Source organism: Chenopodium album, chromosome 12, assembly GCF_948465745.1.
Source record: "Chenopodium album chromosome 12, dcCheAlbu1.1, whole genome shotgun sequence".
Taxonomy (NCBI): domain Eukaryota; kingdom Viridiplantae; phylum Streptophyta; class Magnoliopsida; order Caryophyllales; family Amaranthaceae; genus Chenopodium; species Chenopodium album.
In genome coordinates, this window is record NC_137845.1 from 15,260,205 (window position 1) to 15,332,112 (window position 71,908).

Here is a 71,908-nt window from a genome sequence, read left to right on the forward strand (position 1 = left end):
GAGATCCGGATTGGGCCGAGGAGTCGAGCCCAATCGGAAGTCTAAAACCTTGAGGAGCCACAAGGGCCCGATCGGGTAAGCATAGCCCCGATCGGGCAAGGCAAGGCATCATAGGGCCAACGTGCTAGGCGCGCCCGATCGTGCGATGCTTAGCACGATCGGGCAAAGTGCGCAGCAAAGGGCTACGAGCAAAAGGCGCGCCCGATCGGGCGGCCCTTAGCCCGATCGGGCGCGTGTTTCTAGAGGAGCTTGTTAGACGAGCACTTAGTTTCTATTTAGGAGTTTTGATTAGAAGTTGTTTAAGTACGTTTTAGGATAATTATTTTTACGGACTCTTTTCTTTTCACTTTCTCTCTCTACTTAATATTTTCTCTCTCTAGACTTTTCTCTCTACCATACTCTTGATCTTGACTACTTTGTAATTTCGCCGTCTTGGTACGATTTCTATTTCAATTAATTTCAGTAATTTCTTCCTTTCAATTCCTTATGGCTTACTTTATTATTATGCATGTTTTAGATTTAATTATGTGTGAGTAGTTTAATTCTAGGGTTTATGGGGATCCATAATTAATATGAAGGGATAATTTGTTATTATTGATCATTGATATTGCATGATAATTTCTTATTGAATTGTTTTAATTCTTTGCAATTAGATTATGAATCGAGCAGATGTAATTTGATTGTGAATGTTTAGCAATATTGAATTGATGAATCGAGCATATGTTAATTTAATATTAAAGGCTATTTTCAATAGGAACTTAGATCTAGTAAATTGCGAGAGCCTGTTAGATCTATGTTGATTAATAAATTGCGAGAGCCTGTTAATCATGTTATTTGTGCAATGTTGATTATTGATTGTTATGTTTTATCCTGGAATATTAATTATTGGTGAACCTGTGACCCTAGGCCTTCTTATTATTGTTTTTCTCCCTGAACTTGATCTCCGTAGTTTAATTTCACATTACAAACAACAAATTGGTTACTTTAATAATTTAGATTATATTAATTAATTAGGAGTAGAAAGACCAGTTTCCCTGTGGATTCGACCCTACTTCCCTATCTACTTTAGTTAGAGGATTTAGGTAATACTTTTGATTAGGTGATACGACTCTAGCCTGTCACCCACCCACAAACCAGATCTTCTAATCTCACCCACGAAATAAGTAGAAATGAAGGTGAGAAATGAAGATAATAATAAGAGATGAAGAAGGAAGAAGATGAAGATGGAGGAGAGAGATGGTGGGGAAATGAAATTAGGGGTGAATCAGAATTTTTTGGGGTAAAAGTTTAGATAATTGTGTTAGATTAAAGTTATAATAATTTGTAATTATGTGTAGTATTATGTGTTAATAATTTTTAGATGAGGATATTTTGGTCATTTTACTAGAAAAAAGTTAGGCCCTATTCTTTTGAGCTTCTGGGCAGAGCAAAGCAGATTAAATTTCAGCAAAGCAGATTTCAGGATAGCAGAGCAGAGCAGAGCCGAGCCGAGCCGAGCAGAGCAGAGCCGAGCCGAGCAAAGCAGATTTCAACATTATTATTAATACTATTATTAATGTTATTATTATTAATGTTGTTGTTGTTGTTGTTGTTATTATTATTATTATTACTATTATTATTATTGTTACTATTATTATTATTAATACTATTATTAATGTTATTATTATTAATGTTGTTATTATTATTATTACTATTATTATTTATACTATTGTTAATGTTGTTGTTATTATTATTATTACTATTACTAAGTACATATACCATTGATTTAGGTGAGTGAAACCATAAATATATGTATACCATATTTAACATATGTTAATAGTAGAAAGATAAAAGACAACGGTTTACTTATATTTATTTCACAAAAATTTTAAAATAAAATGATTTAATGAGTAATAATGATTTTACTTATAAATTTGTCTTAATCATATATTTTATACCCTAAATATAATAATGATATACAAAGTACTACTTGAAAACAACCTTTTTTTTTTTTTTTAAATTCTTAAATTGTATGGAAAGATTTGAAAAATAATTCAACTCAATGAACTAACAATCAATACCCACATATATATAATCACTACTACAAAAAGCGTGTTTTCGTGACGCTTTTTAGGCCTTTTTTCGACGCAAGAAAGCGTCGAAAAATTATTTTTCGACGCTGTAAAAAAGCGTCGAAAATCCTTGAGTCGAAAATTTTTCAAGGACACAAAAAGGCGTCGAGATTCTCGACGCTTTTTAGTGTCCAAAATAATATACGAAGCGTCGAAAATTACGTATTTCGCGCATTATCCCAAATTTATAGTTTTTTTAGCGACGCTTTTTCCTGTCCACATAATCAAATTTAGCGACGCTTTTTGTTATCTTGCGTTTATTCGTGTCAGCCTATGGTATGGCGGGAAACTCTTTGAAATTTGAAAATGTGCAAATATTTAGACATTAAAAAGCGTCTAGAATTTTTTTTTAAGCTTTTTTTTTTCTTTTATTAAATTATTATCATCATACATACATTATAATTATTTAAATTTATCATAAATTAAATTAATTAATAACATTAAAATAAAAATAAACAAAAATTCTATATTACTAGATTAAAAAAAAACAATAATTAATCAATAATAAATTATTAAAAGAGTACGTACGTAGTTAATTACCAAATTTAGAAAAGAAAACATCAACACAGTACAATCATTAAAAAAAAATGGTCGCATATTATAGTATGTAGCTTGTCCCTAAATAAATACATCACTAATATATATAAGACTAAAAACCAAAATAGATAGATGATGGCCACACTGATCGATATAGTCGCTTGTTGATGCTCAAGTGTCTCGGCCTATTCTTTTGTTGCACCTACATTGCCTTTTCCAATCTTCAAAAAAAAAAAAAAATACAAAGTATAAATTAGTCTAAATCATGCTAAAAATTACAAACAACAAATTAAAACAATAACCAGAATTTGCAGCCATTCTAGCAGGTTAAAAGTAATCTATTATCAATTGAACACCTTATTAATTCCATTACTCATCACCAAAGTTTGACTATTAGAAATGTTGTCTATTAGAAAATTCTGATGAGGCCTAACTATGTACCAAATATAATAAATGCGAACTAGTGATCCTTTTTTTTAAGCAAATAGGAACTATAATATATTAATTACTTGAGAGAGTTACTGATGGCAATTCAGGACAAAAGAGCATGAACTTAGAGTACATATTAGTGTGCACAGACCTAGCTGAGCACGTCATATAGTTACAGAAACTAGAAGTAAGATAAAGCATAATAAGCCTAGAAGAGCAATACTTAAGCCTTCTAAAACAACCAAAAGCAGCTGCTGGACTTTTCATGAACACATCTGTGGCAATAATTCAGCAACTGGTGATTAACAAAAGTACTTGCTGGGTGAAAACTAATCCTAAGCAACCAAATCTGGAATTTCTGCAGCATATGAGTCGTAGGTGTCTGTAGGAGGATAAGAAAAAGGACACACACAAGTTTTGATGTTCAGAGCTGCAATTCAGAACAGCAATACCAGAATACAAGCTCTGAAATATAATCACACACATCTTTGCCAAGAACTAATAAGTCTATAGTTGATAACACACACACACACACACAAGCTCTTACTTTCACACACATAAAGAGAAATGTGACTTTGTTACCTGATGTTTTGCCTTTCCTAAGAATTCAGATGCTTTGTCTAGAAGACCCGGAGATGCTTTCCCTTGACGAACTGCACCTACAACCTGAGAAAATTGTCCAACAAGCGCTTTAAGAAGAAGATTGTTGTGTCCGACCTCGTCTTTCAGCTTTTCATTTTCTTGAGATAGTGTATCATTTTTCTTGTGCAAAGCATTCACTTCTTCTTTAACACTATCCATCACAATAGTCCTCTTTTGAACTTTTCCATAGCCTTCCTTCCTTAACACACCACGTACTCCGAATATGTCCCCCTTTTTAACCCCTAGTCCGTATCCCACCGGACGATCGGGAATCTCATTGCCATACATAGTTTGCTGAAATGCTTCATCTTCGAGCTCTTGTTCAGACATCTTAGGGTGCACCATCCTCAACTCTTCAACCTTAGCTTTAACATCATCCTATACCAACATTTAGGAGTAATGTAACACCACAAATAACACATAATCACACCACAAAATCTACACAAAATGATACCAGAAATCTGTCACAAAACCATACCACAAAATCTTGAGTGACTGAGTCAGGAAGAAATTTTCCGTCTTTACCCGCATGGGTTTTAATCCACAGCGCTAACAAGCTCATTTTTTCTCCATGTTCATCCTCCTATAAATAATAAGGCAAAACAAGCATTAAATATGTGTACAATAGTATATAACGCATATAATTTGGCTTTGCTCTTACTAATATCCTAAGTAAATATAAAATGACATATATATTCATACATAATCAGCTTGTTGGTTTGCAAAACTTTTAGAGCCAGATGTATGAATCTGATTTTGACAAGCTCGTGCCTTTTTACCGCATGCGGACATAGTCTGCAATCACATTTTCAATTTTTTTTGTTAGAGATTAAATGACGTTTGATAGAGTAAACAATAAGGTAAATATTGTCCTTACTTTCCCGTAATCCGAATCCCAATATTTTACCAACTTAACCCAGTTACTACTGGTAATTCCATGTGGCACATTATTACACATATCATCCAATTTCTTCTCTAGTGGCTTGTAATGAATCATTTTCAGAGAATATTTGAACTGCCTCCAACATTTATTGGCACGCTTGAGAGCTTGGTTGTCATATTCCACACCAGGAGGAATCACAAAACGGTCCTTCAGTAAAAATAATTAGTTAAAAATGTAAATCAGCAAGTAATATATTAGAAGTAAGAGACCGTCTAAGTATCTGTCTTAGGGATGAATATACTTACTCTTATGTCTTTAATTATTTTCCCTTTAAAATGCTTGTCGATTGCTTTCCAATCTTTTTCCCCAACTGGACAATGTGACTCCATCTTCGCAATCATACTAATGAATTTAACCAAAATATGTCCACCCTTCCTGATTGGCTGGCATAAATCATTGAATTCGACATAGTACTGGACGCCGTTATTACTCCATACGTCAATTGGCAGAATAATACCACTTACTAATGTAGTATTACCCTTGGCATCTAAATAAAATAACAAAATTAAGTTAAAAGAAATAATCAGTTAAGTGAACAATATGTTATAACAGAGAAGCAGATAAAATTTTGCAAATACACACACACAAGCTAGCTGCAATTCAGTTCTGATGTTCAGACCTGAATTTAAAACTGAATTCCAAAACTGAATTCAGATTTGAATTTCAGTTCTGATTTCAGGTCTAGATTTCAGTTCTGATGTTCAGACCTGAATTCAAAACTGAATTCAGATTTGAATTTCAGTTCTGATTTCAGGTCTAGATTTCAGTTCTGATGTTCAGACCTGAATTCAAAACTGAATTCCAAAACTGAATTCAGATTTGAATTTCAGTTCTGATTTCAGGTCTAGATTTCAGTTCTGATGTTCAGACCTGAATTCAAAACTGAATTCCAAAACTGAATTCAGATTTGAATTTTAGTTCTGATTTCAGGTCTAGAATTCAGTTCTGATGTTCAGACCTGAATTCAAAACTGAATTCCAAAACTGAATTCAGATTTGAATTTCAGTTCTGAAATCAAAACTGAATTCCAGACCTGAATTCAAATTTGAATTTCAGTTCTGATTGAATTCATTTCTGATGTTCAGAGCTGAAATCAAAACTGAAATCCAGAACTGATTTCAGATTTGAATTTTAGTTCTGATTTTCAGTTATAGAATTCATTTCTGATGTTAAGAGCTGAAATCAAAACTGACATCCAGAACTGATTTCAGATTAGCACAAAACCAAACAACCATGACATTAGCACAGAACACATACCATAGAGACTCAATTAAAATGTCAATTCGCATGTACCTCGACATAACAAGCATAATTTACTTGAAAAATTCATTATGCAGCTCAATACAAGTTTCAAGAGATAAACAATTCCATATATCCAAATTTAGAACAAGTTTGACAATACCCCTTTAAAATACATATGCATGTGTAACACATATAACACAAGCTAGCCTCCACCCCCTCCCCCCACAATAACAAGCAGCAGCAACATGGCAGGATCACACCACAACAACAACGAGCATCAGCATGACAACTTTAATAGAAAACATTTACCTATGGTTAGAACCTCCTCCTTGTCGTCAAAATCAATGTCTTTAGGCCAATCCGGAAGTGCTTTTGGTCGTAAGGACTTCAATTGTTTAGGGACCTCTTCTGATTCGTTTCCATTTTTTGGTCTTTCATGATTATCCTGTGGAGCTGTAGCTGAAGTTCTCACAGCACCTGTTTCACGGTTCCGGATTCCTCGTGTAGCAGGATTTGGGCGCTCGGGAGGTTTGTGAGAAGTAGAAGGGGAGTTCAATGAGTCTGGTGCAATTGAATGTGGAATATTAGGTGGGACTTTTGCTGGGTATTTATTATGATAACCTGATGTAGCTGCCTCTTTGACTGAACTCGATGTTGAACCAGGAGGATTTTTCCAAATGGATCCTAAACTATTAGGTGGTTGTTGGTCAGATGTTGTACTGGTAATGGGTGGAGAAAAAGGCCCCCATGTCTACAAAGAAGTATATAATTAATTGCTAATTAAAAACAATGACATTAAAAAAAATAAATTAAAAAAAAAATCATGTTACAAGGATCCTTAAACCAATATATAATAGGGACATCACTTTCACTAAGTAAATAGACATCCATCAAAGTTATAATATCAAGAAGTTTATCCACTTAAAAATAATGTAAGTAATTCAAGCCTACAAACTTGTTGAGGGGTGAAAGAAGAAAATTAGTATAAGAAACATACAACAACAAAAATAAGTCATGCAATTTCGATGAATTCCTTATTCAACAAACCATACTGGAAATCTACAAAACATGACTCCAAGGCAATAGGCACACGTTTTTCAAGTAATTAAAAGATAGTGTCACATGAAACATCCAATTAGGGAAATCTAATAAAGCCTACACAATTGAAATAAGTATATGACATACACGTACTAATCAAGCCACAATCTTTAAAAATGTATTCTAGTTTGAGCTAATGTCTAAGGTAGAGTGTACCTTCTTTTGCCGCAAAAGTAATTGTGCGTTTTAAGCTACTGAACAAGGCTGAAAACAGAAAAGGTAGTGTTAGTAAGCTTTAACATAAGATTTTGCTTGGGTGGATAAAAAGAAATAACAAGATTTGTCCAATCTGTAATTCTAGTAGTCTGGTGAGCATTTGAGCAATTGAATAAAGAATCAAAACTATGACCAATATGGAAAACTAAAACAACAAGATCAGAAGGTCTAAGACAAATGGGTACATGTAGATTAAGATTGGAGAGATAAACTTTACAATCACAAAAAAATGCTGCAATCTAGAGATGATAACAAATTTTTTTTTTTTTTTGGGTGAGCAGACTATATACAGAGAATTCACAAATTGGCTTCGATCTTCTTTAGCTATGCCATGAATTTTCACACCTTGAGCTCTTTTAAGTGTCGAGATAGATGAAGTGGACTTGCTAACCTGATCTAATTTTTTGGGTGAAAAAATTATGCTGCCAATATTCCCAAGTTCATATTATTCTATTAATGCACTGCAGCTTTAATGTGTAATGGCTAATTTATTTAGCTCTGACCAGAAAAATCAAAGCCTATAAATTTCATATCAAAAACCATAAAATTCAAAGACAAATTATGCTGCCAATATTCCCAAGCAAGTTCATATTGTTCTATTAATGCACTGCAACTTTAATGTGTAATGGCTAATTTATTTAGCTCTGACCAGAAAAATCAAAGCCTATAAATTTCATATCAAAAACCATAAAGTTCAAAGCCTATAAAATTCATATCAAAAACCCATAAAATTCCAAACTAAAACCCTAAAAAAACGACATAAAAATCATAACAAAAACCAAAAAAACTACTTACAAAAATAAAAAAAATAAAAAAAACATGGAAACCATGGATATGCAATCAGAAATCACGAAAAAAACAACATAAAAAGAAATTAAATTATCTAATTAAGGGCAAAAAATTACCTCGCAATAAGAGATCGATTCTTGTTCTACCCCAACTCAAAATCGAAGACATGCAAAGAAGAATTCCCAATATTAACGAAATTTAGAGAATTGTGAGATATTAGGGTACCAAAAATTATAGATATATACCTAGCAACAATATTGTATAGCAAATTGTAAGCTGATACCTGAAATTCTTGACAGCGACGAGCAAAAAACCCCCAAATTCCTTGAAGATTAGCAAACAAAATTGCGAAATTTGTCGCCGATGATGAAGGAGTCGTCAGTCATGGGTTGTTTAGAGGAGATGAGAGCGCAATTGAGCAGAATAAAGAGTGGTGGGCGGTTTAATTGGGAAATTTGGGAACCCGCTCATATTTTTCATGAATTAAAGTTTCAAAATTGCGAATAAATTACCTCACGTGCATATCATGTGAGTTTCTCGACGCTTTTATGTGTCGATAAAATTTTCGACTCTAAAAAGCGTCGAGAAAAGGCGGTACCAAAATCCGTACACTGACGCCATATCAAAGGCGTCGCAGCAAAAGCGTCCAAAAAGTACGCTTTTTGTAGTAGTGAATGTTTCTACACATTGTGATTCTAATATCAAATGTTTATAAAAGAAATTGTTATTATTATTATTATTTATTTTTTTGAAAGAATTTTTATAATTATTAGAAATTATTAATTAATAATATTATTAAATATTAATTCTTAATAGTTTGAATTATTAAATATTAATAATGATAAATATTATTATTAATTATTATTATGATTAATAAATATTAATTATCATTAATATTAATAATTATTAAAATTATTTTATTAATAATTATTATAATTTTCAAAATAATAAATTATTATCATCAATACAATATTAATTATTATTATTGAATATTAATTATTATTATTGTTATTATTAATTATTATTTGAAAATAGAGTAGAGCAGAGCAGAGCAGAGCAGTGCAGTGCATTGCAGAGCAGAGCAGTGCATTGCAGAGCAGAGCAGATTTCTTTTGAGTAGAGTAGAAAAGAGCAGATTTGATTTGAGCAGAGCAGAGCAGATTTCTTTTGAGTAGAGTAGAAAAGAGCAGATTTGATTTGAGCAGAGCAGAGCAGAGCAGGGCTCAGCAAAGCAGAGCAACTCTAAAGAATGGGGCCTTACTATATTAGGAAAAAAATAGTTTTGTTGCAAATAATAGTTAGCACCTGTTGTTGGTAAATGTTGCAAATAACTATTAACGGAGGTAGTATATTGTAGACATTTAAAGATTTTTTAGATAAGGATAATTTAGACATTCAATATTTAAATATTTTATTTATGTATTAAAAAAACATTTCTGCATTAAGTAAAAAGAAATAAAACGGCATTTAGCAACACAAGACCTCTAAAAAATAAACACATTATAAAAAAACTCACCTAAAAAGAACGCAGAACAAGCTCTTCAACTGATCTTCCGCAACTATTTTCATCTCGCTCTCTCTCTCTCTTAATTCGCCATCTCTTTCTCTCTCTAAAAACCAAATCCTTCAGATCAGAGGAAGAAGAAGACGACGAAAATCAAGAGGAGAGAGAAAATTTCTTCGTAACCCTAATCATGGTGGAAACTCGCCGGAGTTCTTCTTCTTCCAAACGTCCTCTTGATTCCCCTCTTCCTGCTTCCAAACGTTCCAAGGTTTGATTTTTAGATTTTAATTTAATTGGGTTCAATTTTCAAAAATTAGGGTTTTTGGTTTTTTGATTTTGATTTTGATTTGATCAATTGATTGCTTTGATTTGATTGATGGTTTAGGATTCGGAAGCGTCATCGTCGACGGAGGATAAGTCTGTTTCACAGCTGCCAGTTGAGGAGGTGACGACTACTGCGGCGGCGGGTAATCAATTGGGGTCTGAATCGCGGGACCCACCTGAGGTTGGATCCGCTGATTTGCCGGTTACCGGTTCCGATAAACCCTCAGATTTGAATTTTTCTGAGAAATCTCCTGCTGTTCAAGTCAAAGGTAAGGATTTTAGTTGATTTGCATGTTTTGATTTTGTTTATTGAATTGGGTTTCTTGGGTTAAATTTGAGTTTGGGGGTTTTCTTTAGGGGGTGTTGAGGATGCGGTGGTGGATGAGAAAGAAACAAAGACCGGTGTCAAGCGGCAACGCCTTAAGAAGAATGTTCGAACCGAGCCCGCCGCTTGGGGGCAGCTCATTTCGCAGTTTTCCGAGGTTAGTGTTGTGTAAAGAATTGTTCTTTTGTTGGGGTTTTGCCGTACAAGAAAATAAAGCCTCTTTCTTTGTTGTGGTTTTGCGGTGGCATATGAATGTTTTGAGTTACCGTTAAGAATTGAGTTTTGGGGTTGATGGTTGCATCGTCTTTGTTTGTAGGTGTGTCAATCTAATCGTTTTGAATCAAAAAATTGTGAATGTGATAGGTATGTTTTTTTTTTTTTTTTTGTTTCTCTCAAGTGGGATGAATCTATGGCTTACTGTAATGGGTGAAGCCAATTATGGGTTTTGGTGGTTACAAATGGACGTCTTGAGTTACTTTTTGAATTGCGTTCTGGGGTTGACGATTGTATTGTTGGATTTGTTTCTATGGTTGCTTACTAAACATTTTGAATGAAATCATTCACTATGGTTTTTGTTGAATGTGATAAGTTCATGGCTTATCGACTTATTGTAGCCTGTGAAGCCAATAATGGGTTTGTATTTGCTGAAGCTTAAATTTATTAAGGAATTTTTGTTGATATATTAAAATATATGTTAAGCTAGCTGTCATAGTAGCTTAAATCGTTGTTGTAACAATTTGAATTTAAATGTTTTCAAAATCTTGAACTTCGTGCTAGAATTGGACTATGTAAATCCTGATCCACTGCTTATTGACAAGGAAAATGAAATAAAAAAAAGCTCTATGTTGGATAAGTATATAAATTGCATAAAGAGCCTCTATAGAAGAAATAGTTTACTTTCCATGACTTTTTGATTTGTGTTATTATAGTAATATTTACTGTTGAACCGTTGTGTTCCTTTTCATTGAAGGGGTATGTGTCATTTTTTCCTTATACTGAAGGAAAATAGCAATGCCTAGAAGCTAGTTACTATAGTAAATTGAGGTTCAATGAAACCTATGTATTAGTATCATTATTGTCTTTTATTGTGCAATTTGTTGATTTAAATAATTATTTTACTTTTCATTATTACCATTTCTAGTTATTGGCCTTGATCGAGTTTGGGTATAAAACTTTCGTGATTGCCAAATACTTGTGTAATTTATACGGAGTACTACCTATGCTCCTAAATGTTCTTTATGGTTATTATTTGCGCACAAATTTATAATAAAAATAAAGAGTGTTAAAAGTAAGGTAGCATGTGGGAATAAGTAAATGGACAGAAAGTGGTTTTCTTTCTAGGGCAAGGGGAGTGTAGCAATTCATTAACCCAAAATTTACCTAATAAGTGTGAAGAATGAGAAAGAATGGACATGTGTGGAAAATGTAAAATATCTTATGGAACGGATAGTAGTTTTTTTTGTTTAGTCACTTAAAAATGTAATATTTTAGAAGGCTCCTGTTTTAAGGTTGGCTATAAATAAATTACATCATTCTTTTGGAATTTTATGATGAATATGTCTCTTATGCCATTGTGGCTCTATTTGGAAAATTCTGAATTGCAAAGCTTTTTATTGGTAACCCTTAGTGCAAGGGTAGGCGTGTGCTTCATATTACTTAGCTTTGGTTGGGATCTTCATTAAAGGCATTTAAATAAAGTTGGTATATACTTCCACTGTTTTTTTTTTTTTTTTTTTTTTTTTTTAATTTGCAACACTTTTCTTTTTACGCTAGTCGATACATTAATATCTTTAATTATCAATATGTAAAAATTGTAAACATTAGATATTAAAATAGTATAAATGAATCCAAAAAGATCCCACATGACTATTTTTGCAGCTGCAATAAAGTAAAGCATATAAATAGTGTAAAAGTTAAACCATTGTATTACAAGGCCGTTATTTGTATTTTTATAACTTGGAAAGGGGATAGATGTTATGTGTTTGTTTTAGGGATTTGGACAATTGAATAATGCTTTTGATAAATGTACACAACTGTGTTCTTTTTAGAGTTTATATTTTATTTAATTTTTTTATTTATTTGGCTTTTTTTTAATTATGATATTAAGAAAGTTCTCCTTTGGCCATTAAGGTTGTTCAGCAATATGTTAATAGTTCTCAGGTAGTTACCCAAGGAGATACGTTTAACGAATTTGGGGGGTAGATACAAAACAGTAATTTTATGAGAAAATGTATCTTGCTAATAGGAGATGATTACTGGCAAGCATTTTGCTCCTTTCTTTCTGTAATAATTGGTATCCAAATGTCTCATGCTATAATTCTCATTGTAGGTCCTCCCTTCAGTATCCACTTTTTATTAGTTCACTTCATAATACACTTCCGTTGTATAGTGGGACCATGGATTTAAATCAAGGATGTTCCTGCGAATAAAAGTTATTTTAGTAGACTCAACTTGCTGTCCCTTGAAATGTGTCAGTGTGGTGTAGATTGGATGATTAGAATTGAGAATCTTATTTGGTATTAGTTTTGACTTAGGAAATGTTGAGTAATTGATTTGAAATAAATTTCCTTTTTCCTTGGTTTTTATGGCTTAGGTAGGGTGTATTAACATCTTTAGTTGTTTTAGTTTTTTGTGAGTACTTGCTGGAAATTGATGTGTTAGTCATATGTGAGCTTTTAAAGCTAACCTCTCACCCTAACAGAGAGTTTCTGATTAACCAAATATGTTTCTAATCGTAATGTTGCTTGTCCTTCCAGTAGTAGTAATATTGATTATTTGTTCTGGCTATTTTGTTTTCTCAGAATCCTCACGAGTTTATTCGTGGTTCTCAATTCACTGTTGGTCATGGTCGTCAATGTGACCTCTGGTTGAAAGATCCTACTGTTAGTAAAATATTATGTAAACTTCAGCGCATAGAGGTATGGGCATCTTGAACACTTATTAGTCAATTTATATGCTAAAGACAGAGTGGAGCAGAGGAGTGACATTTTGTTTCATGTTTTGATTTCTAACACATTATATTTCTTAAATTTTAGCGAGGGAGTTCCTCTATCATCAGACTAGAAATTACAGGAGGAAAAGGAGCTGTGCAACTAAATGGGAAGGTCCATTGCAAGAGTTCCTCACCTCTTACTGTAACTGGCGGTGATGAGTTGATTTTTGGCTCTGCTGGGACTGGGAGATATGCTTATGTATCCTTTTGGAATAATATTTTCATCTTTAGTTTACATGGCAAGGCCCCCCCTTTTTTTTTTGGTATGTAGTTTTATATATTGTTACTTATATTTGCTATTGTTGTTGTTTGTGTGTCTTTGTGGAACTGATACTTTTTCCTCATAAGTCATAACAGCATATTATGGGTTTAGGCGTGGGTAATCTACCTTGTGGTTACCTTTTTTTTTTTTTTTCCTTTTGGTATATGCTTTAACCTTCGGCAATTGATTTCTTGCTGAAAACTGGGAAAGTGGGTTGAGTGCTTGTTGCATAGCCAGTTTCCTTAATAAAATTACAGATTTTCCAGCAACTCTCTAAGGACACTTTTGCTGCTCCTGGCTTACCATCGTCATTGGCCATATTAGAAGCCCAGAGTGCTCCAGCTACTGGAAACGATACAAAAGCAAAAGGAAGAGATTCGTCTTCATCTGCTGCTGCTGGAGTACTGGCTTCGTTGTCAAATAGCAAACGCCTTTCACGTCTTCCTCCCTCAAAAGGCAATGATGAGGACTCCGCTATGGGTTCACTTTCTGGGGCATCAGATAATGGTATATGTGACGTTGACATGACTGATAGCTTGGAACATCAGGACTATCGTGGTATCTCCCTGAATCAGAAGGAAGTTGGTCCTGTGTCTGATGAGAATATGAATATTGATGATGCGGCTAAGGATACTGGCTTGGACACAGAAGAAGGACCTGTTGCTGGTTCGAATAATGAACTGAGGCCGTTCTTGCAGCTGCTTGCAAGGTCGTCTACCTCTGATTTTGATTTTAGTAGCGGCCTCTCGAAATTATTGGCTGAGCAAAGGCAAATAAGGGATTTATTGAAGGATCTTGATCGTCCAACTTTTGTTTCAACCAGGCGTCAAGCATTTAAAGACACTTTGCGGAAGGCTATTATTACTGCTGGTGATATTGATGTATCCTTGGAAAATTTTCCATATTATCTGAGGTTAGTGACTTCACAATTTTCTTTACATTCCATTTGTTCTTCTCTCGTGAAGGATCTCCAGATTTGCTGTTTGAGTTATGAAGAGAACTGCTTTTTAATCTTCTCTTGTTTTTTGTGCTGTCTTTCTCCTTTGATGCTTGTAACCTTCATCTTATGTGCTTAGGCACTCTGTGTCGTTAGTGTGAATTGTGAAAGTAGTGATTCTTTTTGGGCAGAGAAGGATATCTCAGTGGTTAGTGTCCTGTTTAACATGGGATTTTCCCTGGTTGGATTTCTCATTCCCATTGGGAGTTCATACACGTTGCTTTCTTTTCTGTTAAGAAAGTGAAGGTTTTTAAACCATGCATGTAGGTCGGTATATATATAAACGAGAGGGAAATAGGAGAGGAAGATACGTGATATAAGCTGATAGTTGGGGGTTTCGATCAGTAAATATGCTCTTATTAGTCTTATATATGATTAATTTTGCAAGCAATATAATTGGGAAGTCTATGCAATTTTTTTTTTTTTGAATATCTGTTAATATTTCATGAATGCTGTGTACTTGGGTGCTGCTCCATTGTCCAACTCTTTAATAAAGTTATTGATGTCTAAAACTTTTTAGCCATGATGTGATAGGCACATGGATATCATATTCTTTACTTATACTTGTGTCTGGGGTAACATAGTGTACTGGTCAGTGTATTGTTCAATCAAATTGTTATTGTTGTAATTTTTTGTTGCTTACGTGTAGAAGTATAATTGTGTGTTTGGGAAAATCCACACATACACAGATACACTTGTTCATGAGAGTGGGGCTTTTTGTCTATGTTAATATAATAATATACATTCACATACACATTTGATGATTTATGTTTATATACTACATTTTTCTCTTATAATTCTATTTAGTGGCATGGGATAGGCATGAAGTAGACCCATGATTCAAAACTAAGAAATGTTGCACTTATTTAATGATGGAGAAATCATATATTACACACAAGCACACACTGAAAAGTGATTAACTTGACAAGTGTGAGGAGATTTGTAGATTGCCAAATTAGCCAAATCTAATGGTTTTTAATGGTAAAGTGTCCTTAATAGATGGATTTTTATTCAACTTTTCTTTTGAGCTGATGAAAAATAATTATGAGCTTATAATGAAATATAAATGTCTAGAAACCCTTGTCATGTATATTTGTTCTTCCCTAGTTCTGCTCTCTCTCAGTCTCTTGTTCCCTCCTCTCTCCCTTCTTTGGATTTGCATTGTTCCTTTGTCTTGTCAAATTTTCACTTTGCCCCATCCCAATCTCACCACCAAAACCTATCACACATACTCAAAACTAGCCAACAAAGATCAATGGTCAAAGGACTTTCTAGCCTCATTCATTTTCCCTTGCTTGGATTTTATGAATGTTACTGATCCTTGACAACAACTAGATGGTTGTGATCATTGAAGATGACAGCTCTAGCGGGTGTTTGGATTGCTTTTACAATATCTTTATCACAATTGGTCCAGGCTTTAGCACCCTTTGAGAGTTTTGAAAGGATCTTATTCTCTTTTTTCCTCATGATGGCTTTAATTATGAGATGAAGTGGTTCATTAATTTCTCTGTATCTTGATTGTGACTTGCTTGTTCTTTTAATCCTCTTAAGAGGATCTAGATCAGAGGTTGCAGTGTATGATCGAACTTCAACATCTGATCATCAATTGATTTATTATACGAGATATAAATTGGTTTGTGTTTTATGTGATGATCTAGACGGTGAATGAAAAAATTGAGTCGTTTATTAGGCAGTAGTGTGGTGTTGGCAATGGAGAAAAAGGTTGCAGTGTAGTACAATGGCGTGACAATGTGGCTGATTTTTTTTTTCTTTCTACTTCTGTATTCAACATAAGTTGTAGGTATTTAGAAAATGATACTCTAATTGTTGCTATGTGCGTATTATGAGTACTTTTCTTATGTGGTCCCATCCCAATGCATATGTGCTATGCATATGATTTTATGTATGTCACGAAGTCTTATGTAGTATTATTTGGCCTACCACTGATAGTGCAACCTTTCTTACATTTGTTGTTAATCGATTTGGTCTTCATTCTTTTTGTATGTATGTGCATGAAGAGTGAGATAAGTGATTATCCAAACTGTAAACATCTTGTCCTGTTGCCGTGCTTGTATATCTATGTTGTTTTTTCTTACCTCATTCGTAGTACTTTTTTTTCTAGCACTTACTGTGTCTTGATGTTATGCCTTTTTCACTCTCTTCATAATCAATTGGAAATTATTTTGTGAGCATGAGATTTGGTGCATGTCTTCATTAAGTTCTTATAGAATTTTGTGCTGAAACAGCGAGACTACTAAAAATGTATTGGTTGCTGCTGCATACATACCCTTGAAGTGTAGCAAAATGCTGAAGTATGCGTCAGAGCTTCCCACTGTGTGCCCCAGGGTACTTTTATCTGGTCCTGCAGGTACTGTAGCTTTTTTTCAAAACACGCGCTCACAAACTTCTTTCAAGTAAATGCAAATGGTTATATACGTGTAGTTACTGATTTTTGAAACTGATTAAAAAAAGGATCTTCTGGGAAGAAGCTGATTGATCTGCAAATAGCATTAATTAGGTTATTTAGGTATCATTTTATATTAGATAATGAGAATTGTTTATGTGTGATGCTAAGATTTCCTGTTTTACTTAGTAAAAAATTCTGAAGCTGCTATTGAACACAGTTGCAATTTTTTGTCTGTATTTCATACTCTCGTATCATTAATGAGAATTGTATGTGCGTGTGATGATATTCCTGTTTTAAGCTACTTCGTAAAAAATTCTGATTTTTGTCTATGCGAATATCTTCATACTCTGATGTCATTAATGTCCAAGTTATACTTTTCAGGTTCAGAGATATATCAGGAAACTTTAGCTAAGGCACTGGCTAAGCATTTTGGTGCAAGACTTCTTGTTGTTGATAGTCTTCTTCTGCCTGGGGTGAGCTTTTTGGCTGCCGTTTCTTTTCTTTTCCTTACTATTTAAGGATTTTGTACCGTGGTGGTTTGGCGATGCTTTTTTTTTTTTTTTGTAATCTATATTTTTCCTTCCTTGGGCGAGGAATGGAGGATAGGTATCAGAAACTAAGATTTTCACTGTCACAGGGACCAACTGCAAAGGAAGCTGATACTTCTAAAGAACACTCTAGACCTGAGAAATCTAGTCTTCATGCAAAACGCTCATCAGTTGTGGCTTCTATACGACAAAAGAAACAAGCGTCAAGTGTTGAGGCGGAGATTACGGGACCTGCTGTTGCAGCTCAGCGACTCCCAAAGCAAGAAGCATCAACTGCATCTTCTAAAAAGTACATTTTCAAAGAAGGTGTGTACTTCACCTTTTATTGTCTTGATGTTTCTTTCTTTACCAAGATATCATTCTATTTGATTTAGGCTGGTTCTTACACGTTGATTATGTAAATTACTAATGGCGATATCTTGCTCTTGATTTCCCTGTACATGTTTTCCATATATATCTGTTTTAGGCTGGTTCACACATATAGACGGTTTATATTTATAACATAATAATTGAGATAATTCTCTTGATTTTTCCGTAATTTTTAATGTCTTTTTAAGTAAATCTATTTTCTGAGCTCTCATTGTATGAACATTTTCTTCTTCCTGTTGGAGACAGTGTTGGAAGTATATTATTTAAATTGATGTTTATTAGGTATGGATTCAGAGGAGGGAGTGGGGTGGGGGGAGGGTGTTAAAACCTACCTGACCCCACAGACACTAACTTGTACATTCTAATCTACTACCTGTCCAGCTCTGTACTTGGCTTTGATAAGCCTCTATTGTTGAGGGCCTTCGAGGCTGAAAAGTGACGTTATTTGTGGCCGAATTTGTGCTCCACCTGCAAAGCACCATGTCCTTGGGGATATGAATTGTTAGCTGGTGTAGTAGTTTGATAATTGACTAATATAACTCAAATAGTGAATCACTCTCCCTTACCCTTATTAAGTACTAAAGTGCACCATTGTGAAGGACTCATATCGGAGCTGAGGTGGTGGCTGGCATCTGTTGGAGGGGGTGGGGAAGTGGGATGGATAGAACATAGAAGGGTTAGTGATATGGTCGAATATGGAAAGGAGGGGGTTTTGTATTTCAAAGTGAACATTAAAAAGCTCTTATGGAGGATGTCTCCTCGCGATTGCTAATCCGTGATTATAATCCCATTCATATTTTTTTTTGTTTGTCTAAATGAATCCAATGTTGTGTAAAAGCTTAAATAACCCGCTCCTTTGTATCATTAATTACACAATTGTATGAAATTTGTAACTTACTGTGGATGACTATATTCTAGCACAATATGACATACTCTATAGTGATAAATTTGTTTTTGATAAGTACAATTTGACAATGCAAATGATGTAAGCAAAAGCTATGTTATTTATTCCATGTTTTTAAATATTGGTATTAATCATTTAAGTCCAGAAAAAATGTTGTAGGAGGCTTTATTCTCTGCACCTGACTTAAAATGGAATTTATTTTGCCGGGTCAGAATTGTTTATTTGCAAAGTAAAATGATCTTTACTTATTGGAAATTATTTTCTGTTTCTAAGCCATGAAAATATAATGAAGAATTGAATTGCCTTTTTTCATTTAGAGTGTCACCATTTGTCATTATGTTGTAATTTCTTGTCTTGCCTCATTGTCTAAGAATCTTATTTATAAATTTTTAATCATTTGCAGGGGATAGAGTAAAATTTTTAGGTCCAATGCCTTCTGGGGTTCCACCTTTATTGCCATTGAGGTATGTTGAAAGCAATTGGAGTCACTTTATTATTAAGCCTATGTTGATGTCTTTTTTTTTTTTTTTCCCTTTTATTTGGTCGAATTCTTATTGATGTTGACTAATTGCACTGTATCTTCTATAGCCCTTGTTTTATTTGCATTTCATGATGTCTTTCAACTATAAGCTTGTACAAAAATTTGAGGTGACAGTGAGAGAGAGAGAGTTGCTGTACCATGATTTAATTTTATAAGAAATTCATAATGTAGTTGCCAATGATTCACGACATACCAAAGTTGAAACATATTTAGTGTATCTGCCTTTTGAGCACTCTGACTACTGTAGAAAAACTTGCTTGTGCTCTGTTTGCTCTAAGCTTTTTATTTGTTTTTAATCTTGTTTATCTTTTCAAATCATGTATCATTTTCGGTTTGATGGTATCATTCATTGATACTTCTAGCAACATCATCACCAGCCTTCTCATTCCATTCTGCTGCTAATGCTACAGTTTTGGCATTTGAATTCACTGAAATGTCAATATGTTCTGTAGTTTATCTTTCAGTTTAATTTATGATGTCCTTAGATTTAAATAGTTGGCACCAGGCGAGTCAAGGCGCAGACTAAAACGCCTTGCCTTCCCAGGCGTTGTGCATTCCAGAAGGTACCAGAAAGCGCACACCTTGACCTTCTTTGTCTTCTGAGTATGATGTTTGGGGAGGTCTTTGGATTTTTCTATGGGGGTTGCTACCATAAGTGTTTTTCTAGTTGTCATATTACCTCATCTGTTTTACAACACATGCACTGTTTTGACTATTTTATATATTTTTTATTTTTACACATATTCCTTTTCCTCCCTAAGAACAGTCACATTTACCTTTTGCACTTTTCTTTTAGGAAGTTAGGTTAAAAACGTTGATAGTGTGGTTTTTTTGAAAGGTAAAAATTAAAAATAAAAAAGTGGGATTGATTGATTGAAGATAAATGTGAAATACAAGATAGTGGGGGTATGGCAATGGCTGGTTAAATGTGAATACGAAAAGGTGCTAGTGATGGTTGGTTGATTAAAATATGAATAAATCAATTTATATGGGAGAAAGGAGGCTTTAATTTAGGACCAAGATTAATAGAACTTTTATTTGGGGACACAGGTAGTTGTAAATATTTTGTTTTGAATATATAAATTGTAACCAATTATATTACGAAGTAATAGTTATCTTTAATGTAATAACTAAAAAATGTAGTCAAAGCAATGCAGATATTGTGAAACAGAGGTGATATATAATTTCTTATTTATCATCAAATTGCTTGATGTTACAAGTCATATCTTTTGGGCCATTGCAATGAAATGACTAATATGCATGTAGTTGGTGATGGTTTTTTCTTCTAAATGTAATGTTTTATGCCTGAATTTTCCACTGTGTCTGGTATTTTCTTGTTGATTTTTTTCTACATTTTTGTTTGTGTTTGCAGGGGACCTTCATATGGTAACCGAGGAAAGGTTGTCCTTGTCTTCAAGGATAATCAGTCTTCCAAAATTGGTGTCAGATTTGATGAATCTGTTCCTGAAGGTAACAATCTTGGAGGCCGTTGTGAAACTGATCATGGTTTCTTTTGTCAAGGTGATTTTCTTTCTGACACTCTTCTCTTGCATTTTCACTTAAAACTGTCTGCATTGACATTTGCTTCTCTCTATTTCGTTGGCTTAATGATGGTTGATGGTTTTACTTTTAGCTGATTCGTTATGCTTGGAAAATTCGGGTGGTGATGATGCTGACAGACTTGCAGTGAATGAAATTTTTGAGGTGAATCTATTTTTTGTAATGGGGGTGTCTTTTTTTTCTTATCATCATTTTGTAACTTGTTGATGTCTCTTTGTAGATTGCAAAAGATGAATGTAAAGATGGCCCTGTGATTCTGTTTCTGAAAGATATGGAGAAGTGCATGGCAGGGAATCCTGAGGCATATGTGGAACTTAAAAGCAAGCTTGAAAATCTGCCGGATAATTTGGTTGTGATTGCTTCCCACACTCAAGCAGACAGTCGAAAAGAGAAGGTATCTTGTCATTTTATATATCTTAGTCTGTTCTAAACACCTTTCTTGATGTTTAGTCCTTATTAGACATTTGTTAATTTTATGACATTTCCTTTTGTGAAACGCAAATGTTTTTGCAGTCTCATCCAGGTGGATTGTTATTTACAAAATTTGGCAGCAACCACACAGCTTTGCTTGATCTTGCTTTTCCGGTATGCCTGTCAAAACCTTCGTTTATGGATTATTATCTCTTTTTTATACAACATTGGTGCGTGGTGTTGTAAATGGAATTCTTTCGTGTTTAGGTTTTTGGTAAAGTTAAAATTGATTCTTTGATTGTTTAACTCCTGATCTTCATCCTGAGTTTTCCATTTTCATGTCTGGGTCTCTCAATTCCAGATATACACTTGTGTACCACATATTCTTATAACCCATTTTTGCCTCCTTGTTTAGATTTTGTGTGGTATTGTACGTTTTAATAGATATATTCCCGCCACATGTTTATGACACCCCTAAAGGGCCTAAAGAGATAAATTCACAAAAAACCTAAAACAGATAAATCTCGTCGTCGAATCCTCTTGTGACTGCTTTTGACCATCACAAGCTCGGATTGACCCTCGACTCCGCTAATTTTGCCAATAGACAATAAACAAGCATGGAAATACATTTGAATTGTGACGGTTGGTAATTTTTTGTTTTTTTTTTAACATGTTTTTGTGTTCTCTCCTGAAGTACCTGATTTTTTTTGAAGAAAATGATAGGGTTACTTTCTACCGCACAAACTGCTGAACTGATAAGGGTTGAGTTATTGTATTTTGTTGATTAATTTTACTGGTTGCCCCTCAAGGCCCTCAGGTTGAATAAAAATGCATTGGGTACATTGTTTTTAAAACTCATAGGGTCCCCTAAGGGTTTATAATTTGAATTGAATACCAATAATGCTATGAAACTATGAATTGAGTTTAGAGAAGTAATGCAAGAATTAACCTAATAAGAGATTGATTGATTATAAACAGGAATTACATGCTAACTCTAATTGCTTATGCAATATTTTATTCTGCCAATCTCTTACTGATGTTCTCTTATTTATAGTTTTACTGTATCTAATTCACATATCTTCTTCCTCAAGACATTGCTAACTGAATTATATTGCACTACCTTATATGCCTCCTCCTCTCATATGTCATATCTATTCATAGAATCCTATCCTGTTTCCCCCTATAACACATATTAACTCAATGATTTCTCACGAACACCCAAAACACCCTATCACCCTCTTAATTTCATTCTTTTCCCTTGTTCTCTATCAATTGATTTGGTGGAATATATTCAACGGAGAAGAGGGGTGATGGGATTGAGAGATTAATTAGGTTGGAATGTCATTGGTTTTTTGAAAACTCAGTGAGTACATGGTAAGTTTTTGAAAATTAGTTGGAACTTTGTGTACAATATTTAAAAACCTTAGGGGTACCTTCTGTATAAAATTACTTTTTCAATATGTAAAGTTAAACTTAATTTTATTGCAAGGATTTTGACAGAAAGTTTTTGTTTATTGATTCATCTTTTTTTAGAAGCATATTGGAGAAAAATTGTTCAAAAATATTTATTCTGAAAACCCATAGCTATGTTGTGATATTTTTTGAAAATCTAAGTATTGGGTATGTGGTGTCGTGGGGGATTTTTGAAAAACTAATGGTTACACGATGAATTTTTGAACACGAACAAAAAACTGAACATATTAAATACGTAAAATATAACAGCTAATATGACTGATTTCTGTACAATTAAGATTTTGTTGGCGCTTTTATTTATTTATTTTTCCTTTTTGATTTCTTGAAAAGCATATCGGAGGAAAATTGCTTAAAGGAGTATGCTTTTTTATTGTTCTGCTTTAGGTGATCCTTCACTGACATTTTATATACATATTTATTTTAGTATGTTTGGAAAACTAGTTATTTTTCTGGAAATAGCAGTGCTCCTAATGATCTTTTTAAAGGTTTAGGATGCTGGACTTTAGCACAAGCTCTTAGTAAAGAGATTTTCTTGGCTTCATGCTGGAAAATTTCTTTGCTCAACTTCTTGCTATGTTTTTCTCTCTCTTTCTCTCTGTGTATGTGTCTGTGTGTGTGTGTGTGTGTGTGCGTGAAATTGAACATGTTACTTAGGATAATTATCTCTTTTGATTCAGGACAATTTTGGTCGGCTAAGCGATCGAAACAACAAGGACACATCCAAGATAATGAAACAACTAACCCGCCTTTTCACAAACAGAGTCACCATACAGATGCCCCAGGTACTGATTGATATTCTCTTTTCATGACTTAGGATTTACCTTAGTTTTTACAATCATAACCTTTCTGTTTTGTTATAGGATGAAAATCTTCTATTAGATTGGAAGCAGAAGTTGGAGCGTGACATGGAAACTCTAAAAGCACAGTCAAACATTGTTAGCATACGATCTGTAAGTCATGACTAGTGTGTTAGTTTGTATGAACCAATGCGTTTTATTATAAATAGCTATTTAAGCTTATAGCTCCTTGTTGCTCATCCTAACTCAATCCGTATTAGTAATTGTTTCCCAAGTTAGTAGGCCTAGTATTCTAAATTATGCACAGAGAAAATCGATTGCTAAAGGCTAGGCTTGGTTTACTAATTTTTGTGGTTTTGTGTAATATAGGTACTAAACCGCACTGGAATTGACTGTCATGATATTGAGACACTATCGATTAAGGATCAAGCACTTTCTAATGAAAGTTAGTCTCCTGATCATGATTATAATTATGTCTTGGTTAATTAGATGACAAGGTTTGTCTTACATTTTATCTTCTGAATTTTCAGACGCAGACAAAGTAATTGGTTGGGCGTTAACTCGTCACTTCATGCATTGTGCCGAACCTTCTGTAAATGATTCAAAACTCGTTATTTCTAGCGAAAGGTTGTTATATTATGGCTTGCAAACTCCCCCTTCCCCCCCCCCCCCCTCCTCTATGTAAGAGAGGGTTAAAAATCAGTTAATTTACATGTCTAATTCAATATCCTCTTTGTGAAATATTGAATTCCTTTTTGCAGTATTAGGCACGGGCTTAATATTTTGCATGGTGTTCAAAATGAAACCAAGAGTACCAAGAAGTCATTGAAGGTATCAGATATGCACCTCTTTCCTGTTCTGTTGAATCTCGGCAAAAGAATGTTTGAGAATGATTCAACAAGAGATCTGAACCTCCTTGGAAGGTTCATTCGCTGAGATACGTGTGAATGAACCTACCAGCATATTTGTTTGGGGTGAAAGATTGAAAGATGGTTTTAGCAGATTTATTTCTTTTTCAGTTAATCAGACTTGAACCAATTTGTTTGTTTTTCAGGATGTAGTTACTGAGAATGAATTTGAAAAGAAGCTTCTGACGGATGTTATTCCAGCTAGTGAAATTGGAGTTACTTTTGATGATATTGGGGCTTTGGAAAATGTGAAGGATACATTAAAGGAACTAGTGATGTTACCTCTTCAAAGACCAGAGCTATTCTCGAAAGGACAATTGACAAAGGTTTGCTACTTAACGATATTTGTGTATTCAAATTCTTTATATCCTGTCTCCTAAAATCTAAGTCACTGCTCTACTTCAGCCTTGCAAGGGAATACTGCTGTTTGGCCCCCCTGGTACTGGAAAAACTATGCTTGCAAAAGCTGTTGCTACTGAGGCTGGTGCAAATTTCATCAACATATCAATGTCGAGCATCACATCAAAGGTATATTTTTAAAAGCATTTACTTGCCTGCACTTTTTATGCCTGATTTTGCTTTACGGTATTGATATGTTAATCTGTTTTTCTGATAGTGGTTCGGTGAAGGAGAGAAATATGTCAAAGCAGTGTTCTCACTAGCTAGCAAGATAGCTCCCAGTGTCATTTTTGTTGACGAGGTTGGTTGAGATGTTTGTTGTGTTAAATGGATGAAAGGGGAATTCCCCTCCCATGTGTTCCCTGATTTTTTGTTTGCTTATTTTATCAAATGGTTGCTTTAGGTTGATAGCATGTTAGGAAGACGTGAAAATCCAGGCGAGCATGAAGCTATGAGAAAGATGAAGAATGAGTTTATGGTGAATTGGGATGGTTTGCGTACGAAGGATAGAGAACGTGTGTTGGTGCTTGCAGCGACAAATAGGCCTTTTGACCTGGATGAAGCTGTTATCAGGAGGCTACCCCGGAGGTCTTTTTCTTACTTCACTTTTTCATACAGTATTTTAACTAAAAAGAACAATTAAGTGGTAAATTGATGTGTCTGGTATTTGTTCTTGTGGCAGATTGATGATTGGCTTGCCAGATGCACCTAACAGGCAAAAGATTTTGAGTGTAATTTTAGCTAAAGAAGAGTTGGCACCTGACGTTGATCTGGCTGTGGTTGCGAATATGACTGATGGATATTCTGGAAGTGACCTGAAGGTTTTGACTGTATACCTTTATTTGCTCTTTGTTACACCTTATGTTTGAAACTTGTAGTGATTTTGGTTTTTTTATTGTTTGGTCAGAATCTTTGTGTAACTGCGGCCTATTGTCCCATCCGAGAGATATTGGAGACAGAGAAGAAGGTATTGTCATTTTCTTAGCATCAGAATCACTAATTTTATATTTAACTGTTTTGTGGATATCCAGTCACCCTAAGATTTTTCGTTGCAATAATCTTTGACCCGGTATCCTTGATAATATTTGGCAGAGTGATCAAAAGAGTATTGACTTTTGTAGAATTATTATTGAGACAATCAGACAATTGAAGATATTATATATAGCCTACAATGTATTTAATGTGTGAGGTTTTTGATGTTTATGGTTGCTCTTTTTGCAGGAAAAAGCTTTAGCTTTAGCTGAGAGCAGATCACCTGTAATATACAGTGGTGAAGATGTCCGTCCTTTAAACATGAGCGACTTTAAATATGCTCAAGAACAGGTAATCTGTCCACTCTGCTTTGAGTCGGTTACAATAATTAACAGCTTCAAAAAAATAGTTTTTAGTAGTAGCTGATGTCATGTACATTTGTCATAGTTATATGTTTATTGAGATTGTTGCTGATAACAACGTTGCAATGTCGGACTGCTGATGGCTTATGTAGTTATTTATGGTATTTGTGATGTCATTATATAATCCGTCAGTATTTGATATTGTTACTGATAACTATTGTGATGGAATGTAGGTATGTGCAAGCTTCTCAGCAGAGTCCACCAACATGAATGAGCTCATGCAGTGGAATGACTTATATGGTGAAGGAGGATCAAGGAAAAGAAGCTCCCTAAGCTATTTTATGTAGACGAGGTATTTGTCTTATATATAGTGAGATGAAGATCCTAAATTTAGATGAGCTTAGCTCCTGCAATGGAATGAATTATATGGTGGATCAAAGAAGAGAAACTCCTGAGCTATTTACATATAAAAGAGGTATTTGTCTTATATATAGTGAGATGAAGATCCATAATTTAGATGAGCTGCCGCTCAAAATTTTCCCGTCATCTGTTCCCCATTCAAATGAGACTGACATGGTGGCTACACCCATCCCAAAAGGTCCTTGCACCAAAGCCTCTTGTATCCTCTTTGTATCATATTTAGCCAGATCTCCTCTCCCACCCTCCCTTTCCGGCCAAATGTATAGCAGTTGCAACTTATAGGTTACCTTCTCTATCCCCCAACAATTTTTTGGCTTCAAAAACTACACCTATTTGCTGTATATACTATCCTGAGCAATTTTAATAAGCGAATCTTGCATTTTGTTTGTACAGTAACGGCATAACCATTTCTCATCATCATATATTATTACTGTTGCTGTGCGGTAAACCGTGGTTTAGTGGCACTTGTAATCAATTGTAGTGTTGCTGTGCGGTTAACTGTGGTTCAGTGGCACTTGTAATCAGTTGTATGAAGTGTAAATTATGTACTCAGATACCGTGGTTACTTGAAGATAGTTCAATGGAATACTTGATTTATTTAGTCATTTAATCATATCTATGAAGTTACAGGGCATTTAATCTAGTTCTGTAGTTGCAAAATGGACAACATAAGCATATAAATGTGCTTTGGGGATATGAAATGATGAAGAGGGTTCTACTGATTGATGTAAATTATGATTTTCTGCTAATCTTGGCCCTGTTTTATATCCTTGTTCTAAATGTTTACACTTTGTTCTAATTTTAGTTGCTTGCTATCCAGTATCATTACTTCCAAGCTACATATGGGAATTCTGCAGTTGGCTTGCTGCGTAGTCTTTCTTGGGCGATAGCCAAACAAAGCACATCTCTCATTAGGTGAAGCCGTCTTTGGTTGCTCCGTGTATTATGCTAATTTTTAAATGCTCGATCTACCATTTGAAGGTCTAGTTGGGTTTGTGGTTTTTTGATGGAGCTAGTAGAGTTAAACGGTAGAAGTCGAGTTCCTTATTTAACCTTCGGCATAGGCCTATTAACAGAAAGGTGCTTTGAGGGTTATAATGTTTATTTGAGAAAGAATATGGATCTAATACTTAAATCTTACCGTACAACTTCTGCTGTTAAAATGAATAAAGTGCTTTGTCTAAACAGCACGTTTGCGTTGTATTTTCAAGTGATGTTTTGAGCAGAAGAAAACTACCCTTTTTGTTCCACATTAGTTGATACATAAAAATAGTGGCGTCAATCAGGTTGGGTTGGATCAAGTTTGGGTTGACAGCCTGCATCCTCAATCTGAACTCTGCCTATTTATAAATAGGTTGACCTGAATCCAGCCCGTTTTACCTGTTTATTGCTTAATATTACTGTTTGGGTAAAAAATACAGGTGACCTGAACTTGAATTGCACAACCTTTTATTTTATTTTATTTTATTTTTTAAATATGTTAAGAACAAAGTAAAGCTATTAAAAATCAGCACATGGCTACCTTACAATTACCAATTTACAAAATAGTAATAATAACAACCATGATGAACTAATTTACAGATTAGAAAAAAATAATAGTTTGGCATGATATTCACACTTGAGAGTTACATTGTCAATCGCTACATAAATTTTTTTTGGGATTTTTCCAATTATTTGAGATTTTGATTCTTATCTACGGATGAGAATTTTATTTTTAGGGTTTTGATAATAATTGAGAAGGTGATTTGGATTCATATGATTTAGGGTTCGTCATCAACTCTACGATCAAAATATCAGCGCGCAGATTGCGAAGGTCTCTACTTAAAAAGATGCAAAGACATAAAAAATCACTGCTTGCGTCAAGTTTGAAGCGGTGGAGTGTGAGTTATGCCCGATATGCAAATTAGTTATGATTTTGATTGTACAAGTTATGTTATTTTCTCTAGATCCGTGGTTTACAAATCTTTATTATTGTTGTATATGTCGTATGACTATTTGTTAATGATAACACTTTCTTCATGTCCCAAAAAAAAAAAAAAAAATTATGATCAAAGTTGCTGAATAATTTTTTTTTTATTCAATTAACTAATCAAAAGGAACACTTATTATGAAAATGTAATCACGAAATTGGAAGATACAAAGAAATACGAAAAATGTGCATTAATCCACCTTTTTATTTGTTTGGAAACACTATAATTCAACACATGTTAATCCACTATCCACCTACCTATATTCTTCTTGAAACATGTGATTAATAATTTTAACCACCCAATTTTAAAGGTTCGTTTTAAAAGGATGGAAAAGGTTGAATTGCTAATTTGATAAACTTGTATAGTCGTAAAAGGAAAAAACAAAAAAACGTGTTTATCAACATTTGTTTGTTTTTTTTTTTTTTTAAAAATTTTTTTTACACAATTATGTAGAATGATACTTTCGTTTTTGGTTTATTTTTGACAAATTGGTATATAATAGATATTATAGTTATGATAATATTTGTTGCAGATTAGGATAATATTTGTATTTCTATCGTACTATGATTACGAGTCTTGTAAAACTATAATATCTATCAGTACACAATAACTACCTCAATAAATACCACCAAAATAAAAAGCTATTCCCTTCTTGTTAATTTTTACCACAATACGGAGTGTTTATTTTTATTTATTTTTTTATTTTTTAATAAGGGTCAAATTCGCCAAAGTTGTAATCCTTTGAGGAAAGGAACTCAATCTTACATTCGTACATACTCAACATTGTCACCGATATCACCTCTAGCTACAAGATGAGTCACCGTATTAAACTTACGATTTACCTGAGCAAAAGTACATACATCAAAGAGCAACCTATCTTTTCTATAATCATCAAATATAAAGTGAGTTGAAGACACACCACCATACGGAGTAGTAAATTATTATCATTTAGTTTTTTCAAAAAACATTTTAAAAATAATTAATACTTTATATTAGAGACAATTAATTTCTAAGCTAACTAGCTTAGCCAGGCTAATTATTAAATTATCCTCCAATAATTTGGCTATTAGCTTAAAAATTATTAAAATTGCAAGCTAGTTTTCAAAAGCAATCATCGGAGTTGAATAATTGACAATATTGGCAATCATCTTATGAACCATGTTATTAAAATTTCGTAACATGGTTCATGTGAAGATTGCACTGATAACTGGTGACGAATTAATGACAAATTGACAATATTGGCAATCATCTTTCATCTATTTTCCATGTTCTTTTGTTTAATAATGCATGAATCTTCCGACTTGCCGACACCTTCGGTGGATCGACATTGGTAACATTTGCTTATACTTCCTCCGTTTTTTAATATTAATACTACCTCCGATTTTTTTTAGTTGCAACTTTGGAATATTTTATATCTTACAAATAATACCCTAAAGTTGCAACTAAAAAAAATCGGAGGTGGTACTTGCAAGACACTTTTTCAAAGTGAAGTTCACATAATTTAATACATTTTAAAATAGAGTGAGAGATTGTTATTTCATCCGTTTTTAATTAAAGGTAATACTCTACACATTGGAAAATCTTGTACGATTAACAAAACTAAGGATATGAGTAAGGGCTAACCATATAATTAAGCAATTCGAACAAATATCAGATATTGAGATATGTGAACAAGTTCGTTGGAGCAACAACTAGCTAACCATATAATTAAGCAAATCACCGTTTGTGCAACATAACAAATTTACTCTTGACTATAACCCGGAAAAGACGAATACACCCCTGCTTTACCTCTCATGACAATCAACTACAAAAGCCATTGACAAACAGTAGCTTCATCTGGAATTCAACAACAAATCAATTCACTGAATTCTCTTATTGCTATCACAGTGATAATAATATGGAAGTAATGCAACATTCTTCATCTTTTCTTCTTCCACCAATTCCGGCTTCTTCGCTAAAATACGCCATGGTTATTCTTAATCAGCGTCTTCCTCGTTTTGCCCCACTTCTATGGGACCATGGTACGTTTTCTTCCTCCAATTTTTCTGGGTTTTATTTTGTTTTTAATTTTTGATTTGGGTGTTTTTTTTTTTTTTTTTTGTGTATAGTACAGCAAAATTAAGAATTTGTGCAGATGGAGGTGCTAATCGTTTATTTGATGAAATTCCCCAATTCTTCCCTCTTGAAAACCCCATTGATGTTCGCAAAAGGTTAATTTTAATCTCTGCATTTCTAAGAATTTTTTTATATTATTTATGATAAATATGATTTTTTTTTTTATGTAAATTTTATTGGGTTTATGTTGTATTTTTATTTTCTTGATTTTAGGTGGGTTAAATGGTGAATTATGTTGGGTTGAGTTTGTTGATTGTTTATAGTTATAAAAATGATTGAATGCTATATTAGTTGGCTTGAGTAATGGTCAAAGTAGCATGTCAGATTGTCAGGTTGAATTGTTATGCTACTCCATTTCTTTGAATAAGTGGCCTACCTGTTTATTTCTGAATTCAGTTTATTGAAGGGAGTTTAATAAGTGGCCGATTATATAATTTATTGGAAAAAGAGGCATAATAATCCTAGGATTGAACCTGTTTATGTAAACGAGTTCTTCCTTTAGGCATATAGCCATAAAAGTCAATGGAAGTGGTGACCGTGGCATGCTCTTGAAGTCTTGAGTTCTGAGTTTCTGACTACAACATCAGTTTATACAAAAAGAGATAAAGAGCATGCCACGGTCACCACTTCCATTGACTTTTATGGCTAGCAAAGGATGCATGATTATGGGAAAGTGAAACTTTTAGGCATATAGCTATACTTGTATGGTGGGTGTGATTTACTTATGCTCGAAATGGTTTGTTAGTTTGTATTGGTTGGAGTGTAATATTGTGAGTTGTCCTAGTTTCAAAGGAACTAAAGGAATGATATGGATAGAAAATGTTGAATGACAATAAGATGCTATTTGCTATCATTAAATTTGAACCTTGGGAGAATAATTAGAGAACTGTGATTTAGGCCTTAGCTGTTAGTTGGAATCAAATCAATCATTATGGATCAACTTTGAAGTTGCCTTGTGTGTGTAAGTGTGGCGTGTGTGTGCTGCTCAAATGGAACCATTACTAGGATGCTTGCATGATCAAGACATTCCCTAGACCCCTAAAACATTTCGTGTTTATACAAGCACCGACGAATTAGCTACCCTTTGAATGAATAGTATATGTACCTGTCGTTTTGATTAATTTTGTTACTTGGATCTTTTATTTGTGTTTGTAACCACTTAAGATTTTGTTTCCTTAAGTTGATTTAAGATTTGGATTTGTTACAGGTATATACCAGATTTAATTAAAGGTGACATGGACTCCGTCAGAGCAGAGATTCTGGATTTTTACACAAATTTGGTTAGTGGTTTTATCAATAGGATCATTCTAAGAATAATGCTCTTAGGAAAGTTTGTTTGCTTGCTGTATATATTTATGATGTCACCCGTTGTACACACAGACACACACACACACACGGTGACACACACACACACGGTGACACACACACACACATGGTGACACACACACACACATGGTGACAATATCCCTTGCATGGCGACAATCTGCTTATTTAGAATTGCAGTTGTTAAAAGTCATGACTGTTTTGCTTGATCATGTGTTAGACGTATGAGATTTTTGATTTCTGTTTTTTGGATCTTTTTTTAATTAAAAAAAAAAATTAATTATTTTTTTTCTCTGTTAGTATGCTGCTGCTTATGGCAATTGCCTGAGAGCATGAGCTAATACTTTTTTCTGCTACGTACTTGATTTCTACTTGGATGTTTAGCTATGTGGCTCACATTCTTTTTTAAATGTGCATAATTCTCTAGACTTATTGCTGACATTGTTGCCGGTTTTTTTGTGCTGTCAGGGGTGTGATGCAATAAATGAATCTCATGACCAAGACACCACAGACCTTCACAAGTGTATATCACATCTCAGTAATTTGACTCCAGAATCCGAGAAATCAGATGTAAGTTGGTTAAAATGCTCTTGAGCTTCGCATCTTTTACCTCCTCGTGTTTAGTTTAAAGCCATTGTATCATGCTATGCCTGCATCCTTATCTGTTTAGATGCAATAAGAATACATACTATGTTTATATATTTCATTAACTTGGGACAATGAGCCAAATACCGGGGCTTTTTCTCCACAGTTAGAGTTGATTGGTTGATTTACTTACTTTGCAGCTATGCATTCTTGTTACCGGAGCACTTGGTGGACGCTTTGATCATGAAGCTGGGAACATTAATGTCCTTTATCGATTCTCTAACTTGAGAGTAATCCTTCTTTCAGATGACTGCTTGATCCAACTTCTCCCTAAAACTCATTATCATGAGATCCATATTCAGCCTTCTGTTGTTGGGCCGCATTGTGGATTATTACCAATAGGAATGCCTGCTTTTCATACCACAACCTCTGGATTGAAATGGAACCTCAGTAAGTAGATGTTTGTGCGCTATTTGCATGGTTCATTTTGGCGTTTTAGTTTCTCCGTTATTGTTGTAATTAGTTTTTGCTGAATAAATGTTAACTTATTGGTCAATATTATCTCATTTAGTTCCCTTTTCTTTCCCCTTATCTTGCATTTGCTCCTATTTGCACCCATATATGAGATATGGAGTGTATTAGAATGTACATCATTGAAGAGAGAAGCCATGAACTTTGCAAATAGCAGAAATGCTATTCGTATTAGGTGTACACATAACTCAGTTGATTTTAGCTCAATCAAGATCCTCAAACTAAATAGCATGTCAATCAATTTGCTACATTCATTTTTCTCTTGGTTTTGATTGACTTTTTTCCACCCTCCTGTTTTGATAACTCTTAGATTTGCTTGAATACATCTAATATAATTGTATAAACTATTAGACCTAGTTTGAATTTATATGAATTTATCTGCCATGTCTAAACTTACTTTAGTTGCAAATTGAATTTATTAGCCCGTATAGAACTTTGTAACCTTATTATCTCTTAAATTCATGTCACCTTAACTAAGCTCAACTGCTTAAGTGGTTTTATGGTATGATACTCTGTATGACTGTATGCAATAAGAAAAAAGTCTTTAATTCGTATCACCTTGACTAAGCTCAAGTGGTTTTACGGTATGACCTCTGTATGCAGTAAGAAGTCTTAATTTTATATCACCCTTATTATAGAATATCTCTTTTACTTACTCTGAGTGGGTGTTTTGTGTGTAATAACTTCAAATAATGATGCAAGACTTTCTCTCTTTTACTTGCTCTGAGTGGGTGTGTTGTGTGTAACAACTTCAAATAATGATGCAAGACTTTCTTTGTATGTTGCTCTTTATATCTTCCTTAGCTTACTATAATTTGCCTTATTGGGAAAGAGATATAATTAAACCAACAGCATGTTCCCCCTGTTTCTTTTATCCTCTACGAATAGTGGATGTAAGAGTTACTTGGGAATTACTGTATTAGGTATCTATGTGAACTACTCATATATGCCTATAATAGATTATAGAACTAAATTTTGCTGCCTAAGGTACTAAAGACTAGTTATTGTCAAGTAATTGTCATTATTCAGGAATGATTTTTAGTGCCATTCTTATGTATTGAATGGTAGTCATGCGTAGTCCAGGTTTGTCGGGTTTGTCGGCAGATGACACTGTCATGCATGAGAAGTTATTATTGGGAAGTAGGGAAGTTAACAACTTAAAAACTAGCATGTGCTAAGCAGGTCTATCTAATTCATTGATGTGCTCCCTTTGTTCTGAATTGATCCACATCTTATTTTAGAATTATCGAAGATTGCCTCGTATAGTAGTAATGATTTATTATTGAACTGTGGACCTGAAACATCCCGTCACACCCTTAATTGTTAGTGGTTGGTACAATTGACTAACTCTGGTGATACAAGAGATAAACTTGTGTATATATTGCTTGCTTCTGTAATTTATATCCTCTTTCGGTGGTGTGTATGTTTTACATTGTTTAACATAATTTTCCTCTGATTTTTTCAGATGACACGGAGATGCTGTTTGGCGGTTTGTTAAGTACATCGAACATAGTGACTGGAGATATAGTATCTGTTCGTTCTGATGCAGATCTTATATGGACAATTTCCATTAAAAAGTGACACGAGTCTCATGTTTATGCAGTCTTAAGAGAACATCATATACCGCTATTTCATTGATTTTGATAAACAATATAGGTGTCAAGAAAGGTTAACACATTAGCTTGTGTAGTTAAGCCATTATCGTTACTCAAGTATGATTATATTCTAGTTTAGAGCAGTTGCAATTTATTTATCTCAATTCATTCATTATACTACGTAGTTTTAAAACATTAGCTTATCATTTGTATGATCTACAATACCATAAACTCAATGTTCCTTTGCTTTTTTGTGAAGGTCATGACAATTTTTAAGTTCTTAATCCCTTGCTATAGCTTAAGATTGTATTAGTTTTTAATCCCTTCCATTAGTTCATAATTTCAACATTATGTTATTGTATTAACAATTGATTACTTGAAATAATTCATAATTTTCTCATATGTGCTTTGGGTTTGGTCTTAGAGTGGTGTTCATGGTAAATGTGCTTCGTTGGGATTATGATGGGGTTCGCTCTATAAATATTTTACTTCCTTTTCATTATCTCGAGTCAGTCCCCCTATCTATTTTTTTTTCTCCCCAATGACGTATCTATTAACTAATTCTAATTTATATCAATCTCACACTATTTATTATCTCTCTTGCCAATAATTATGATCATTTTTTAGTTTATATATTAGGAATTAGTCAAACTAATGACATCTTAAATAAATAACTATAATTTTTACTATTGTTTGGACAATGTGGGGAAATAGAGAAAGGTAGAAACTTGAGAGTGATAATTAGCGTAAAGCATAAACAGACCCCTAAACTATAGACAATGTAACAACAAACCTTCTCAAGTTTAAAAAGTGGAGGCAAATAAACCCTTCTTCTATTGGCCGGATTTTACTTTTCTAATGCATTGTGACGATTAAAAAACTGGAAGAAGAAGAAGAAAAAAAAAAAAAAAGAAAGAAAAAAAAATTACAAGAAACCACCTTTTTAAAACCTTTTTTGTGAAAAAAACACCTTATAAAAATTTTCTTGTGAAAGCACACCTAAAATCACTTTTTTTTTTTTTTTCAAAATAATACCTTAACTCGGTTTCCGGTGTTAGAATTGGTTTTCAGGCATGGGCTCTCACGTGAGTTGCACATGAACCGGTAAAAACTCCTCTTTCTTAATTTTTTTTCCCCTTTTTCACCCCAGTTGAACTTTCTCTCTCCTCTATTCTTCCAACTAAGCATCACTTACTCTTTGAAGAAGAAAACTCTATTGTTGAGCTCAAATTGCTGCAATTAACCTAATTTCGAGGCTAGTAAGTTGTTTTAATTAATGAAATTGATTGTTAATTTTACTGGATTTTCAAATTTTCATAAATTAGGGTTTTGTAATTGGAAATTAGGGTTGCTATTTTGGGACTGATTCATGCCCACCAATGTGTTTATAGTGGAATTAGCAGTAATTTTGTGGGGCCAATGTGCTTAGGATACCCAACAGGCCACCAACGTGGTCTTTTTTTTTTTTTTTTTTTTTTTTGGTATCTGCTTGCAATATTGGGCTTCAATGGAGGAAGATGGGGTGGGGTTTTTCGGTTGATGGGGGTGAATTAACGAGGGTGGAATTTTCATGGGAGTACATTTATTGAGTGAGATGGTGTTGGTGAGGGTGGTTGTGAATTGGTGGTGGCGGTGAAGTTGTGTTGGTGGTGGTGGCAGTGAGGTGGTGTTGGTGAGGGAAAGAGGAAAAATATAAAGGAATGTGGTTTTATGAGATCACGTGACCCACACGTGTAAAGTCAACACCAAAAGCCAAGTCAAACACCGGAAACTAGGTTAAAGTGTTATTCACGTGACCACACGTGCAAAGTCAACGCCAAAAAACCAAGTCAAACACCGGAAACTAGGTTAAGGTGTATTTTGCAAAAAAAAAGTGGTTTTAGGTGTGCTTTCGCCCCCCCTTTCCCTAAATAATGTTGGGAAATTATCTAATTCCCAAATTACCGCTAATCTTTTTTTAATTCCCACCGTACCGTCCACGTCAGCGGTTCAGTGGGAATTTTTTTAAAAACCGGTTTATTAAAAAACCGCTACTTGAAGTAGCGGTATACGATTGAAAACCGCTACTTGAAATAGCGGTTTATTTACGAGAAACCGCTACTTCAAGTAGCGGTTTGTATTTACTAAGTATTTTTTTAACAAAATCACTTCCCTTTTCCCTTGTAAAATAAATCAACTGATCATCCCCAAAAAAAAAAAAAAGTCGACACTCCTCAGTCCTCACCATCATCAATCCCCGCGCCGGAAGTTGTAATCGCCGCCGTCACCGACTTGCTCACGGTTGTTTACCGACACTATGGCAAAGAATTAGTGAAATTGTTGTTGGGTTTGCTAAATTACTGGTAAGTTGCTCGTTGTTTGTGCCCTAATTATTTTTTTAATTCAATTATCAAATTAATTGATTTGCTTTTTATGAATTAATAGCTTTCTTAGTTTGTTCTTGTTTGTATTTAGCTTTCGTTGCTTTTTGTTTGCTGTAAAATATAGTTTGTTGCTTTTTCTTTGTTGATCCCGTAAGCATCTTCATTAAAAAAAAAAATCAAATAAATTCTATGCTAAATTCATGTGTTTGACAATTTGTGCTTAAGTGTGTAGTTTTAGTGTTGATGTTAGGACTAATTGAATATTATTGTAGTATGCTTACTGTAGACTTGTAGAGTTCAATCTCTTGGTTTCATAAAAAAAAATGAAAAACAGTTGTTAGCTTTCTCTTTCTTAGTATCTTATTTATAGATTAATGATGTTAGAGTATACCATCAACATTAAGCAATTACATGGGACCATATGCATACATGAAATATTAAATTGTTAGTTGTCTCTTTCTTAGTATCTTATCATTTTGCTGGGACCATTGGCTTTGATTGTATCATATATTTTTACTAGGACCCATTAACAGCTTATTTGTTTTAATTATATAGAGGTGTTTGCATGCTTCATATAGTATAAAATATGGAATGCCAATGAATGCATAGTGGAACTTTAGGATTATTATAACTAGTTTAATTATTAGTCTTGTTATTAAGTTTGCTGATGATTAACCACCATTACATGTGTGCAAGGGGTTTCTAAATAAATTTATATTCGTGCTCGTCTTATTAAAATTTTGCAAAACTAATTTCTTAAATTAATCATGGTGTTTTTAGAATGAAACATGGAGGTACCAAACTACCCTCTATATTGCTATTGGGGTGGGGAAATTAATCACAAAGATGGTGATGTAACGTATAGGGGTGGAAATCAAAAATTTGTTTTTGTAAATCATGGGATGACATATTCACACGTTCTCAACAAGCTATATGAAGAATTGAGTATTGATCCTAGATTTGTGGAGTTGAAGGTGGTTATGCGGTATCCTATGAATGGGGCATATGTCGCAATTCCATTGAATGACGACAATGCTCTTAGGGCTATGTGGATTGCTGTGACTCAGACTTCTTCTATCGCAATGTAATTGTACATTGAACAGGTTTCAAAGGAGCCAGTTGTGCAAACTGATACTGGTTCCTTTCCGGAAACGGATTATTTTTGTAGTAAGGAGCAACCAATTTCCCTTACTAATCAAAGTGTGGGGATAGGCTCATTCACAAGAATGCTTGTTGATCCCGAATATGTCAATGAACATCTTTCAGAGATTAGGTCTCCGACCTCATTGCCTAATGTTGAAACCTCAACAAGCAAACAACCACAAGCCATTCTCGATTCTCTTGACCCAAACAATGTTGATGTTTTTGGGGATGTCGAGATGAATGATACTGATGAAGATGATGATGAATATGTAATTGAAGCTCGTGATAAGGCAATTAAAGATAGCGCTCCTACTACAGACTTCAATGAAGTGCCGCAAGTTGATCCACATTTGAATAACTCATGGATGACTTGGTTAGGAAATGAGACATATAACACGGGTGGGGAATTTGAGGTTGGACAACAGTTTGATTCATTGCAACAACTGAAAGATGCTGTGAAGTCTTACTCCATAGTTAGAAATCAAACCATTCGAGTTGTGGAGGCAGAGCCAGAGAAATATGTTGTTGAGTGCAAGAGGAAAGAACAATGTAGTTGTTCGTGGAGGCTTAGAGGAGTGAAAGATCCAACACTATCTACTTTTAAAATTGTTCGGTACAACGGCCCTCATGCAAGTAATTGTGTTGGTGACATCGACTCCGTGGATCATAAGCTACTCACTTCTGAGTTTGTTTGCAATGCTCTTTTAGATGTCCTTCGCGTTGACCCTTCATTGAAAATCAAGACAATAGTGCAACTTGTGAAAGAGAAGTTTCAGTTCTCAATAACCTACAAGAGAGCATGGTTAGCGAAACAAAAGGCAATAAAACTCATTTATGGGGATTGGGAGGGTTCATTTCAAGAGTTGCCTAAGTACATGCAAGCGTTGAAGGAATCAAATGCTGGAACTGTTGTTGAGTGGAGGTTGTTACAGAGTACGGTACCTGGAACTTATGTTTTCCAACGAGTTTTTTGGGCATTCAAGCCATGTATTGATGGATTCCGTCATTGTAGGCCCCTTATCACTATTGATGGAACTCATTTATATGGAAAATACAAAGGGACTCTACTTATTGCTATGGGAACCGATGCTAATTTTCAATTATTCCCCCTTGCGTTTGCGGTTGTTGAAGGAGAAAACAATGATAGTTGGTCTTGGTTCATGGCTTGTATTAGAGCTCGGGTAACAGATAGAAAAGGTCTATGTGTGATATCTGATAGACATGCTGGCATTTTAGCAGCAATGGATGAGGTTGGAAGTGGTTGGGAGCAGCCCAATGCCTATCACAAGTATTGCACACGTCACTTGGCTTCTAATGTGAATTCAAAATTTAAAAGTGTCGTCATAAAGAACCTTTTTGGCAAAGCAGCTGATGCAAGGCAGAAGAAGAAGTTTGATCACTACATGAACAAAATTGGTCACTTGAATGTAGAGGCTCGTCGGTACTTGATGGAGATTCCATACTATAAGTGGTCCATCCACCATGATGGTGGTTTAAGGTTTGGTGTGAAGACTACAAATATGTCAGAAGTTTTCAATGGAGTCTTAAAAGGGGCTCGTTGTCTCCCGATAACTGCCTTAGTGCAAATGACCTTTTTTCGAGTGAACTCCTATTTTGCAACTAGACGAAGTTGGAGTAAAAGAAGACTTGAAGAGGGCCATGAGTTATCAAAAAAGGCTACAAAGACAATAGAGGCCAACATGGAGAAAGCCATGCACCATGAGGTTGTTGCTTTTGACTATGATGCCATAGGGTTGTATCAAGTTAGGACAGGTCGTGGAAGGAGAAAAGCTGGTAAAGGTGGTAACTCCCACACTGTGAATTTGATGAGAAAGACATGTACTTGTGAGAAGTTGAAAATATACAAGTTACCATGCTCTCATGTCCTAGCAGTTTGTCGGCATCGAAGCCTATCACACTCAGATTTTGTGGATTCTTTTTTTAGGACCGTCGAATACGGACATTCTTACTCGAAGTGTTTCACACCAGTTCCTGATCCTTGCCATTGGTCCACTTACAATGGGCCTAATGTTGTAGCCAACCCAGATCTAAAAAGAGGCTCAGGCCGACGATCTACTAGAATCAGAAATGAAATGGATGAGCGTCCATATCGTGTCAAGAAGGCATGCAGTGTTTGTCGACGACCTGGGCATAACAAGAAGACATGTCCTATAATTAGTGGTGGTGTTGGATCATCTGGGTAACGACCATTAGATATTGCTAAAATGCTTAAATTGTGTTCTAAAAAATTGAAATCTTATTTATTATTATTTTTTTCCTTATGCATGCTTGAAATTAATTAAATTTCCTCTTATCATGCAGGTCCCATGGATCCGGTGATTCGACCAGGCCCAATTGATTCATCTGTTCTACGGTTGCAAACTTCCCATAGGAGTCATGATGTTTGGAGTGGTGTGGCTGATAGAGTTTTGTCAGTTAGGGAGCATGTGGTCAGTTTGGGACGTGAATGGAGGGTAGAGGGTAGAGTACTAGACTATGTGAAGCGCATTGGGTTTTACGGTGTGCATAGAATAGCAGGTGGAGGGTTTTTGCTTGACCGTTCTCTTCTCACTGCGTTGGTTGAGAGGTGGAGGCAGGAGACACATACTTTCCATCTTGTGGTGGGAGAGGCCACCATTACTTTACAGGATGTCGCCGTTTTGTTAGGTTTGAGAGTTCATGGCCCACCTGTCATTGGTCCTCCGTTCGAGGGATGGCATGACCTTGTTGAGGAGTTGCTTGGAGTTCGACCTGGCGTTGATGATAAGGATAAGCCATTTCTAGAGGGATCTTCTTTGAAGTTGACATGGCTCAGACGACACTTCTCACAGATTCCAGAGGGACCTGATGAGGTTACTGTTCAGCGACATAGTCGTGCTTACATTCTTACTCTCATGGGATCTATTCTCTTCGCTGACAAGAGTGGCGATGCTGTGTCACTCTACTACTTGCCGTTACTTAGAGATTGGGAGACAGCTTCGACCTATAGTTGGGGGAGTGCGACTCTTGGTTTTTTGTACCGTCAGCTCTGTCGAGCATGTCAGAGAGGAGCGTGTCAGATTGGAGGCCCACTTATTCTAGTGCAGTTGTGGTCATGGGAGCACATTTGTATTGGTCGACCCTATGTAAGGAAGCCTCGAGATCAGCCGCAAGAGGACCTTCAGGAGGAGGATGATATTTTAGGGACTCAGCATGAGCGAGGTGTTGACTCCTTGGCGTGCAGGTAGTGTATTGCTTACAGTTTTAGTTCTTACATTGTTGTCCCTAATGAGAACTAAGAATTATTATTAACTATTTTTACAGTTGGCTACGTGTACATCTTTCGTGTGCGCATACTGCTTCTGGACTCTCATACTATCGAGATGCGTTTGACCATCAGCAAGAGGACCAGGTATAATCGTTACTTTGTTATGCATTGGCATTTGTTCATTGTAATAGTTATATTAACTTATACAAATAATATACATATTTTGGGAATTAGATGATTTGGCAGCCATATACCGAGGCGGTTATGGAGCGACTTCCAGAGATTTGTCGTTCTGACATTCACATTTGGCGTACACGCGCCCCTCTTATTTGCTTTGACGTCGTTGAGTTCCACCTCCCAGATCGAGTCATGCGTCAGTTCGGGTTAGAGCAGCCGATCCCAGAGGCAGTAGACACGGACGTTGCTCTACACAAGAAGGATCGAAGGGGACAGCGTAACTGGGAGATTCGACATTCAGACCATGTACATGACTGGGGTCGACGAGAGGCATTAGTAGTCCAGGGTAACCCGTTCACTGGGACTTCTTCACTACTCATGACAGAGTACATGGCTTGGTACCATCGCATCACGAGGTTGATCATTACTCCACCTTCGCAGCCACGCCCCCCAAGTCATTACCAGCCATCTAGCTCTGACCTAGTACTTGTATGAACTTCATTTCAATTCAATTATAAAGTAGTTATTTCGTTTTTGAATTCATTGTACTAGCATTAAAACTAACTTCAATGCAGGCACATGCAGTTGCTGATTTGCACGCGAAGCTATCGGGAGCTACTGAGACCATCTCTGACTTGCCACCAGACAAGGCTCTACCATTTGCCATTCAAATGATACAGAGTCTGACATCATTTTGTGGGCAGACCTTGTCTAGGGTGGGGCATTCACACCTTATTGACCAGCCTCGAGTGTCCACCTCGCTATCTTCTTCTGCTTCTATTGTGCACACTCGGCCGATTAGACCACCATCCCGTCGTGGTGGTCATTCATCACGTGCTTTTCGTCCACCGACTCCCATTCACTCTCCCTTGCATGCTCCTTCCCCCTCTCCCTTACATGGTCCTTCTCCCTCTCCTACAGTTCGACATCCGCCAGTTGTCACTTCTGCTCCACTTTTTCCACCTCCCCCACCCTCTCCTCCTCCTCAAACTCTACTTGTTTCTCCTCAACATACCATCATCACATCTCCTCCACTAGTGCAACACCGGTATCAAAGAGTTCGATGGCGTGGAAATAGTAAGTCTCAGCTTGGAGTTGGAGTTGGCCTACATGATATTCCAGAGGACGAGACACCTACATCACCTTCATCATCACTTCATGGGAAGAAGCAACGTACGAGCTAGGTGTATATTTTGGTACCATTGACATATGCTATTTTGCAAATGATTAGTATTTCAGACTTTGTTTATAATTAATATTTGATAAGTATTTGACTTTGCTCTTAGATTACCTTAATACAATTTTGACTTCCATGGATTAGAATGTTTAAGTAAGTTGTTATTTATGGTGGTTGTGTAGAAGATATGGTATACGGACTTTGCAGGCTGAAAATAGTAGGTTTTAAGGTTTTACAGGTACACTTGCAGGTTTTTTTTTTTGGTTGATTTACTAATATTTTGTTTTAAAAAAAAATTTACAGCAAAAACCGCTACTTGAAGTTGCGGTGTCTGTTATATAAACCGCTACTTCAAGTAGCGGTGTATAATCTGTAAACCGCTACTTGAAGTAGCGGTGTTGTGATGAAAACCGTCACTTCAAGTAGCGGTTTATGCAATTAAAACCGCTACTTGAAGTAGCGGTTTTTCTCAGAACACCGCTACTTCAAGTAGCGGTTTGTTGCTGGACCGAAAAAAAAAAACCGGTTTGTTCTCATTAGCTTACGTGGACGGTACGGTGGGAATTAAAAAAAGATTGGCTGTATTTTGGGAATTGTGTTTTCCCAACATTATTTAGGGAAAGGGCTCGAAAATTTTTATAAGGTGTTTTTTCCACAAAAAAGGTGTTATAAAAGGTGGTTTTTTTGCAATTTTTCCAAAAAAAAATAAATTTATGGGCTTATATGTAAGTTTGTCAAAAGTTTAGGGATTTTTATTTAGTGTCCATCCAATTTTAACAATGTTATTCAATGTACATATAAAATGGTCAAAGGTAGTAAGGCATGTAGATAGTGCGAAAAGTCAAAGAGGGAACTAAAACTTTAATTACAGAGTAATATATATACAGTCACTGGTTAATGGGATTTACAACTAAAACTCATTTATGCAGCAGTCTAAAAATAAAAATTCAATCCAATCTTGTATGACTTGTATCGGATTTGCTGGTCGGCATTGCACGTATTGTGCTAGCCTGCGAAAATTCAGATACATTCATCAAAAAACTGGCTCTTGCTACGCATATAACCCAGTAGTTTTTCCACAGCTTTCTATCACTATTGTTTGTTAAGTGGCTTCTGCTGTTCCGAATACCGGAAGAGTAATGAAAAAACTGCAACTATATGCTCCCAGTTGATCAACCCCATATACAATGCTGCCTTCCTGGTCTTCTTCCTAAGGGACGTAAGTTCTTGATCCTCATAACCTTGACCAATTACTTCAATATTTCACCAATGTTAGACATGAGTTTGGGCAAATTTGATGCCTTAATGGTATAAAAAGCAGGGTTATCAAATATTCAACACATTATATGCCTGACACACTTTCTTAAGAAATATTGATCAAATTATCCATGCATTCGGACCAAGTACGTCATCTTTACAAAACTGTACACGGCAACTGACAAAAGTGCATCACATTGGTTGAGACTGGAGAGATAAATACCACCAATGTCCATCACAAACTAGTAATTTCCGGATTTTCTCTCTCGTAAATTACAGCCAAGTTGACTAAATGGCGCATGGTTGGTCTTCCATGTGGGCAGTTCCATGGAGACTTCAGTTCAGCCAAGTGTTCAAGGATCTGTTATTGTGCATGAGAATCACACAATGAATCATGTCACAAGAAACTAAAGCTAATATCATACAAACTAACTATGCTGCAGCAGGGAAGGGATAAATTCAGCATTTTGAAAGAGAATTTAATCATTCAGTTATGCGGTTATGCCAATGCAAGAGAAAGAAAAAATCACACCAAAACTCAACCTTAAGAGGGAGGGATGAGGGGAGGGGGAGCACCAACAGGGCTGGGCTTTGCTTTGCTTTAGTGATGTTCGTTGCAGTTTGAAAAAAATTCTTTCCAGGACAATCTCTTGAATATTCAGTCTCTATTCAAATAACAGATTCTGGGAACCCACGCAGTAAGACTACCTCTCATGGAAATGGGATGTGTGAGTTAAAATATAATGGGCACGTTTCGACATTTAGGACCACTAAAATGGCTGTCTTTCTTGCCATAATTGACATCCCATAATTGCCAAGGCAGATGAAGAGGAAGAGTCCGACAAGGCTTTTAGATGAGGTCTTCTACTGTTGGCATGCCTTGCGGATTCCTACTCAGAACCAATTAGCAGTCAAACAAAGACAGGTTTAAGTCCCCCTGTGTCCACTAATAGGCAGGTTGCGGTATACTGGTATTCATAGAGTAATATACAGGTGATGGCAAAGAGGAAAAGAAGCATTTAGGATAGAATGGCTTGCCACTGTTTAACAGGAGCTCTTTTTTTGCCTCTGGTTAAGCCTCTTCCTATGCAGGACGTCGCAAGCTCCTCGTCCTCTATAGGGGGCAGCCCATTAAATAGGTATAGTAAGAAGTTAGAAATCCCTATATAAGATACTTAAAAAAATAGGGCCTTTAATAGAGACCATGACCACAACCTCCACCAGCTGACGTGTCTGACTTTCATAAAGTATGCAAAGTGCTTGCTTCAGGAACCCCGGAGTGGGGGCATGCCCTGGTTTTAAGAGAGTTCATTAAAATGTAAAGGCACCTTCCCCTCCTCATTAAAAGAGTTTATTAAAAAGTAAAGGGGCCTTCCCACGGGAAGAATTTCCTCTAATGATACACCCCATGGCTCAAATATAGAAGCCTGTCCAGGGAGCCCGCACTAAACTAGACTTTCTTTTGCCTATTAGTCGGCCGGCTTTGAGCAACCTTTGTATTTTCTACTTGAAATTCCTAGAAATCACAATTCTCCTATTATGAAGTAATCTACCCTCGCTACTGTAAACTCGCTTACCATCTTCAGCAATCTCCACTTCCTACAAAATTGCTTCCACTACCTACGAAATTACAGAATTTGCTTCCACTTCCTACAAAATTGCAGCTACCCAGACTGCAGTTTGGCAGGGTCATCATCCGTCTCAAATATTATAAGTTTAAGGTAATTCTCGTGTTAAGTGTTAAGTCCAAGCAAAGAAATACGTAGTATAAAAGAAACAAACATCAAAGAGAATTCACTCTCAGAATACGGCAGACATTACCTTTTGCATTTCATTCCTTCCAAGTGCATCACCAATCATAATTGATGACCTGCAGGCACGCGATGCTAGCATTGCACGTACTCTCGAGGGGCAGATTGAGTCAGAGGTATCCATCTTATAAGTACTCATAATCGAGCATTCTCCATGACCATCCGAAAGAGTAGATATGAGCTCTTTTACATCTGTACTAGAATAGAAAGCACATTATGAACATCCATAGCGACAATAGCTGCACCGAAAGAAACTTAGAAACAGAGATATACACATGTTAAGCATTATTCTAGAATGATAAAATCATCTATTCATTTTCCCAATATCTGAAGGCCAAGCAATTGACGTTTTTTTTTAAACCCAGAAAATATTGCTTGAAAACTAAGAGTACTCTTTGATTATAATACAGCTAGCAGAGGACAACATTTTCTTTCTGCCATGACTAGTTATACAGAACATGGCAACAAGAATAGCACTTATTATATCCAATGGATCAGATAAAAGCTTAATTGACATGATACTCAAAACTTTACTAAAAACTCTCTATGGTGCCAAGGTAGAGCAGAGGAAAAAGTTGTGCTAATAACTTGGAAAAAGAATTTTGGACTTTCCAGAAACATAAAAGAAATCCAAGCACCAGGCAATATGGTGCTTACCTAAGTCCATAATTATGTGTCTACTCATCAGTTTAAACACTCATGAGGTATGATTAATAGAGATTTTTTTCTTGGGGTGCAAGCCTTGTAGGATTTTAGTTGTGTAGCTAAGTAGCTTTAAGATGATGTTCTCATCAATTCATCATCTACATAATAAACACATGTCAGCTTTTTCTTAACATGAAACTTCACACTTATTGAGACCCGCGGGGGGGGGGGGGGGGGGGGGGGGGGGGGGGGGGGGGGTGTGATGAAAGAATGCACGGTTATCTGGTGGAAGAAGTACATTACAAATACAGGGTTCTTGAAGACTTAAAGCAAAAAAAACAGGCTGCTCTTGGCCTAGAGATGCTATTCTCACAAAGCTATGTTCTGTTTGCATTCGATACAAAGAAATTAACTCAAGTTGTACTGAGACAAGTAGCATATGAAGAGGATACTGAACCAACACAGACTGCCACTGATGATTTTAATAGCTAAAGACCATGTTCAGCAGCGGCAAAGGTGGGTACAGGAAATAAATGACTACTTAGCATGAAAAGAGCATATAACCAAGTATTGCAAGAGTATTTCGAGGTTCAATGGAAGAGTTCAGGATGTTGAACGACAACGTTGATAATGCTATAGATAATCCTAAAGAAAAGACTTAGGTAGTTGGGTGGTTAGAGAGTGATGTACTCATGTACTGATGATCAGATTTCTTCTGAAAAGGTTTCAGAACAATGGATGTGACAATTTATCCAACAAATGCGACTAATTAATTTGCAGTATGAATACATTACCTTCAACTCCAAATGTTATATTTTTACTGAAGGGCACAGACTTCAATTTAAAGCGGTTGCCTGGGATGAATCTAGATCCTCTTCCAAGATAAAACCATTTTTCCTACAGTCATCACAATTAAAATGTGAGATGAAGTGACAAACATGTCATGCTAAAGGAACACATAAAGCAAGGGTCCTAAGCATACAAACAAACCTCAAAACTGTAAAAAAACAGCATGATAAATGGAGATTGGATAGTAATCCCAAAATCTAAGGTACATAAAGAAGATAATAAAAAATAAGTGCACTCAATAGTTAAATACAAATGCAGCTTGCCAGATTGCCTGGCTTGTTTAATCCTTAATGTCTAACCCCATATATAGAATTTTTAGAGACCAATAATTTAAGCATAAATTGCTTCCCTGAACACAGAGTTATGTCTCTGATGAAACTACCAATTATCCCATAGGTTTCAAATGCCTTAACATAGATTTTACTTAGGTCTCACTTCACCAGCCTAAACTTTAAGACCAGCAATTTTAATGGCCCACCACTCACCATTTTCCTACACATCAGTGTAATGAACCTAAATCTCCAGTTTCTTTCCATGGAATATCTAAAAATCCTTCCAAAGTGAGTAAAAGTTAAATATATTAAGTGATGCTCTATGCTCTAGCTAACTGATCAACTGAGACAAAAGAGTGTTTCCAAGTAGTTATTTTTTTAAACTGATGATGATATTGTCATATCAGCATGATCATAGGTCCAGTTAATTTTGGACTCCTTTTCTAAGAGCTAGAGTAGATTTAAAAGCCACAAGGCCCAGCTCCATCAACCCTGAATTTAATAGGCGCATAAATATAATTTGTGGTCGGATTACAATTCATCACAAAGATGATAAAATATTAGGGAAAATCCCTAAAATAGTGTACATTACACCATTGCAGAGTTTAAGTTGGACCATTAAGTCTACAATGGGCAAAAGTCTATCCAGAATTCCAGATTGGGTTGGATCGTTGAACACAACTTAGCCAAAGATTATACTTACTAACTTAACCACCCCCACCCCCAACAACTCCCATAAAATACTTAGAAAACCCCTAAAATAGTATACATCACAGCCAAGAGGGATATGGATCAACCCTTAAGCAATAGACAGGTTGACTGCCTAGTGCCTATTATTGATTTGCAAGGAAAGGGTGATATATTAAAATTGAGTAGAAAAAAAATACATGGCACGTTACTTGCATGGGTAGATTAAATGGAATGTACAAAAAAACAAACAGCCAGTGAGATGAGGAAGCAGAGGCAAGGTATAGATATCTAGGTTACCTAATTATATCCATATGCATTGAGGTAACTATTTCCTCTTCTGGGGACAATTCCAACCTGACTGGCCTGCATGTACAAAGAGATAATACAAGAAATAGCTTAAGATAGGCCTTACAAATGTACATTGAAATTTTAAGAAATGCAAGTATAGCCGGGCAATAAAATATCATTTAAGCTTCAATCATATACACCTACATATGCACAATTATCTCCCTGAAATGCCAACAAGCACAAAAAGGAAAGAAGAGAAAGGTGAAAGAACATGTCCGAGATAAGAAAAATGACAATAGAAATAAGAAGGGGGGAAGAGGTTTCATGGAGCCTGCATTAAAGGATAGAGTTCATAGGCTTCTGCAAGCGAGATATTTTGACCTTCTAAGGGCATGTCACACACTGCTCAAATGGTGAAACTATCTACGTCTTCTGCTGATATGCCACAAAGTATTAATGAGAAATATGCTCTTTATTGGCTGCTGGAGTCAATACAGGGAATCAAATTTACACTTTTGGCTTATGGCCGATCTCAATGTCAAAATTTGTTGAATAATAAACCTCTCAAGTGTCACCACATGTAAGTGTCCCACATTGGTTGAAGAAGAGAGAATTAAACACTTTATAAGGCTAAGGGGCTACTCCTCCTATCGCCATATGGTTTTGGGATGGAACCTCCTTGGACTTGTGAAGTGGACTCTCTCTCTTGGTTTGCGGGTGCGGTCCAGGCCCGCGTTTATCAAAATTGCTCATACAATAGCCAACGATAAGAGGTAGACAAGTGACTTGTAAATTGCTACAATCAAAACAGAAGGCATCACAAAGCACGGTCAACAAGTCGGAATTTGCTGTGCAAGCTGAATTCCACAATAGTTGAATTCCTATTCATCACAAAGACGATGAGGCTACAGTAATCTTTTCTAGCAAAAATTCTAAAAGACAGCCATTGTAAACTATCAAAGCAGAAAATCTGAAAGATGAGCGTGAAAACGGTAACAAGAAAACTTCATTCTTGGTCACAAAACTGATAATTAATTTGATTCAGTTGCAGTCCAGTCCAAATTTTAGCAAGAGTAGGCTGGACTAATAGATATACACACAATAAATAGCAATTGATGCATGTGTGGTAGCTGTTTAAATTAGACTGTTGGAGGTCAAAAGAATGATGACACGTATACACGATCTAGAACTCATCTTGTCACTTACCATGATCAATCCTTTAATCTGCAAATGACAATAAAGTGGAGATGTAATAAACCAACACTATTCATGCTAGAAAGGGGTGCAATCTAGTTCTCAGGAGGAAATAATTAGTTCCTTTGAAGCCCATCAAGGATTGGACATTATACTGCTATTGCAACTGTGACTGCAGGTGGGAGGTTCAAGAACTACTCTACTAAGTAAATAGAGCAGAATCTTTGACTTAGATAAAATGGGTGAAAAGAAATAATAAAGAGAAAAGGATACTGAAACTCTTGAAACAAGATACAGTAGGCAAAAGCTTGATGCTTGCTTCTAATGGATTTCAGAAATCAACTAAATAGGTCCTTCGTAACGATCTCCCCCAAGGGGTTAGGGGGGCAACGTTCCTTTCCTGCCTCCTAGCTTTCACGATTCAAAAAGCATAGCAGCTAATTTTAAACAAATGCACATAAAACATGGGAATTATTCTCAAGATACCCCAATTTATCAGTCTCACTATCCAAGGACCATTACAAACGGCAGAAAAGATTACCACAATAAAGGCTGCTGGTTCATGACTGTTGATTCTGAGAGGCGCTCAAAATTATACTTCTCATCAGCTGCATGCTGGGGATTGAATGCATATATCATTACTTCAGTAGCATGTAAAAACAAGAAGAAACAATATACAAATCTTATCTTGCAGCAAATTAGAAGTAATAATACAGATTGAAATAACAAAAAACTTTGGGTCTGTGGTTATTATGACAGAGTAAAAGAAAAGAGATATGAAGTCCGCTGGCCAAAATTACCTGATCCACAATAAACAAGTCACACAGATTGAAATAACAAAAAACTTTGGGTCTGTGGTTATTATGACAGAGTAAAAGAAAAGAGATATAAAGTCCGCTGGCCAAAATTACCTGATCCACAATAAACAAGTCTTCATCTAGCTTCCCGATAATAAAACCCAAATTGAATTGTCCAATCACCTAAAATTGAATTTGAAAGGGTTAAATGATACAATGAAAATCAACCATGATTAAACAAAATGCAATGAACTGCCTGAAATATGCATCATACTCGATACTTTTAGAGGGGGGGGGGGGGGGGGGGGGGGGGGGGGGGGGGGGGGGGATGCTAGTGAGAGCTCCAGCCTGCTACAGTATTAGATATACCAATTGAAGTTTGGAGTGTAAACTGTAAAGCAGGGGTAAGACGTAACATAGCATAGCCTTGTTCAAGCAAGCAGTTCTATATTAGTTGAAACAAAGTCAATGGGGTAGCTTTCACATAGAAAGACAACAACGGGTAAGCTCGGTCAAGGGGATGACGCAGATTAACTCTTTGTGTGGATAGAAAGAAATGGAAGGAAAAGAAGCGAAGAGAAAGGGAGGGGGACAAATTCTCTTGTTTGGGTAAAGGATTGGGGGAAGGAAGGGAAAGGAGAGGGAGGATCCATTTTCCCTCTCTCTTTAATAAGCATAATCCCTCCAATATTGGAGAGATTTGGAAGGAAAATGGAGCTCACCTCCCCCTCCCTTTCTTATCCCTTCCCTTCCTCCTTTTCCCCTCCCCTTCCTTTCCTTCCTTCTTTGCTATCCAAACAAAGCGTAAAGGTTGCAACACCAGAGAAGGCCATCGTACTCTCCATTTCATGTCCAGTAGACAGAGTTGGCGTATCAGTAGTTTAAGCTGTGTTTAGAAATACATGACCTCACCAGTCACCAGAACTTAGAGTTTGGGTCAATCAAGTGGCTCAATGTCACCTACATGTTTTTTTTATTATTATTTATAATAAATAACAGTTTCAAGGCAGTTCAATACTATTTCTCTAATAAATATGAGAGTGTTATTGGCAGCCAAAAAAACAATACAAAGGGAAGAAATTGAAGTGGGTATTATTAAAATTTGGTTTTGAGTCCTGCAGATTAACCCATTTTTAGCCCTAAATTTGGTTTTGAGTCCTGCAGATTAACCCATTTTTAACCCTAACGATTCATCATTTATAGGATTCAGATATTTGGGTTTTATATTCAAAATTTTCATCAAAGCCCAAAGCTTCCAGGTCACATAACATAGAGAACAGTATAGGCTCATTTTTCTCTTGAGACGAAGCCAAACATGACTTCAAAGTCGCATGCTTGCCGACAGGACTTCATGCTAACAATGGACAAGAATTAAAAAGCAGTTGCTCCTCAACCTAGAGGTCAAAGAAATAGCTTCCCTATATCCCATCAAACAGCATAGGCAGGTTGCTAGCAAACTTTGAAGGCTGACACTTTTAACTCCACTGACAAGGCTATCAATTTTTCTACCTTCATCCTGCCGAAGTCTCTTTTCCTAAAAAGCCTTTCTAGTTCAGTGGTTGCAGCAGCAAGAGCCCTAGCTTTCCACTCTTCATTATCCGCTTGCGAAAGCTCTAGTGTCGCAGCAGCATAGCACCTATGTATCATCAATTACTTTATAGAAGACAAAACAAGGAAGAAAACTTAATTCCCAAATTTGATACTTCACAAACCTTTTGGTTGTTGTCCTAGTAAAAGCATCAAAGCTTGAATGAGATATTGATAGTTTCTGCTTCCTCCTTTTCATGAGATCCTTCATATTGAATTGCAAAGTAGAAGAGGCCTTTGGGGCAGATGAAGGAGGAGCGGTACCTAGTAACGACTGGGATCCAAGTGGTGCCTCTTCTAGTTCACTTTCTGAGATTCCACTCCTTGATTCACTTAGTATGATCACATCTGTAGCAGGCACTCGTTTTTCTTGAAGCTGATTGTCCTGAATTTAAGTGAGGTTTAAGGTCCAAATGACCAAATAAATAAACAAGTTAGCAATCCAAAAGAACAAATAAACAAGTTAGCAAGATCTGCATTAAATCTCAGTAACAAACCAAGTCTCAGTACAAGAAACATTTCTACAAGACTTGTGCAGTCATTGAGACAGGGAAACTCTTGGTACATCCTCTAATGCCGTAAGCCCGTAACACTGATCTGATACCATATTGCATTCAGAACACTATATTTAGGCAGAGCAATTTGATTCAGTGATAACATGATTTATCTAGGCAATGAACTCCTAAGAATATCTAGTGAAATATAATTGCCTAAGTTCATTATGCAGAGATATAATCGTCCTCCCTCTTTTAGAGCATCTCCTCTGCTACAGTATAGAGGGGAACCTAAATCCTTTGAAGGCAATAAATCAATTTTAAATTAATCGGTGAAGAATATTGGACAATAGGTCCAAGGTAGTTGCCAAGTTGCCAAATGATAATTACTTCAATTTTCAATAGTAATGTAGCATCTTTGGACCTTTCAACCATGTGACATATATACATTTGGTAAACAGAAAAGGAGCAACTTTTGGTTCTAAAAAAAAGAAGGAAAAAAAATCCATATGAGCATATGCCTATCAAATATTATAGTGTACAACCCCCCCAATCCCACTTACCTGCTTCATCACCTACTGCAAATTGTAAAATTCAATTTTCTTCAGATTTTAGCAAAGCGAACATTGCAACCCACTCCACAAAGACATGTTTCGCAAATTATTAATGTCAACAATACGGATAATTTCTTCATGTTCTCCTTTTAAAAAATTTAAGTTAGCATTCAACAATAGATCTCATTATTCAGATTATTTCATGAGTCCCAAAAAATAAAAAGGGAAATTAGTTCATCATGAAGTAAAGGACACACACAGTAGGCAAGACTTGCACCCAATTTTTAGGTCATGGTCAACAAGTGATTAGATTACTGGTGCTATATTTATTAAGACATAGTCAAAAGAATAATGGTGTGTTTGGTTCAGGAATACCAAGAAAGGGAAAGGTAATCAACTTCCTTGATTCCCTTTTATGATGTTTGTTTGTCTAATTTAATCTTTCCCTTTACCCTTGTGATTACCCAACCTTCTTCTACTCCCTACCCCCCCCCCCCCCCCCTCCCAAGAGAATCACCCTAAGCCCCAAAATCCTCATCAACCAATTACCTTTTGACCCTTGACCGCCACAATAATCAAACCTTATAACACCGCACCACCACCAAAGCGAAACAACCCTCTCGCCCACTCCACCAAAAAACCCACCACTGCACCCAAGATCACCACCATCCCACCGAAAACCCTACCATTGCAGCCAATATGGAGTGCATCAATAACTCCAAAGTCTCAAATCTCATGTTTAAATTCTGATATAATCCTACTATATATGCAGCTACGTTTTCTCTGGGTACAACTAAAGCTTTAAAATAGTAAATGGCTAGTCTTCGAAACTTCTGAAACAAACTATCAACCGAGGAACAATCTGATTAGCATCAAGAACAAAAGGTGTCATTACAAATAGGAGTATTTTTCTTTTTGTGTGTGTGTGAATTTTGAATTGTTCACAAAAAGGTTCATCAAGAGTGTACAGACTAGCATACCTCTATTATCCCTTCCATGCAAGCATCACCATCATTCAGAAGAGGACTGCTTGTTTGACACAAATCTGTTGCAGTTTTAGAATGCTTGGATATTTGATTCTCATAAAGCCCAGCAGAATCGTGAACCTTTGTGGCTGAGCTTACAGCAGCAAATTGCAATTCCAAATCATTGCTTTCTGACTTACATTGAAGCGGTTCATTTCTTAAGATAGGGGCTTCAGATAAGGGCGTAGATAAGTTTTCATACTTCCGCTTTTGCAGAGTAACAAACTTGGTAAGTGAGGATTGAATAGAGGCTGGCCTATTAGCCAAATTATTGTTTGGATCACTTTCAGCTTCTTTAAGGCATTCTTGATCAATATCAATATATGTATTATTATTTTCATGGCTTGGTGAATAACTACAAGTCTTTTTAATTCTGTGGACCCTGAGACCAAAATCCCTGACCTGTGACTTTTGAGCATCATTGCGGAGACCAAAAGATGAAAGATTGTTGCCCTTCCCAATAGAACCTGATATCATGTTATCTTTATTAGCTTGCTTCTCCTCACATACTTCTTCAGCTTGAGCTCTTTTTGATGACTTGCACTGCTCAGAGGGCAGCTGCAATCCCACAGGGCGCGGAGATAAGTGATCATCTTTTTCATCAGGTACATCTACATTGCTAACATTATAAGTGACAGAACTGGATGAATAGATATTCCCCAGAGCTTCTCTCAGAAATTGTAGAATAGAGCCTTCATCAGAGAAAAAAATCTTCCTCTTATCTGGTGTCACATTTACATCATATGCCATAATCGGAACAATGAAGTTTAGAATCACAATGGGATATTGTCGTGAGTTAGCACCTCTATATAACTCATTCACAAGTTTACCTACTTTTGGCATATCAACAGGCCGACCATTAACATAAAAGAATTGCCTGTCACCCATATTTCGTCCACTGCCATAACCTGATTTAGAGACAAAGCCCTCAACTGTGCAGTTACCTGGCAAAGAGATACTCAGTGGCTCTAAACAAGTAAATGTGCTCATGCCAAACAGTGTTATGATGTTATCTTTGAGCGATCCACTTCCTTGAGTTTTCAGGACCACAGATCTTGCACTTTTCCCAGACATATTGGTGCAAACAAATCGAACTCCTTTTGCAATAATAGCATAGGCCTGAAGAAACCAGGTAAAGAAACATAAAGTCAAAATCAGTCAGATCATTCAGGATTTTCATGTTGTATATGTGCAGTTGAATTAATATAAAAATAGTTCCAATTTTCAGAAACACCAAGATCATACTACAAAAGGCCAAATAAAAGACAGAAGCTATTAATAAATTTCCCAAGCAAATGATGGGGGAAGGAGGTGAATCTTCATATTTCAAATCGCGTGACAGCTTTAAATTGTCACCTACTATCTATTTTAACAACAATTAAAAGCAATGTGAACATCTTTTACTCACATTCAATAAAGATACAAGTTTTCCATATTCCTTACGGATATTACGACTGAATTCCTTGCTACGCACAGGCAAATTAGAAAACAGCTTCTTTACAGTTACTGAAGTACCAACTTTCCGTGCTGTCTTATGTTCGGCTACTAATTGGCCAGTGTTGTCAAAAGTCAAGAGTGTAGCAACAGACTCATTTTTTGTTCTAGTTTCCACTGTCAAACTCCCCAGCGCACAAAGGGAACTCAGGGCCTCACCTCTGAAGCCAAATGTTGTAAGAGACTGAAGGTCAGGAAAATCAGCCAGTTTTGAAGTATGATGCTTAAGAGCAAGAACCTACACAAAACCATACCATTAAATCAAAATTTTCATCATCTGCATTTAAATTAAGGCCAGACTATCACCCAAGCACTAATCAACTTAATGGATAGAATGAAAAGTGCCTTAACAAATAAAAGTCCTTGCAATTTTACCAACATATTTATGCATAGTAAAGCATCTTAAGAAAAGTAAAGTGAATGTCAGAAGCCATGCCCTCATCTCAGCATTGGAAGAAAATTGATAAATCCTAGTAGTAACTAGTAAGCCATCACATAATAAGCTGCAGAATGGCTCTCACAAAGCTCATGCCTACAGAATTTAAAAAAAAAAAAAAGTAATAATAATAAATTACAGCTTTGTCCTAGTAAGTAGGTCTAAAAAAGTTGTTTCCTGTGAACTCTTAAAAAGCTAGAATTCCGCTTCAAATTTTCCATATGATTAGAAAATGAATTTAGTCCATTGTAGTTTTAAGACGGGAAAATACAAATAGTGTAATGAACCAGGTTATCCCAACACCACAACCACCTGTTCGGGTCAATGCTAGAAGGAGGAAGCAGCCAATTGAAGTGAGGGAACAACATGACAATCAGCAACAGACAATAAGAGAGCAGAACATTTCAGCAGAAGAATACAAAGCTAATCAATAGAGCACTAAGCGGAGGGGAACTCATTGTTGCAGTAGAACGATTAGGGTATCTTTGTTTGTGGAGAGGGCTTGGTATATAAACTTAGCAATGGAACAGTAGGATGTTATTCGAACTTTGACTGATGTTTTGTGAGAGAATTGTAGCCTAAAGCTGCTAGTGAGACTGAAAGCCTCAAGTTATCACTTTTGTATCCTTCTTTATCCTTTAATCAAATATCCAAGCTCATGCCTTTAAATTACAATAGTTCAATATTAATCTTATCTTTGATAATTTCAGTCCATTACAAAAAGATACTCTTTTTTCTTTGTAAAAAAAAGACGGAAAAAAATTTAACCAAATAAATCTTATCTGATCAAATATATCAAAATTAGTAATAGGGTTCTTCATATGTCGGTGTCACTCCATGGCATTCTTCTAGCATAATGAGCCCCTTCTTTGGATTAGTTTCCCCATTGCACTAATGATCCATAATGATGGAAGCAGTGCGGGATACAAACTAGACACGTTGGCAAGCCCAATCAGAAGAGAGGCATGTAGGTTTTGATAAAAATAAAAATGTACCTCCCAATAAGCTTACTGCTATATAACCTTTTCCCAAGGCAGATGTCCAGAACCTTTGCCTCAAAGAGCTCCCAAAAATCAAGATAGATTCTTGGAAAATACACCATATGGCAGAATTTTCTGTCCAGGAGGCCAGGAATGTAATCAATTACAACCATGACATATGGCAGAAAAACATATGAGACGCTAAAAGAAAAAACCTTCAAGCAACGAAAAAGCGTGTATACATTACAATAAAATAAACAATATCTTTTACATCCCAAAGTGAGATAACAATACACCCTAAGAGTTAATATTGCCAATTGGAATCAACGGGACAAAACCTCCAAAATCTCTACGTGTATATAGCATTCACCATCCAAAAAAATGACTTAGGTGAGTTTGTTTAATGTTGATGAAGTGAGAATTTTTATCCAAATTTGAATTAATTCTCATGTTTGTTAGTTGGGATAGGAAATGGAGGCGGGTTTGGGAGTGGGAAATAATGGCCTTGACTATCATATTATTATTGCCTAAGGGAAGTGAATTATCTGCTTCCCTTAACTACCCAAACCATTTAAATGGGCAAGAACACAACAAATTACCAACCACAAATTTGCATGCTCAATCCCACACTCCAATCCTCATATTCTCAATTTCTCATTTCCACATATCAAATGCCCCCTACATAACGAATGCACGATTACGTGAACTATAAAGCCTGAGTGAAATACCACTACCATCATTAGTTCATTACAAAAACAACAATTAATACCACAACCCATTTAGCAAAAATCCAAGTAAATATACAAAGAAGAAAATATTAGCCATAAACTGTTAATTACATAAACAAAAAATTCAATACTTCAACAATTAGCTAGAATTCTTACATATATTAAAGAAATTAAAAGGCAGACCTTAAAATTGTTGGGGGAAATGCCGCAACCATTGTCAATAACTTGGAACCATTCTTCACCATAATCCTTGAGCGCAATCTCGATGCTCGTTGCGCCGGCATCCAAGCTGTTCTCAACGAGTTCTTTAATGGCAGAGGAAAGGTCCAAAATTACTTGTCCCGCGCAAATTTTATGCACCACGCTCTTATTAATTGGCTTGATCATCGGCGAATTCGCCATTACTGAAGCTCTTCCTGCAATTTCCGCCATTGAAACATTCACCGAAGATTGGAGAGAGAGAAGAAGGAATTTGGGGAGGAGCTGAGACAGTAGAACTGTAGGAGATGGAACCCTAAGTTACTAAGTAAGTACGAAGTACGGAGTGTATGAAGAGCAATTGGAACGTTTTGCCGCCAAATATATTGTGAAGTAAAAAGATTTGCCTCTATGATTCCATTTGTGGATTTTTTTTGTTGGGAATTAATCACTTTTAGGTTTGGGCGATGTCCCGAGTCATTTTTTATATAAAAATAATTATACTCCGTAATGAATTAAAGTGAAATATATTAATCTACTATTAAAACTTTTTTCAAGGTAAACACATCATGTGATTTTGAATAAATTGTTATGTATTTTTGTGTTACATATTTTAAATACATATAACCTATATGAATTATGGATGAGTAAACGAAATAATGAGATTATATTGAAGTGTATGTATATAAGTACAATTAAAAATTTAAAATTTATAAACATAAATTTTTTGTGAGGAAACATTGATGATCGGTTTTAATATGACATGACCTCACATCAATTGTCAAGTCATGACGACACATGGCAAGAATGATGACACGTGGCATGATTACAATTCTTGCCATGAGTTTTAATATATATATATATATATATATATATATATATATATATATATATATATATATATATATATATATATATATATATATATATATCGATTTTTGTCAATAACATCCGTGAAAAAAAAAATTGATTTAAATAATTCAAAACTTTTGATTATTCTACAATAATGCAAGTTTTATACCATTTTTTTTATTAGGCCAAAATGACCAATTACATTAATAACAAATAATTTTTGTTTTCAAGTCAACCAAAAAAATAAAGCTCTTTTCCTCCTTCCCTAACCACCCCCTGCCGCTCCTCCCCTTCCCCCCAAGCCCAAGCCACCCATCCGCCTACCGGTCACCACTGAAACTCACCTTCCCATCGTGTGGATTATTCGCAATGTAGTTGTCTACTACTCACATACCTTCATTGAAGGAGTTGTCAGCAACAATGAGGTCTTCGTCGACCCACAAAACACCACCTCTTACCTCATACCAGCCCCATAAAAGTTATGTAATATTCATTTAGCACTTGTCATATACGGGTTAGCTCTGCCAATGATTTTTGCATCCTATTTTATTTTAAAGCTGATTGCTAATTTCATTTTTCTCTCTCCTCAAGGAATTCTCCAATTACCCTAATTTTCAAGAATAACTCGAAGAATTGAAACTCTTAAAGTAATTTGGACGAATTTGGTGAGAGAAAAGGTAAAAATAATGCAATGGAGGAAAATGAAAAGAATAGGCGGCCCCGGTTAATCTCCTAGATAAACTAGGCATGTGTTATCTAGGGTGTTCTGTCATATCCTGCTAAAAAGAAGGGGTATTATTGTAATTAGCTCGTGACAGAGAATATTGCAAAGTTAATCCCACTAAACGACGTTAGAGTGAAAGGCCTTAACCATAGTTGATGGGAATTAGTGGTCTTACCCGTCACTGTCTTCGAAATCAGTGAAATCCATTGAATTCAACTTGTTCGCCATTGAATTAATTATTTGAACTTCAATCTCTGACCGTCTTTGCTGCTTGGTAAGCGTTTGAAAAGGTATTGTGTCTGAATTGATTTGGTTTTGCTATTTAGATTGCCATTGCGTTTGAATTGATATTTGCGATCCTATTGTGACAGAATTGCTATTGGATTGCTTAGTGCGTTTGAATTGTTATTTGCCTTGCCATTGTGTTTGAATTAGCCAACAAATTTTCTAGATTATACTACTAAGGAAACAAAATGACCCAATTACCAAGATCGGAACCAATTTTCCATATTATACAACTAAGGAAACAAGATTAGCCAACAAATTACCCAATTTTGACATACTTTTTACCGCTAATGTAGACCACTGCTACAATTGGAGAACCGCCAGAAAAACTGACCGAGAACCGGAGTAACTAATCGAGAATCAGTGTACTTTAATTACATTGAACACCACTTCGGGACGACAAAGACATCTCCTTAGTTTGTTGCAGAGCTTTGATAAACACCATATCTTCAAGTCAGTGACGTATCTAGGAATTCGGAAGTGTGGGTTCGGAATCAACAAAAAAAAAAAGGAATGAAAATACATTAATTAAAGATTCAATATATAAGTTCAGATTTCATATTACAAATGGATTACATTTAGGGGAAAAAAAACCTACAAAAGCGTTCGTTGAGTTTTCATAATTTGGGAGTGTATCAATGCATCATCATCACTAACTCTAGCAAATAAGTCTCTCTCAAGAAAAGTGACTATACTATCATTCAATAGCTGATCACCTATACTATTTTGCAACTTATTTTTTTACATAAATCATTGATGAGACACTCATTTCATGCTTGCAGTCGCCACTAAAAGGATCAATGGTAGTCGTATAAGCAAGTAAACCAATTTGTAAGAAGTATGCTTATTTGTTTCAACAAGCATCATAGAAAGCTCATTAATATTCTTCAAGTCTTGCAACTTTGATGGATTAATAATATGCTAAGCTTCTGCTTTGTGTCGAAAATATAAAAAAAAGTATCCTTCAAGTCTCCAAACCTTGCATATTTGTGCATATCATCAATATAAAATCCAAGTTCATGACGAAGTGCAGTCATTGTCATATCATTAGCTGGAAACTCATTGGGATATAACTCAACAAGTCTCATCAACTTAATTTTCTTATCAAATGCCGCAAATGAATTAATCGGATTTAAGCATGACACACAAGTAAGCAAATCCATATTTTCCTCATTAAATCTATTATTGAGCTCTCGGAGTTGTAAATCAATGACACTTATAAACATTTCTACCCGAAATCGGTGGAGACTTCAAACTTTGTCAAAAAAGCATTTCGATCTTCCATGAGAAACATACTTGATGCATATCTGGAAGATAAGTTGAAGAGCCATTCAAATTATATCTTTTCTTAATAATATTCATCTTTTGAGAGGTTATTATAGATAATGTTTAGTTGTTATTTATCATTTATTTTGATAGCTTTAGTTTAGAGATCAGAATAGTTTATCTTTTGATTTTAGAATATTTTAGAGTTTATTTTGCCTATATAAAGGCCCTTAGGTTTCTTTCAAAAAAAAAGGGAGCTTTACGTTGTAACGTTTTGAATAGAGAGAATTGAATTTGAGTTATAGTTTGATCAATTCATATGAATTGTTTTCCGCAAGAGAATTCCATATGTTATTTTGCCGGGAAGGCTACCAATTTTAGTTGTTGTTAAACCTTTGATAGGAATAATAACTCCATATCCTAGTTACAATTTGATCTTTTTTAGATTTAGTTGTTCCATATCTTTTTGATTTAGTTCCTTTATCCCAAAATTGTGTAAAGTCTAAACTACAATCCATCTAAGTTCGGAATTTTAGTGGAAACCATTAAAAATCCGCATCAATCCTTATCATTTATAGAAGGAACTTGCACATCATATGTATCACAAAAGGGAATCACAAGATGTAAAAAGTTTTCCCACCCATGGTCCCTCATATTTTGCAATCACTCCTTAGTCAACGTAACAAATGCCGTGGCATTAACAATATCTTGGTCCCCTCTTTGCAAAGCTTGACGCAATTTCTTAGTTTGATAAGTTTGACGTGTGCTCTCAGGGGTTGGAATGGTAGTAGCCAGAGGAACTGCCTCGTCATTAGGAGACTCAATAATGTCTCCTTCTACAAGGCGATCCCTTGAACTAGGTGAAGAACAAGCAGAAAATTTTTGTGGCTTCCCGACATGTTTCCAAAAATGACGACTCTAAACTGATTTGCAAACTGAAATCAAGCAACATTCATACGATAAAACAACAATAACACACAAATAAAATGGCAATCAAGAAATAAAATTAATTTTACAAAAACCCTCAATTAAAAACCCCAACAACTAACAATCAATTATTCAATTACCGTTGTGGACTAAAAATTATCATTGTGCTGCACACTAATATGTTGCTATATTGCCTATATATTTCGAAAATATTCTATTTAACCCCTTTTTTTTAACTTTTAATTTCTTTTTAAAAAATAAGTGGGTTCAATGAACCCCCTTTGCATCCGCCACTGCTTCAAGTATACCCCACATAACTCAGGTCACCCAAGTCGAGCTAAGGCATAGCGTTGTCTATTTCCTTTTTTCCCAGGAATCTGGACAAAGGTGCACATGTGACCCCTTTTCGCGACTCCTAATGGTTTTTTATTACAATCATGTCACTTGATAAATGACAAAAGGATGGGCAATATCATGGAGGTACTCAAAGCCTTTAACTACTCCAACTGCTATTTTTATTCTAGTTTGCCAATTAGGTGGTGTGTTTTGAATATCTACAAGGAGATAACTAAATAATTAATAAGTCCTAATTTTTACACATTTTAGGTTTTTATCTACACTTAATTGCTTATGGATTTAGAGGTCTAAGGTGTATTTTTACATTATTTGCTTAGGTTATGCATGCTCTACTACTCTCCGTTTGTGTGTTTTGATGAATTTCAGGTGATTTAGATGCAAATAGATTATGGTTGGCTAATCTTGAGTATAATAATAACAGAGTATGAAGCTACGTCGCTCAAGGATCTCATATCACGTCTTCAAGAGGAAATAAGGATAAAAAGAAGCAAAGGCGTTGATGAAAGACTTGACGAATATGAGTCATGTCCACTATTTTGATCGTAACTTTTGATATACAAATTATATTAGAGTGATTTAAATTGCGTTGGAAAGTAGACTTCAAGAGCTTTCCAACGATGAATTACACGCCTCAAACAAAGATCTGGAGATTAAGTTATAACCGTTACGCGTGCAGCAGCGAGACATGGACGTGCCTCATGCTAGCACGTCCGTGCAAGGACGAATAAATCATCTTATAAGCGGATTATTTTCCTAATTCCTAGCTTTATTATAAATACTCCTTACCTTTATTATCCCAAAACCCCATTACTTTAGAACTCTAGTTTTCTCTCTAAGTTTTATTTTATTAATTCAAGTATTTTATTTTCTTGTTTTCTTTTCCTTTATGTTTATATCTTTTATTATGTTAGAGTAGATTATTATTCTAGTGTTAGGTTGAACCCTAGACATGACTGATACTTGATTTGTTCTTTTAAATTCTCAATTAATTATTTATATTGTTCATGCTTAATTGATTGTGCTTATGCCAATACTAGATTAGAGATAATTAGTATTGTTATTATTCCTTTGTTTTAATCGCAACGAGACTTGGGTTTTAACGGATTTGAATAGATCAATTAAGGGTTTGAAGTTCATCATGAGAATAGTTGAATGAATGATTAGGAAGTTATAATAATGTGCTTAATGTCTCTAATTTGCATGATTACGTGAGAATAGGCTTGATTGTGATTAGGGAAGCCATTGATAACTCGAGAGAGACCTTTGGTACTATCTAGGGATTACTTTTCCTTGTGAACATATAATTAATTGATTGGGGTAAGAATTTGTTGTATTGATTAAGCTAGTGGTGATACTAAATTCTAGATCTTTTTATTGTTATTTGATTTGTATTTGATATTTGAGTAGTCATAGTTATTTAATTTATTATTCTATCTCTTATTTGGTTTTGTCATTAGTAAAAGTTGATTGTTAAACAACATTTTCTCTGTGATCGACTCTGACTTACCCTACTACATAATTAGAGTATACCCAATGGATGACCCAAAATATTTGGTCATGGATTATTATATAATTTCTTTCTCTTTCCACTCATCCATGACCAAGTCACATGACCAACCATGACCAAAGACTCCCAATGGTTGCCCAAAATTACCTTGATCATGATTTTCTCTCTCCTACTTTTACCATATCCCACCATATATTTTCTTTCTTCTATCCCACCATAAAATTTAAAATTGTTGTTTAAAACATAATAATTCCTATAATTGTTGCACATAATTAAAATTTAAAATGCTTAATGATAAATATAATTATACACTAATTGTAATCAATGATGTATTATTGAAGCGCAAATGTAAAATACATGGACACTTAATTTAAAACCTCGTTAAGTAATAATAATACACGACAGTACGATAACACATGCATGATTAGAACACATTATTTAGCATTAGCTAAAACATACACTAAACATAATTACTTAAAGAAAATACTCTTAAAGGCCCAATAATACATCAATTACTGCCTATTACAAGACTCTCCATATCTAAGCCATAAATGTTCCACTAAATCTGACTTCAAGGCTCTATGTGTAACTTCATCACGAACTCGAGCTCTATTACCCATGTAAGTGTCCAAATTAGCTGGTCGGTTACTACTGTTGCTAAATTGAAACGGTCCTTCAGAATTTCTTCTACTTGAAGACGGGGGTTCAAGTTGCTCATATTCATTTGGATCATCATACCTTGGATCATAATATCTTGCGTATGTATCTCGCTCATCCTCGGCGATCATGTTGTGTAAGATGATGCAAGCTATCATAATTTTTCCAAGCATTGATACATCACGAGCCAGAGCAGGATGCCGAACTATGGCAAAACGAGCTTGTAGTACTCCAAATGCACGTTCGACATCCTTTCGCTGACCTTCTTGTTTTTTGGCGAAAAGACCCTCTTTTTCATTTTGGGGGAGGGATATTGTGGGAATGAATGCCGCCCATGTAGGATATATACCATTAGTGAGATAATATCCCATATTGTATTGGTAGCCATTAACGACATAGTTAACCGAAGGTGCACGACCTTCGAATATATCATTAAATAATGGAGACCTGTTAAGAACATTTATATCATTACACCTACCTGGCGTCCCAAAAAAAGCATGTCAGATCCAAAGGTCTTGTGATGCCACAGCTTCTAAAATCAAAGTGGGCTTTTTAGCTCTCCCGAAAAACATGCCCTTCAATCTTAAAGGACAATTCTTCCATCGCCAATGCATACAATCAATGGATCCCATCATCCTTGGAAAGCCTCGACGTTCTCCATCTCGTAGGAGTCTGATCATATCCTCTTCATTAGGTCTTCTCAGATAGTCGTCACTAAAATAAGAGACAACTCCTTCAACAAAATGTTGTAAGGAGTCTCTCGCAAGAGATGCATTAATCCGTAAGTAGTCTTCAACGGAATCAGCAGCAGTTCCATATGCAAGTAATCTTAAAGCCGCGGTGCATTTCTGCAATGCTGATGCTCCAAATCTACCAGTAGCATCTTGCCTTTGTTGAAAGAACTGATGACGTTCTTCTAAAGTATGCACAATACGGAGAAAGACGTGCTTTCTCATGCGGAATCTCCGACGGAACAAGTTTGGAGGGAACACTGGAGGATCAGCAAAATAGTCATTCCATAAACGGTTGTGTCCGTCTTCACGATCCCTTTCGACCAGCGTCCTTGGTGCCCTTAGAACTTGATTAACCATTTGAAAGAATTCAACTGGATTGGTCATTATGAATTCATCCATCATTCGATCAACAAGACGATTTGCTTGCCTCCGTCTCTCATAACGTCGGTTGTAGTCATCATCGGAATTTTGATTTCTGTTGGCAGATGAATTGGAAGATTTAGAAGATGAGTTAGACGAATTAGAACTCTCAGACCTTTTCAAAGCTAAGGAAGCTAATTTGATGAGAGAGCTAATAGATTATTGGTTGAGTGAAACCAAATTAAAACATATAGCAATATATAGAACAATGTACGAACTTTAATAATAGAGTGTTGTTATAATGCTATCATTCACCATCAAAAATAATGTACTGAAAAGCTTCAATGTGATTTCATATCAATAGGTTGTGTGGTCATTTTTATGTCTTATCAAAATCAGTAATTGCTTCACTTTTTCAGAAGAGTAAGTCTTTGGTTTTTCCAGTGAGCAATCACATCAAATTAAACACCTACATTTATCAGAAAAATACAAATACGTAAGTTCATGTGAGCAATGCACAATTTTTGTTATTGCTACATCTTATCAATGTCAGTAATGCCATTAATGCACAACTTTTTAAAAATAATAAACTATTTAAATATGACAGTCATACATCACATAATAGTACAACTATATTAGAGCTATTTAAAAACAACATAATGACTACACATTCATTCATAATAAATAACAACTTAAACAACATGATTACAACTTCAAGTTCAAAAGCGGTTAGTAAACAACAACCTAATTATTCTAGAATCTAACACTACTACATTTTGAAGACAATAAATTAATTGGATGGGAATAATATCTTCACTAAATTGTTCCTTCGTTCTTGATCCTCTTCTGATAAGTATGGCTTTGCTTCAAGTATCTTGAACAATTCCAAGTTGATTTTCCTTTGCTTTCGTGCTTCTCTCTCCCTTTCTAGCTGAGCATTTTCAGCTTCTTTCTCTCTCTGGAACCTCAACTTCATCATCTCCATCTTAGTTTCAGATTTCCTTGTTATGTTCATGTTTTGAATAGTAAGCAACCATTGCTGAGAATTTTCCGTCGCCATGTTCATAACTTTGTTCTTACCTTTATTTTTGCTACAATCATCAATAGAGGGGAAGCCTGAACACCCAACATCACCACTGGTCGGTGTATCTGGGTTTGTTGAAGACGAGTAATTACCAGCTTCATAAATCCAAGTTCTCTTTGAAACACTAGACTGGGTTGCTGTCTTCTACTTACATGTCTCGACTAGATCTTCATTTTCCGCGCATAATTGTTCATTTTTCAGAATATCCCAAGCATGCATATCTTGGAATACTCTATTGGTATTTATCCTAGTTTTTTCGTCCCTATAAATTCTACGCACAACCTTAATAACATCGTCGTCAGAATGACCACTTCCTCTCCTTGATGCAGCATGTGCATACGCACCAGAAAATTTTGAACAATTAGCACTTAGCCTTTTCCACCGATATCTAAGTGGCTCCAAAACCCTTACTCTTAGCAAATCATCCTTCTTAATCTCTTCAGTACCTTGTTCAAATTGCCTCTCTCTATATAATCTAACATTATTAAACATTGCCTCAACTTTTGCCCAGAATTCATTCTCCTTTTGGTTGGTATTAGTTTTTTTTATCTTTACTTACCTCAAGCCAAGCTCTCACAAGGACCTCATCTTCAGCATACGACCAAAAATTCCTTCGATCTGTATTGCCTCTACCTCCGCCTCCTACATCCCTACCTTCATTTTCTTCAGCTTCGTCATCATTATCGTCATCAGAGGTAGCAGTTGATCTATATGACCAATTAACATTTGAATTTGCACCTTCACCTTCTGACATGTTAAAGTGTTGAGACATAGGGAAGGATGTTTCATTTTCAGCAAATTGACGATTTTGAAAAGGTGAGTGTCTTTCAGATGGAAGAACGTTTTAAGAATAGGAGAAGTTAAGAACTTATTGTGGTCGTAAAGGGAATTGTGAGATAGAACTTGGATTTGTGAAATTGATGTTATTCATTCCATAATTTGGAAACTGTGGAAAAATTTGTGAGTTTGGTTCCACTTGAGAGTTGAGATCTATTTGATAATCAAAAAATGAAGGTTGAGTATTTGAATTTTTTTTCGATTTTGAAGGATTTTTTTTCCGATTGGATTTATCCATATTCAATAGTTTTTTTGGATTTTGTAGATAAAAAATAAATTACTTTAAAAGGAATGAATTGAGCCAAACAAAGAAATTGAGCTAAATGAAGGAATTGAGCTTAATGAGAAGTTGTTCAAAAATACCTCAATATTGGTCTCTTTTTATAGAGAAAAAAAAAATAAAGACGTTGGTAATATATATTTTTTTATTTGTATTTTTCAAATTATTACCGTTGCAAAAATTTGCAACGATAATAATTCTAGCCGTAGAATGCATGCGTGATCATCCAACAATATTACCATTGGTGTCATTTGTTGCTAGTACATGCAAGTTTCTTTTTTCTTCTTCCAATAATACACTGCCACTTGTCATTTACATCTTCATGACCAAATTTTCAGCTTGGTCATCTTCAAGACCTGGTCATTACTCTCTTTCATCCAATTTTTTCTTTGTTTTATTTTTTTAATATAAAAACTCCTCTCTCTCTCTCCTCATGACCAATGACCTGGTCATCCAATGGCCTCACTCTTAGAAGGATTAGTTAGGTATTATATTTGTTAAGTGTGCGACCGCCTATCAATAATTAGTTGCACATTCAATAACAAAGAGATTACAATTTAAGACGGTTGTACATACTAATGTTAATTAGAAGTCTAAAAATCTTACCAAGTAGGAAATTATTTAACAAATCAAATCTTGGGTCAATACAGTAGCCAATAAAATTGAAAAGGTTTGAATGTTATATACAGCTAAGCTTTAGAGCCATTACCAGAAACTCTCTTTCTTTTTTACGAAAAAATGAAGGAAATTTTGTAAAAAACCACCTTTTATAAGAGGTTTTTGCAAGAAACCTTCTTATATATTTTTTTTGCAAAAACACACCTTAGCCAATTTTTTTTTTTTTTTTTTTTTTTTTTTTTTTGCAAAACCATACCTTTATGCCGGAAAATAGGGTCAAACCTTTTTTTCCGGCGTTGACTATCCCAACCCCACCACGAAACCTCCCCCTCCCTAGCCCAATTCATGAAATCACCCCCTCCTTCGCTCTACCCACTGTAGACACCTAATTGTGTCTCCCCAAAAACCAAACCCAGTGATGAATACCTTTCACGTCATTTGATTATCGAACGAGGTAAAGTGTAAAAAGTCTTATGATGCGGTTGTTTTAATAAAATAACTCTTCTTTCTGTTTTCAAAAATGTACTTTATTTATTGAAAATGTCCAGTCCAATTTAGTTTGGTCCATGATAAGGGTCCTTTAATAGTGTAGTTGGATGGGGCTCGAAAAGAGCTTTCCAACGATATATTATAAGCCCAATTCTGATGAATAATGAGGAAGTTATGGCCAAAATACTAAATTGGGCCTGAAATGGTTTTATGGCCCAATAATCAAGTGGAGGGCCCATTAATTAATATTCCTAAATTTATTAGGATTGATTTTGAACTTCTAGAATAATATTTAGAAGGTTGTTTTGAGTTCTAATGGGATTAGGAATAATAATTATATCTTTTATGAAAATAAGAATTTTATTTGGATTAAAACAAGTGTTTTTAAAGAGATTAAATCTGATTTTCAAAGTTAAGTACGGACGTTATTAATAGAATTTAATTAGATTGAGGATTCCATACAGGTTTTTAGAAAACGCGTGAATCAGTGCGGAACGACAAAACTGGTGCTGAACGACAAGCGACAGGTCTGTCGCATAGCACTAGACTCTGTCGTTCTGCGACAGAGGCAGTTTTACTCCTAATAGGATTCAGTATTTTTCTAATCATTTCCGGACTATTTTTCTTATAAATAGGGTCGTATTTCCCCGTTTTCAATCGTCAACAATTCATCAACAATCATCTAATTCTATTTTATTCTCTTTCTTAAGCTAGAAGCTTATTTTTTCTCCCTCTTTCTAGCCTCCCCTTTTCAAATACAAAATTTCGTATTCACGAGTTCTAGACACACCTAGCCAAGTTCGAAGTTGCCTTCGCTCTAGACGTGAAAGGTTGATAATTTCTGAGGGTTTTGTCCCAAGTCCCTATTTCAATTATTTAAATTAATTGTTTGATTTAATATTTTCCTTGAAGTTACTAACGTGTGTATTGTTTTGATAGAAAGAGATACGAGGCAACAAAGTAAGTTGTTTTATTGCTCATATCTTTAGAAATCATGTTCTTTATATTATATTAATTCCTAGTATCATGTTAGGATGCTTTTATTGCTTTCTAGTATCATGATTAGGTTGTTTCCTATTTTCTATCATGTTAGTATCATATTAGGGATAAAGATTTGATATTTATTGTTTAGTGACATGCTAGGATTTGTTATTAATCTTGTTAGTATCATGCCTAGGATCTTGCTAATATTGTTATGCTTTGATGAGATTGAGATTATTATTATGATGATGAATTGTTGTTATTATTGTTGCTTGATATATTATTATTGTTATTGTTTGATCACGCCCTCTCTTGCAGGATTAAAGGGAATTTGTACTTGTAATCACGCTTAATAAGATAATTAATAATCTTGTTTAGGCTAATATGATTATAATTCAAGTGATCGCCAATAATAGATTCGTTTGTGAATTAATATTCAACCAACATAGATTAAACAGGTTTAGGATTAATATATTGATTGTATGTTAGTCAGAAAGCGCACATGAATATGAGAAGAATAAAGTAGAGGCCTATTATTAGGGCAGGTTCAATCTTTTTTAGGTTGGATTTGTACCTTTATCCTTGAATATCTAGTCATGGTTCTAGACCACTATGGAGTTAGCGATCTCATGGATCGTGAACGGGTGTAAGCTTCACCCTGTGAACGGTTTACAAGTTCCTAAAACCCGTTGGCAACTCTTTTACTCTAGCTTCCTTCCCTTTGGACGCCACCATGCTTAAGTGTATGATCACAGTGGGGCTCAAGTGTGGGATGCTTGAAATATTTCCTACACCCACGAACCGTCTCCCCTCCTTATCCCCACTAACGAAATAGAACTCCCTTCATTCCACTACCCCGCAAAATTTGAATTTAGGGTCGTTCGAGTGTTAATTTAGGGTTGGGGGAGTGTGGCTAGGGGTGCTGGCGCTGACAGTGGAGAAGAGAAGGGTGGCTAGGCTATAGAGGAGGGTTCAGGGTTGTCAACGTCGTTAAAGGGGTGTCTTAGGGTGGTCAACTGTAACACCCTAGAAATTACTTTCCTTTAAAATACCTGATTTGCTCTTTTTAAAACTCAAAATAGGAAAATCTAAGACATTATCGCCACCGTGAAAACGGTTAAGGTAACTATCAAAGACACACAGTAGAAGACTCTCTTTAAAAACATTCAAAACAATTCAACTCTAAAAGTCAATCAAACTAAAGAAAAGTTAAACCAAGGTAAAACGAAGTCAACCTACAACTTGGAACCATTGTACGCCCTTATTAAAACCAAACAACTTAAAAATCTTTGCATTAGTCTCACAAGCATGATGTAATAAAATAATCAAAGCAATAAACCTCATCACAAACTTATGGAAACTAAGCATGATTCGCTCTTCACTCATGCCCATCATGAATATGCTTCATCACCTGAAAAGCTCCTCTCTACTTGTCCCCACTACTATCCATTAGAAATGGGTCATTGTAGGGCCAAAGTAAATACAAGACCAAACAAACATACAAACACACAATCAGCAATGCTGAGTACATAAGTGTAAATAAAACACACTAACATGCTTTCACCCTATCATCACAACTTACCTTGTTGCACTTGTTTACAAGTATACAACATACAACATGACCCTCAAATAAATAACTAATTTATTCATTAGCATTGATTACGCATCGAACGGGTTTCCCCCTTAACCTGCCCTAATAAAGGGGTACTAACATGGGAGCTAACCGTGCCAGTATAAAAGAACCACTCGTAAGTGGCGGAATAAAAAGGAAAATATAGCGTCCTGTACTCCCAGTAGAAGTTATGGTTAAATATAAAACCCCATAACTCCCCCCATATGTTCATACTCAAGGTATATACGTTCCAAGAGTTTTGGTGCGTAATCTCTTTCACTTTATGTTGTTTACATATTAATAGACTTGATGATGACTCTCAAACCATAAC

The 71,908-nt window shown here is 35.4% G+C and overlaps 4 protein-coding genes and 1 pseudogene across 8 annotated transcripts; 3 read left to right on the plus strand and 2 right to left on the minus strand.

Annotated features, from left to right (window-relative positions):
* Positions 1–2,522: 2,522 nt before the first annotated feature.
* LOC145570960 (uncharacterized) lies at positions 2,523–6,795 on the minus strand. The gene is made up of 8 exons (XM_081630073.1): positions 6,766–6,795; positions 6,214–6,655; positions 4,908–5,149; positions 4,597–4,809; positions 4,422–4,514; positions 4,198–4,302; positions 3,660–4,097; positions 2,523–2,869 (listed from the first exon to the last, which is right to left on the minus strand). Exons 1-8 carry the CDS (start codon positions 6,793–6,795, stop codon positions 2,834–2,836), a joined length of 1,599 nt encoding a protein of 532 aa, XP_081486199.1. The 3' UTR covers positions 2,523–2,833.
* A 2,689-nt stretch (positions 6,796–9,484) lies between these two features.
* Positions 9,485–27,663, plus strand: LOC145570402 (uncharacterized). Of its 3 annotated transcripts, none has more exons than XM_081629470.1 (28): positions 9,485–9,779; positions 9,897–10,104; positions 10,193–10,317; positions 12,962–13,078; positions 13,196–13,351; positions 13,672–14,327; positions 16,658–16,779; positions 17,200–17,291; positions 17,456–17,672; positions 19,043–19,103; positions 20,553–20,701; positions 20,814–20,884; positions 20,961–21,134; positions 21,254–21,325; positions 23,302–23,406; positions 23,485–23,574; positions 23,791–23,866; positions 23,952–24,048; positions 24,183–24,252; positions 24,476–24,655; positions 24,735–24,857; positions 24,946–25,029; positions 25,132–25,316; positions 25,411–25,549; positions 25,636–25,695; positions 25,950–26,051; positions 26,296–26,414; positions 27,303–27,663. In XM_081629470.1, exons 1-27 carry the CDS (start codon positions 9,702–9,704, stop codon positions 26,407–26,409), a joined length of 3,723 nt encoding a protein of 1,240 aa, XP_081485596.1. In that variant the 5' UTR covers positions 9,485–9,701; the 3' UTR covers positions 26,410–26,414; positions 27,303–27,663. The 3 variants fall into 3 exon arrangements, with proteins under 3 accessions (XP_081485596.1, XP_081485597.1, XP_081485595.1); XM_081629471.1 differs by lacking the exon at positions 27,303–27,663 and having other exon boundaries at positions 13,672–14,123; positions 14,238–14,327; positions 26,296–27,087; XM_081629469.1 differs by lacking the exon at positions 27,303–27,663 and having other exon boundaries at positions 9,486–9,779; positions 26,296–27,087.
* A 2,612-nt stretch (positions 27,664–30,275) lies between these two features.
* Positions 30,276–34,907, plus strand: LOC145572116 (thiamine pyrophosphokinase 2-like). Of its 2 annotated transcripts, none has more exons than XM_081631139.1 (6): positions 30,276–30,473; positions 30,566–30,662; positions 31,775–31,847; positions 32,359–32,460; positions 32,676–32,925; positions 34,472–34,907. In XM_081631139.1, the coding sequence occupies exons 1-6, from the start codon at positions 30,350–30,352 to the stop codon at positions 34,585–34,587; spliced, it is 762 nt and encodes a 253-aa protein (XP_081487265.1). In that variant the 5' UTR covers positions 30,276–30,349; the 3' UTR covers positions 34,588–34,907. The 2 variants fall into 2 exon arrangements, with proteins under 2 accessions (XP_081487265.1, XP_081487266.1); XM_081631140.1 differs by having other exon boundaries at positions 30,342–30,473; positions 30,561–30,662; positions 34,472–34,906.
* Positions 34,908–37,752: 2,845 nt separating this feature from the next.
* LOC145570961 (uncharacterized) lies at positions 37,753–40,311 on the plus strand. The gene is made up of 2 exons (XM_081630074.1): positions 37,753–38,022; positions 38,068–40,311. The coding sequence occupies exons 1-2, from the start codon at positions 37,753–37,755 to the stop codon at positions 40,309–40,311; spliced, it is 2,514 nt and encodes an 837-aa protein (XP_081486200.1).
* A 3,231-nt stretch (positions 40,312–43,542) lies between these two features.
* On the minus strand, positions 43,543–58,322 carry LOC145572117 (DNA mismatch repair protein PMS1-like; annotated as a pseudogene). Its single transcript, XR_014096688.1, has 11 exons — positions 57,993–58,322; positions 55,580–55,903; positions 54,127–55,290; positions 52,224–52,483; positions 52,021–52,147; positions 50,626–50,694; positions 50,256–50,329; positions 48,530–48,595; positions 47,216–47,318; positions 45,787–45,968; positions 43,543–44,326 (listed from the first exon to the last, which is right to left on the minus strand). The product of XR_014096688.1 is annotated as a DNA mismatch repair protein PMS1-like (transcript).
* Positions 58,323–71,908: the final 13,586 nt, after the last annotated feature.

Excerpts from the sequence above, each read along its gene's own strand:
- LOC145570960 (XM_081630073.1), bottom strand. The coding sequence starts at position 6,795 with ATGGATGTCTATTTACTTAGTGAAAGTGAT. Across the intron at positions 5,150-6,213 it reads GGAGGAGGTTCTAACCATAG|ATGCCAAGGGTAATACTACA; the intron begins GTAAATGTTTTC and ends TATTTTATTTAG. Across the intron at positions 4,515-4,596 it reads GGGATTCGGATTACGGGAAA|ACTATGTCCGCATGCGGTAA; the intron begins GTAAGGACAATA and ends ATGTGATTGCAG.
- LOC145570402 (XM_081629470.1), top strand. The coding sequence starts at position 9,702 with ATGGTGGAAACTCGCCGGAGTTCTTCTTCTTCCAAACGTCCTCTTGAT. Across the intron at positions 9,780-9,896 it reads CTGCTTCCAAACGTTCCAAG|GATTCGGAAGCGTCATCGTC; the intron begins GTTTGATTTTTA and ends TTGATGGTTTAG. Across the intron at positions 26,052-26,295 it reads TTAAATATGCTCAAGAACAG|GTATGTGCAAGCTTCTCAGC; the intron begins GTAATCTGTCCA and ends GATGGAATGTAG.
- LOC145572116 (XM_081631139.1), top strand. The coding sequence starts at position 30,350 with ATGGAAGTAATGCAACATTCTTCATCTTTTCTTCTTCCACCAATTCCG. Across the intron at positions 30,474-30,565 it reads CCCACTTCTATGGGACCATG|CAAAATTAAGAATTTGTGCA; the intron begins GTACGTTTTCTT and ends TGTATAGTACAG. Across the intron at positions 32,926-34,471 it reads TGGATTGAAATGGAACCTCA|ATGACACGGAGATGCTGTTT; the intron begins GTAAGTAGATGT and ends TGATTTTTTCAG.
- LOC145570961 (XM_081630074.1), top strand. The coding sequence starts at position 37,753 with ATGGAGGTACCAAACTACCCTCTATATTGCTATTGGGGTGGGGAAATT. Across the intron at positions 38,023-38,067 it reads TTAGGGCTATGTGGATTGCT|GTTTCAAAGGAGCCAGTTGT; the intron begins GTGACTCAGACT and ends TACATTGAACAG.